Source organism: Pleurodeles waltl, chromosome 4_1 (genome assembly GCF_031143425.1).
Source record: "Pleurodeles waltl isolate 20211129_DDA chromosome 4_1, aPleWal1.hap1.20221129, whole genome shotgun sequence".
NCBI classification, from domain to species: Eukaryota; Metazoa; Chordata; class Amphibia; order Caudata; family Salamandridae; genus Pleurodeles; species Pleurodeles waltl.
This window is the reverse complement of record NC_090442.1, coordinates 721623791-721695879: the sequence shown is the minus strand read 5'-3', so window position 1 is coordinate 721695879 and position 72089 is coordinate 721623791. Positions and strand designations below refer to the sequence as shown.

At 48.0% G+C, this 72089-nt stretch overlaps 1 long non-coding RNA gene across 1 annotated transcript; it reads right to left on the bottom strand.

Moving 5' to 3' along the window:
• Positions 1-12459: 12459 nt before the first annotated feature.
• LOC138288086 (uncharacterized) lies at positions 12460-49871 on the bottom strand. The gene is made up of 4 exons (XR_011202342.1): positions 49786-49871; positions 25610-25755; positions 19325-19596; positions 12460-16675 (listed from the first exon to the last, which is right to left on the bottom strand). It is a non-coding gene; the product is annotated as an uncharacterized lncRNA (long non-coding RNA).
• Between the last annotated feature and the right edge of the window lie 22218 nt (positions 49872-72089).

The window sequence follows — 72089 nt, the reverse complement described above, 5'->3', positions numbered from 1 at the left end:
CCTACTTTTTAAATACATTGCACCCTCCACACCGGGCTGTCCAAGTCCTGCCCCAAGAGTGACTTGTATGTTTTAAAAATGAAGGTTTGAGCCTGGCAAATAGTTTATTTTGCCAGGAGGAAATGTCATTTTAGAACTGCAGGCTGCAGTGGCAGGCTTGAGACATGTTTAAATTGCTGCTTAAGTGGGTGGCTCAATCAGTGATGTAAGTCTACTGGTAGTATTTAATTTACAGGCCCTCTGCACATGTAGTGCACTTTACTAGGGATTTATGAATAAATTAAATATGCCAATTGGCCATAAGACAATTTTACCAAATTTTGAAAACAAGAGGCCCGAAGGCAAAACATTAGGGGGAAACCATGCCGAGTCTAACAGACCATAAATGAAAAAAATAGTACAATGATGAGTTCTTCAGTTTTATGGCGTTAGTGTCAATTTAAATATCTTATAGATGTATGTACTTGGTGTTACTTCTATTATTTTGATTGAACAGGGTTGTGAGTGCATGCTATTTTGCTATTCTATTCTAAGAGTAAGAGCTGCTGGGTGTCTCACATGCTAGACCCTCTGATTTTTCCATTCATGCCTATGGGCACTTGCAGCGCCTATCATTTTTAATTTAAATGACTCTTATTTTTGTTTTATTGAATTTCATACAGATAGAAATATGCATACACTATACCATTATACATTAGATTAAAACGTCATTAACAAACAAAATATTAACAAATCATACTACTTTAAAAAAAGATCATTTTCATGACTCTTTGGCGAGTATGTATTGCCCATTGGGCATTCCTGTATTAAAAAATGCCTGTGAGGGTATGTTCATGACACAGTAGCCTTTTCTTCTCTTTTGATGGCCAAACACTGGTCATTTTTTTATGTCCATATTGTTCTAGTGCGGAACATTACTCATTGCCGAGATATTCATCCATATATTGGCCAGTTCCAATGAATCCTTAATCTTTATCTGCGATTTAGGGTGTTGTTTGCAGCACTGGTCCCTTGTTTCTATGGCTCAGTGCTGAGGTCCATCGCTTTTCTGTTTCTGTTAATGAATGCTTCCCAAAGCAGTGAAAGAGGATAACATACATTTTTGGAGGTAAAAAGACCTGGGACCCAATTTGGGAGTGTGGCATAGGAATGAAGGATTGCCCTAGAGCTGATTGCCAGCCTTTCTTACATCCACTAACAAGGGAGCCGTGTGGAGGAGGAAGATGATATGATCCCCCCTCGTCTCACAGTAAGTTTTCACACGACCTGCAGTGAGGTTGTCTAGCCATCCTGTTATTAGTCAGCTCTGGACGTAATACTTATATTGAACTAAATACCTATTGTGGATTATCTTAATACATTTTAGGTTACATTTTAAAGTTTTGCAAGGACTGTTTCGAAGTTATGCTCAGATTTACTGCCAGGGCAGTGTTTTCTATTTCTAGAAAACAGAATAGCAAACTCTTGGCATTGGAAGTGAAATTGTGTACAATGGATGATTTACTTACTATAAATCCGTTACACACGTTCGTAGAGTATATTGTCCATTGCGATACTGCTATTTTATACTTGTTTGTGCATGCACAATGTCACCTTTCTATGGAAAGGTCTATTGAAGCTAAGTAAAACATATCACGGTTCCCCTCTATGCGCTCCATGTAACTTTCTCCCTCTGCATGGTAGACAAGGCAGAGCTTAGCCAATATGACACCTGGTAATGTCATTGTGTGGGACATTTTGGTCGAAGCCAGGGCCAATTCAAATTGTCTTGGCTAAATATTTGTGATTGCCTCCACCAGGCATCTCAGTTGCCCTACGTTTGATTGTGTCCACCTCACTTCTGCTGTTTTTTTCGGAGATAATGTGTTGCCGGAAAAGCTCCGGAGTTCGTTATAACCCGTTCTATCTCTGGAATCTCAAGAGTTCTAGCTCCTTATAGGACAAAACATTTTTTTCTGCACAGGGCTCCTTCAGAAACATATACTTAATGGCCCCAATTAATACAAAGTGTTAATTTAGAGTCAATATTGGGGCAGTAGCACATGGTGAAATGGGGAACATTCCTTATTGTTTCAGAATGTGTACTTTATGGACAGTTCAGCATGAAATGACTTGGTTGTTATATTTCCCCGTGTACAGACTTCATACTTCAGAAAATGGGTGAGCTTACGGAACACATGGCTCGTGCTAATGTGCAGCATGTGAAGAGACAGTCCTGGCTGCAAAGGAGGCCAGGTGTCCATGTTGCAGAAACCTTGTCTGAGTGTCCTGTACAGTAACACCATATTAACGTTTGCTGTTGTAGTATAGGGCATGGAGCGCCTAAGTCGAAAAGAGGATGTACAGGAGCCGATCTTCTGGGTGCACTGCCCTTAAGGGGCCCACCACGGACCACCTATAGGTGAATACAGGAGTTTCATATGTAAGTACCATCTTTCTTGGCAAAGCCAAACTGCAGAGCCTGGTTTGGCTATGGCAGGAGTCTCGCACTCGAGTGAACGAATTCTCATCAACGAATGCGCATGCACCTCTCTGACACAAAATGCCGTGGGCCTCGCCAAGAATGAGTACTTTGGCATCAATGCAGTGAGTACATAATTGTATTACCCATGCTCTTTCTTTAAAGCTCACCAGGATAATATTTTACACTGAAAACCACATTATTTCTAAAATGGGTTGCTTCGAAGGTGGGGCCTTGAGTGAGGTCTTTATAGCAGAGAAATACAGCATCTGTGGCTTTTGGAGGGCTAATTAATGTATCAAGTAGTTTAACTAATACATTATGAATGCCCTAGCAGGACTGACATCCGCAGTTATTACAAGAAAAAATTTACAGGTTGCAGTAATTCACAAACAACCTTTGCAATTTGCATATGCACATTTTCAACTAAGGCCAACACAAGTGTGCTTTCGCAAAAATAGGATTTAGGTATTCTAGAATTTGAATCTAGCCATTGGAAATTGGAGCGCTCAGCACAGTATTAGGGATACATGAAAAGTTCTGAGACATACACAGTGTTGGGAGAATGGGTACTTGGGCAGCAAAAAGAGATGAAACAAAGATGTCTCCTGGGACTTCTAGCATATTATTGACTGTTAAATATGTGCTACAATTGCAAACCCTGAATACTACAGTGTTCTTGGACTGTTCTTCGGCACCCTGTAAGTGGGATTCACACAAAATGTATCTGTAGCTAGTGCAACGAATTGAAAATACATTCCATAATTGCAGAATAGCTCCTATGGGTGTATCCGACCTGGATGTTGATCTCTGCGACGCAGGAAAAGAGGTTTGCATTGTCTATCAAACCTCTTCTCTTGGTTTCACTTTTGACAGAAACAAAATATTTTTTAGGGGTGAGAAGAACTCGTGGAGTTTAACTCTGAACATTTCCATGGGGTTACATAAAAACTATGCAAGATTCTGCAGAGCTCCACGAGCAGGTGGCATTAGGCACGTTGTGCTGCTCGTGCTTATTTTTAGCGATGGGAGCTTGCTCCCTGCTGACTAATCAGTAAAAATGGCACCATGCTGCACACCAGAGGGTTATGTTTCTCAAATTGCTTTTGCTGCCTCTTGAGTAGATTTTCTACTCAAGCGGCAGCTTTCTGACTGCAAATGGTCGTGACCGCCCGTGACCATCCACGTTGGAGAAATCTCAATGGGTGCCCTTCTAGAGACCAAAAATCGTGCTAGGGGACACCAAACTCTGTCTCACCCAGGTACCGTTAGTGAGCCACATGTGAGCTAGCATCAAGCATGTGGCGATTGGTGGAATTTTGCTGGAACTCCTCATATATAACACGGAGTGGCCAAAACTCTGCCAGCTCCACCAGCAGTGGTTAATTTATTGCCCACTCCTAATGTTTATTCATGCTGATGTTGGCTTCACAATGATATCTTAGCTGTCTCACTTAAAATGTCTAAGGGGCTCATTATGAGTTTGGCGGTCGGACGAGTCGACTGCCAAACTTATGGGTATGAGGCGGCCGGCAACCCCGCTGCCTCAGCCCTGCCATATTACTATGTTCCCACTGGGCTGACACGCAGGAATATTGCATTATGACATTCCCACTGGTCAGGCCGGCAGAAAATGTGCCACAGTATTGGTCTCGGCTCCCTTAAGGGAGCCAAGGCCTTTGTCGTTGCACACTAGCACCCTCAGAATGCGCACTCTCTGCAAAGGAGAGAATGTGCATTTCGAGTGTGCTGGGCAGGGGGTGCCCTGCACTGCCCATTGGCATGCCTGTGGCCATGGGCCCCCTGCCCTGTGTTTCTGCCACCCTTTTCATGGTGGGGTCCCAGCCATGAAATGGCTGGTGGAAAATAAACTTGTGATCAGTGCTGCAGGGCTGAACTCAGCGCTGCTGTGGCTGACCACGACTCCGACAGCCTGCCGGGAGCCATGTTCCTGGCGGGCACGGCGGTCCCCTGGTAGTCCAACCGCCAGGGTCATAATGTGGCAGTTTGCCCGCCTGGAGTGCAGCGGCCCGACCGCACTGCAGCATTAGCCGTCCTAGGACTGTCAATGTCGTAATCATGCCCTAAGGCTCCATGTGAATGATGTAAATTGTACATTTTCAATCAATTATGCAAGATACAGCCGTATGCCTATCAGCTGCAAAAGTTGGGGCTGCACAGTTATGAGAAGCTGGACTGTGCATAAAAATATTGCGCTTGGCACATTATTGCCCTTGAATCCCCTGTGCACCATAGAGGCCATGGGTACAAAGGCACTTTGAATTTCTTAATGGTGCAAATAACTTTTTCAGGGTGTTAGGAAATGCAAAATGGCATTTTGGTATGTACAAAAGGCATTTGCAGTGATGCAAAATGCGATTTCTATCAAATAGAAATCGCATTTTAGAAATCGCTAAATAGGAAGTTCATAGGGAATCGCTAACACTACGTACAAAGGATTTCCTAATTTTGAATAGTCAGAAAAATGCCTATTTAGGAAATACCATTACCATCAACACGGATCTGGTGGTACCCAGGTGCAAACTAAAAGAAATCACCCAAAATGCATCTGGCTCATTCAGAATAGTGGCTCTGTATGTTTTGGCAAGGAGCATGAGTATTTTGGCTGGTAGGCACAGAACGAGACAGACATAGGAGGATTTAGCGTGAGGGTCACCCTTTTTAACGGACTAGGGAGGAGCTATAGGAGAAGTACATCCTCAGTAGTGAAGTAATTTGGGAATTAATTACTGAATCATAACCCCATTTACAGACCTGAACAGTCAGAAGCTATGCAATTCCACCATATATGCAGGTATAGTGTTGTCTACATCTTTTGGCTACAGGCAGTCACCAGGGAGTCATAGTAGTGGCAATGGCAGGAGGGGTGTCACAAAGTACATTTTCTAGGTTTCTGTGACAGGCTTCTGGACATAATGGTTAGCAAAGTAAACAAATACATATGTTTACCAAATATGATGCAATATTTGCTATAGACTAAAGTAATGTTTTACAGGGCAGCACAGTTTCCCAATGTAATTGCTTGTGTTGATGGCACACATACTGCCATACGCCCCTCTGTGCAAATGAATACATATGTAGAAATATGGAAAACATGAATTTGCATTATATACAGGTAGTGTGTGATGCCTTGTGCATCATAACTGACCTTGTATGCATATTCTCAGGCAGTACCCATGACTCCTTCATGTTCCGCCTCAATGGAATACATAACTGACTGTCTCAGGGTGAATTAGGCAATGGCTTATTACTTGGTAAGAGATTTGCTTACTGAATGCACGTGGTGGCCAGAACTGGTTGTGTAATGTGACCTAATGGTTTATCCTTCTCAGGCACTTTAAGCAGACAGTACATATGCCTTGCATCCTTAGATACTGACACCATAATTTACGTCAAGAACCAGAAGTGAAAGGCTGTACAACAGGGCACATAAGACAGAACAGTCCATCATCTAATGGACCTTTGGCATACTGAAATACAGGTTCCACTGCCTCCACAAAACTGCTAGAGTACTACTTTACAGACCTGAGACCACCTAGGCAGAGTTAGAAGTATGTTTTCACTTCCCCTCACCTTCAATGAAAACCCTGGCACTATGGGGCAGTGAAAACTGCTAAATTCTCCCCTTGCCATGAGAGAGGACCCCCATGGTGATGGGAGCATTTCATTTCTTATTTTCAAAAATAAAATCCCAATTCTGGATTTTTCATGTTGATGAAGCCATGCACCAAACTGTAAACATCATTGACAGGAACCGCTGCTACGTTGACAATGTTTTATAACAATTGACTGCCGGCTTGGTGGTCATTTCCAAATTTGGTGGGTGGAATAGTCTTGCCCTGGTGGGCGTTAAGTCCTCCTCCAGGCCAGCGGAGATTAGTCCATCCACCAACACTTAAATTGGGCCATTGAACTAGTCATGCATTGTGGCTTGGTCAAGCACAAGCTATTCATCAGCGAGCTATTGTATGCATGCTCAGGATGGATCGCAAATACTAATGGGGATTAACCAACAAGAGGAAGTGGAGTAGGTGGTGCCATGGGGTGCCATAGTAGGTAACTTCCAGCAACTACAGCTTGGAATTGTGATGACTGGCAATGGCTCCAATGTGAATCCTAAGACAATGCTTGGTAAGACAATGCATGACCCATGCTTTGCCCAGTTCTCCACATTATATTGACCCAGTTTGTGAGTCACTGCACATCTGTCAAGAAATCTCTTGCATGGTTCTGAAAATGCTTTACCCATATTACTTGGTCACTATGCTTTACCACATCAAAAACATTAAGCTGTTCAAATGCAATCACCTATTTTCTACATTATACATGCTTAGCCACCTGTATCCATAATGCCATGCGCTATAACAGCAGTCAAACCTGGGCTATGGAGAAGACTTTCATCACACTGCCTAAAGAAAGATGATGAGCAATAAGTGCAGTGCTCTTTCCAAATGAGTAGAAATAGGGCTGTTTTAGAAAAAATGCTATGCCATGTAGGCCCCAGGTATGAGGTGGCTGGATATATATCTTTTCAGGCTCTGACCTCCACACTGATGACAGCCAGTCGTCACCCCCCACCTTTTGTCCCCCTCCACCTCTCTCTTCTCAATCCAAATCCCTCATTCCCCTACCTACTCCAAGCACACAGACCGATCCGCACCCACCCACCTCAACACACAAGAGCAGCACACATAGACACAAGCGCTACAAAACACACTGGCACACAAGCAAACAACAGACATCTACACACACATCAGTCACCACTTCCCCAGACACCCCCACTGTAACACATATGATATCAACCATACCCACAGGCACAACCACAACAGTCAGTGACACAACCACCACATCCAGCATACCCCCAGACACCACCCCAACAGACACACAAACATCCACCACAACCACGATACCCACAAACACGACCCAAACAGACACACAGACATCCACCACATCCACCATACCCACAGACACCAACCCAACAGACACATAGACATCCACCACTACTAGCATACCCGCAGACACCACACCAACAAACACACACAGACATCTACCACTCCATCATCCAGCACCTCCACATCCCTGCCCCATAAGACATGCAAACACCTGCACTCACCCACGCAACAGACACCACCCAAACACAAGCATACCTCTCACATGCACACACTCAAGACACCCACCGTCACAGCAGGCAACCACTCCCCGACCTCCAAATCCCCACCCCCTTCTGCTGACCACTCCTTTGTTTCTTGTTTGACCTTGACCTTTCCCCTGTTCCCTCCACCAGCTGTACCAAACCCAAGAGGCCCGACCCACCTCCTAACTCATCCCTTCCACCTCCAGGTCCTCCCCTGTCACACCTGCCCCCACTGCAAGAACCCATACCCCTCAACCCCAAGAACAAGCCCATCCCTCCTAAGAAGCAGTCCACCACTCCCAAACCCAAACCCAACCACCCCAAATCTGACCCCCCTAAAGATGATCGCTGAGGTGCCTGCCCATTTGATTCCCCTTCCTGTGAAGGTTCCCTAGCAGTTAGGAGTCAAGTGACATCACAGTGATGTGCCTGTGCATTTGCATTTGGACTGGCCAATTGCCTTGGACTTTAAAACCAAACAGTTGCTTTTTGGGTACACATTTGCCCTGCAATTCCTCTTCTACCTTTATGTTGTCCCTGAGTAACTTGTGTTGTCTGCCTATAGTTGTGTGTTTTTTAGCCTGCCTGTCTGATCCATTTGCTGTTGTTTGCAGTATCTGACTTTGTGGGCAGTGCTGGTGTCCCCAACACAAGGGTATATGTTGACTGTGGGTGTAAATGCAATTTTGGTGACATAACATTGGGTACTGTTTGGTATGGTAAGTGTTGTACAATGTGAGCATGCATGGTGTTAGACTTGTCTCCCTGATATGGATTATGGATTCATCAAATGTGTGGCAGCTTGTGTTTTGTTTGTGCAGACATGTAGTGTGTTCAATTGTGCTACCTTTGTTTACATTTGACTGCACATGTCCATTTAGCTGTTTGTATCTTGCAGCTACTTCATGTAGATGTATATCCCATGCAGTTGGAGTTGTATTTCCTATGTTAACCTGCACTTCCATATTGTGCAGATAAGCATGTTATTTGGGTCTCTTATTGTTTGTCCCTGAGATACATGTAGAACTCGTTCCTGTGCAAATGTGGTGTAAGGGGTATGTGCAAAGTGGTATGTATCTCACTGCAGACACGTTCCCTGGGTGCTCCTGGTGCCCCATCCCTATTGTGCAGGTATTGTTTGTATAGTGAGCTTTGTATATTTGTCTCTCTGTCTATTGTGCACCCCATTGTCCTTCTATTGTGTTGAAATGTGGGTGATGTGGGTGTCCATTGCAGGGTTTTTTAATGGGAGTGGTGTTTGTGTTCCATGCCACATCCACACATATGTCTGCTGAATGTGACAACAGTCCACAGCATGTGTGCAATGTGAGTGTGTGAGTTGTATTTGTAGATGTGATGTTGCTTTGTTGTTGGTGTTGTGTGACACAATGTTGTGTGCACTTCACTACCCCTGTGCCTGAGATGAATAGATGTGTGTTTTTGTGTAGTGTTGCAGTGCAGTGTGAGGGACCTGCCTAAAGGGGGCATTTGGTGACTGTGAATGTGTCATCCTTTGTGTCTGATTCTGACCCAGGACACAATGACAAGGGTACTTGGTGCCCACAGCATAACCCCCATGTAATGTGGATAACAGCGTGATGATCTATTGTTGAGCATAATGACACACACAGGTGTGTGTACTTATGGTCGATTGTGTCCACAGCAGCAGCAGGACATGCGTAGTGGACTCCATGGTGGCACTGCACATGTGAGGCTCCCTGCAGGTGAGTGCCTCCTTTTAACCTCCTCATTTCCACCTGCTGATACATGGTGGTTGGATCGCCACGGTCACATTGGCAGTGTGCAACCTCTTAATGTATCCGGCAGAAACACATGCTCCGCTGGCCTATTTTTGCGACCTCGTGACCACGGCAGTCTGTGCTGCCTGGCCGTGCTGGCGGGACCGCTGCTGTCTTGGATCCATAGGCTTGCATGACTTGCAATACCGCAGTCTGAACGCTAACCTGATGGCGGACAGACCTCCATCGCTGCTATGGCGGTCCATGGACTGCCAAAATCGTAATAAGGCCCAAAGTATTCTTAGACTAGAAACAACCTGTCCTTCATTCAGGCTGTGATAATAGCTTGTCTGCACTACTTCCCATACTTGATTGTGTGAAAGGGGGCATCAAGGTTACAATAAAACCTCTTAGGAATACAGGATGTTCAACTGCCAGGCCTCAATCAATGGCTGTGAGAGAACTTACACGGTTACTCTAGCAGCACAAACTGATTGATATTTGGAGAGGTGGATTTCCATCCTGTTTGGGGTACACTTTCCAGTCAACAGTGCATACAATGTCAATGAGTTTGGATTACTGGCTGGGCACTAGGACTGATTTCATTTGGTGAGGTTATGGATATGACTCATAAAGTTCCTGATTATTCCCCTTGTCAACTTGCAAGTCACTATTTCTAGCAGTGACTTACAATCTCACACATGGCAATTGCAATCTACGTGATTGTTAGACTCAATTTTTCATAAAGAATTGGTACAGATTATTAGAGAGTACATTCTGCTCTGAGTCCTGCAGGTGGTTATTAGGAGGGTCTATCTGATAAAGCATTCAGGGATTCTTAGATCCATGTGTGCATGACCTAGAGACTAACTGCCGAGATATTAGGAAGGCAAAGGTGCCAGTTGCTATTGATTCAACATTGCAGGACTACACAGAGGATTTAGACAGGGAGGTCAAACTTTTCCACAAATACTCTGCAGCTGGCATGTATGGTTAGGAAAATCTTGGCAAGGCATTTGAAAGCTAATTAAACACTGATGGGCATCAATTGACAACATAGTGATAGAGAAAGGCATGGAGACTGGGGGTATGGCATAATTAGTACATTACTGGAATTTGCCTCATTGTACTTCTAATTGTACATTTCCTTCACTGCTGCTGCTAAGGAAGAGCTGACATCCTACTTCAAAAGACTTGCATTGGCATGGATTGAGAACAAGCCTTGTGAGCACCTACTCCTGTCCATCATTCTGACTGTCAAGATGCAGGTGGCACAGGTACTGGCACTGATGGTCTCCCTGCTGCGTTTTATAAGGAACAAATTCATTTTCTAGCCTTACATCCCTTTGCTATGTCAGGCAAAATGTGCAGGAGTCCTTCTGCCCTTGTTACATGAGCATGCATATTGACTCTTCCTAAGCCAGATAAGCCCCCTCTCACCCTGAATCATGTCACCCACTATTGCTTGTTATAATTTTATCCAACCAGTTGATACCCCTATGGATTGAGCATTTCTTGTCAGCTAAATATAGTTTTATTTCAGGTCGATCAACATCTCATAACATAAACACTCTTTCTTCAATGCAGAAAAGACCAGAGATGGAGGTGATGGCTGTAGTCCTCGATGCCACAAACATTTTTGATGTCAGTGGAGGTGGGACATATATTCCTTTGGTGTGTTTAAATGTTATGCACAAAGCCAACAACAAGGGTCATGATTAATGGTGCGGATTCTGGAACCATCAAAATTACAAGGGAGACAAGTCTGTGGTGCTATCTATCTCCAATTTTATTTGTAATTTAATGTAGCCATTTCCCAGCAAATTAAGCATTCCGACTCCAATCTGAGCAACAGAGGTAAAATGTTGGACTTTGGAGAAGCTAACTTTACTATTCTGACTCCAATCTGATAACTGCAGAGGAAAAAATAGACTCTTGAAGGGTCTGATTTACTATTCCTAAGCCTAATTAAAAAAACATTGACATATGCAAATAAACTACAATTTTAACATATCTTTAAAATAATAAATGTAGGTATGTATGTATTAAACATAAAGCAAATATAATTAAATGTAATAAAATACAATATAGAAATAGAAGGAAAATTATGTTAAAATATTTTGAATTAAAACACATCCCATCCCACTATCTTAAAAAAGACAAACTACTAAAATTAACAAAGAGTTGGGCTTTGAAGGGGTCATATTTTCTGTTACTGGTTCAATCTGAGCAACTCTAGGGAAAGTATTGGATTTTGGAGGGGTTACATTTACTACTACAACTCAAATCTAAGCAAAAGTAGGGAAAGTGTTGAACTGTGTAGGGGTCAGTTACAGAAAGTGTTGGACTTTGCAGAGGTCAAATTTAATATTTCAATTCTAGCATAAGCAAAGTTAGGGAAAGTATAGTACTTTGGAAGCGTTAGATTTACTATTCCCAGTCCAATGGAAGCAATAGTAGGGAAGGCTTACTATTCCAACCCCATTTTAGAATCAGTAAGAAAAATGTTGAATGTCGGAGGGGTCAGATGTACTATTCTCACTCCAAGATAAGTAAAAGTAGTGAAAGGGTTGGACTTTGGAGGGCTCCGATTTACTATTCCGACTCCAAACAGAGCAACAGTAGGGAATGTGTAGGACATGAGATGTACTAGATCAACTCCTTAATTTAAAAAAATATATATTTAAATATGCATAAATAGTTACATTTCAAAATATCTGTAAAAGAGTAAATGTATTAATTTAATGTGAAACAAATCAAATTAAACTTAATAAATACACATTTATATTACAAATAACATAGAAATTATAAATATTTTCATGTAAAATACTTCCCACCTTACTACCCTAAAAACTATCACCGTGAAACAATTACAATTAATATAAAAATAGTTATTATACATTGCAATGTTTGACTATCAATATTATGTCACAAATTAAAGGAAACAATTACAATTAATTCAATTATTAAACAAAGACATAATAAATGCAATAAAAAATAGGTACATCATCAATTAAATGACAATAAGTTTAAATCAGTAAATAATTAAAATAATAATGAATTAACTAATTCGCACAATAACTTATTAAATACAATAATTAAACTAAAACATTTAGTAATCAAAAAAGAATCTAAATATTTAAAATATTTACATTTTAATCCTTACAAATTCTCCACCCTGCAACAAAATGATCAATTTATAATTACATTTTTTTTAAAACATAGAAAAAATGTACAAAATTTGCTAAAACAAATTAAACACACATATTGGTACAATAAAAATAACTTGCTTCTTCTTAATACTGACACACCAATGACTTATCAACCTACTTATAACAATTATATTATATTTAATTATATTAAAACACAATATTATATACAACTTTATTTTCTTTTAAAGATATTAAAATATTATATTAGCTAAAAACATAATATTCCTGCCTTCTACGGTCTGTCCTGTGACATTCTTGACATCACAATATTTTGGACACAATATTTGTGCCTCATTTTACACAACATTTTGTTAGAATAACTTCTTATTATGGGGCAGTAGATTTCCTTTGTCCTTTGAACGCTTATCAAATATGGAGGCCTCTCTCATCTGTACATAATCTTGGTCTAAAAATGCATTTTTCTACTTCAATACTACCTCTTGTGATCTTGACTTTCCATTTCAGTGGTGTTTCCCTTAGTCTGCTATTTAGGTGTGGACACCAACTGTGAAAGGGATGCAGTTATTAAAGAGAAGTATTGTGTCACTTGTGAAAAAATTGCCAAAGAAGGTAGTCATTGGAATAATCTGCTGTTATTCCTGGCAGGTCAAGTGGCATTTATGCAAATGATGGTCCTGCTTAAGGTAATATACTTCTTTCTTAACATTCTGATATCACTAACAGACCATTTCTTTGCATCTTTCAAGTAACTCATAATTTAATTGGCCTGAAATGAGAAACATTCCCATATCAAAAGTAGAATTCTTAAACTACCATATAGACTTGGGGGCTTTTAAGCTCTATATTGTGAGCTATAACACTGTATCCCCAGGTTCATTTCTTCCATTACTAGCTTCATCTCCATGGCGAGACTGGGAACCAAAAGCAGCCCTGGCAAAAAAAAAATATTGAAACTAGTCCTGCCCTTGTCCACCTTGCTCTCTTATCTCTCTTTCCTTCTCTGGATTTTCTCTTTGTATCCCTCTCTTAAAGCCACTGTGCCTGCTCTAATTACCTGAGCGAGTGGGAGAAAGTGACAGAGGTGCCAGTAGCAGCCCCTTGTACTAAAATTTGGCCTCCAAATCCTCCAGCCAACTGGGAGCGTGCCCTATGGAAAAGCAGACAGTCTGGGCCTGTTCGTCACCCTACTCTGCTCCCACATTAGGTGATCAAGGCAACTACTTTATCCCTCTTCGAACATTTGGAGAGGCTGTGGCTGACCCTTGCTAGGCCCACTAAAGACGTTAATCCTGTAAACTGGTTTTGCTGGGCCTCAACAGCCAGGGTGAGTGAGATGGCTGTGACCCACTTTATTATCCTCGTTTGTCTCTTGGGACTAACACTTCACTCATACATACAGGGCTGCGGGCCCTTTTACGAGTTTGGCGGATGGGAAGACTCATCAGCCAAACGTCCAACGGGGCCGTTGCCGCCTTACTGGTGACCTCCCCGCTGGCCCTATTAGGTCTTTCACGCTGGGCTGATGGCTGGAAACCAAGGTTTCCACCCATCAGCCCAGCAGAAAAGTGCAGGCAGCATTGTCACTGGCTGTTAATCGAGCCGGTGGCAATGCTACCGCCCTCAGGGGGCACCAGCAGACAGTACACATTACGAGGGTGCTGGACAGGGGCATGGGCACCCCCTGTGGCCCCCTGCATCTGTTCTCCACCAGCCTTTTCATGGCGGTAATCAGCAGGATGGTGCTGACTTTAGTGCTGCCCTGGCTGATCACGATCTGCACCACTGTCAGCCCATCGGGAACATTGTTCCATGCGGAGACGGTGGTTGTTTGGCGTTCTGACCATCAAACTCTTAATTTGGCAGCGGACATGAATGCCACCATGAGTCTGACCGTCTGTTGAATGCCAGACTCGTAATGAGGCCCTTTGTGTCAGTAGCAATTACAAAAGTTATGGCTTTGAAACATGGGCAAGAACGGTCCAATCTGTGCATTTCTGACTCTGCAGACAGTTGGGTAGTTAATATAGTTTTATCTTTTAGATCATGAGCAGTATTACAAGCTGTATGCTATACATTCTCTGCAGAACCTCAACCCTAATTCTGTAGATCCAATTAGTCTCAAATCTTGATCGCTGTCTCCATTTTTTAAAAAATAACACAGTTGGATAGAAATGTTTTGAAGGTAAAAGTTAAATGAGTAATGGATCTGGGGCACTCACTCACTGCTGCTCAGTGAGTTTTCAGCTGTCCCAAAACCATAGAAGTATCTTTAAATAGAAGTAATAGAAAATTACCTTTAAATGGTAGACAGAGACCGGAGTGTAGCATATACTTTACTTAAGCAAATTAAATGCAGATATTATTACTATATATAATGCATAAATACTTAAGGACCTAAAATGTATACAACTAATTAAAACATGATACTATATAATTTCTATTAAACAGAATGTTATGTACAATTTTTTTTTTTTAAGATATTAAATACTTAAAAACACAATATTTTTACCTTTTATATTCTGACGATTTTGACATTACAATAGTTTTGATATGATATTTATGTCTCACAGTAATTTTAAATTATATTTTGTCAGAATACCCTCCGCTTCTGTGGCTGTAGAATACCGTTGTCTCTTTAGGTTGATGATACTGCATAAGGTTAATGTAAATATTCTAATACAACTAGAGGTCTTACATAACAATGACCCTTCAACAAGTGGGGTTAAAAAAATAAATTACTCCAACTAGGCACCTCTGCTTAATCATTGAGAAGGTGGGGATAATCTTCTGAGTGCCTGAGTTGGCAACTGACAGCGCCTTGTACCACTATACACAATATTTTCTTAAGTATCTGTCAATGTTTTACTGCAAGTAATGCAATTTTCACTGATTACTGCCCTGTATTCCGTTCAATAAATAAGTAAAACAAAGAAAAGAAAGAAACAACAACTAGTTCTAATCAGTCAGTAAAAAAGAAGTGGAAGCATTGCATCCTTGTGACATGTTTTGTTCCTGGCTGGCACTAAGGACATAACATGCTAATACCCACTTCTATTCATAGAACATTCTCCAGTGCATTAGAAGATTCATCCTGAAAAATGCTTTGTGCAACTTGACCTCTTCATAATATTGGAAAAATCTTAAGACCATATGTATGAAAGTTTGTCTTAGCGATTTCCAAATAGCTAATTTGTAGAAATCGCTATTAGGGAATCACAAAATCAAATGTACATAGTAGTGTATTCCTGTAGTAACGATTTCTACAGATTCATAATCCTAATTAGGAAATCACTATTGAGGGAATCGCTAAATTGCAATTTCCTAATAGTAAATTGCATATTAGGGAAAGTCATTTTACTTTAGGATTGAATTGCAAATACAGCCATGCCTGCACCCTTGTCACCCACCAACACCCTCAAATGACATAGAATGTTCCCTTCTACCAGCACACCGCTTCTGCTTTTCTTTCAACTGTCACCATGTGGTAAATCAAAGAGGATTTGCCCTCAAAATATGGACACCGCAACTGGATTTGGACCTGGTAACATTGAGACCACACATTATTCCACCTTACTTGGGAAAAATATGTATAATGGATGGATTTAGGTGCAAGGATACTGGCCAGGAAATGTTATTGCCAGTGACATGGTTTCCCTGCACAGGCCAGACATTGCATCATGAATGCCTTCCAGGAATGCATTGGTCTGCTGCATTTGGGTTGCCAATCCCTGGATTTAACCCACAGAGATATTATTCAGGAGGTCAATAGCCTCCTCCCTGATGGCAGGAGTGGTAAAAGGGGCTGGTACAAAGGTGCCTTGCAGCAAAGGAGACGCTCACCCTCTTAGGTGGGCAGGCATGGAAAACTGGGTGGGGAGCAATAGGGAGGGTGATGATAGAATGGGGGTGGTGGGGCGGACAAAGATGGCACAGGGTTACGCCCCAATGGGACCACCACCATGGGGGAGTGTGCACTGGCAGAAGAATCCGATGAGGAAGATGATGTTGTTCTGGTCTCCCATGACATTCCCCTCACCCTACAGGCCACTTGGTCCATCTGTGTCTGTGGTGTCTTGACCCGCGGTCCCATGGCCAGATGCGTCCTCACTCTGCTGTGCCCTATCTCCTTCACTTCCCTGGGCTGATGCTGCAAATACAAAGGGAAATAGGGTCATCACATGTCCATGATCACACTTGAACATTAGTTCTGATTAGCAAACATTACCATGATGTCAATAGGATCCCAGCACCAAACTCCACCTAAGTGGCCCATACATGTGCCATACCATATGCATGCATGCCATCTTAACTGTCAATAGTTGCCCACAGGAAAATCAAGATCTCATACAACTACAATTGCATGGCTGAAGTTGTGCAATCACAGTAACCATTGAACTAGTAGGAGACCTCATCACACTCAATGTTTTACCCCATGGCGCATACCTCAGTTGCCTGTTGAAATACAATCATAAGCCAATGCCAACTGCATTCCCAGTGATCCCACAAAAGGCCATGCACACATCTATTGGTCACATGCATAATGACCCAGCAATAAGAAATGATGCTCCAAAATCCTGCCATGTTTCTGACAAACGTATAACTGGCTAGAGAAGGTCACATGGAAATACTCATGTCACACTGGAAGCAGTTCCACAATGCACACTTCACCAAGTGATATTTGTTCCAGTGGAGTCATAGGGGGTCATTCTGACCCTGGCGGTCAAGAGCACCGCCAACAGGCTGGCGGTGCACTCAAGGGCATTCTGACCGCGGCGGTTTGGCCGCGGTCAGAAAGGGAAAACCGGCGGTCTCCCGCCGGTTTTCCGCTGCCCTCAGGAATCCTCCATGGCGGCGCAGCTTGCTGCGCCGCCATGGGGATTCCGACACCCCATACCGCCATCCTGTTCCTGGCGGTTCGCCCGCCAGGAACAGGATAGCGGTATGGGGTGTCGTGGGGCCCCTGTGGGCCCCTGCAGTGCCCATGCCAATGGCATGGGCACTGCAGGGGCCCCCGTAAGAGGGCCCCACAAAGAATTTCAGTGTCTGCTTAGCAGACACTGAAATTCACGACGGGTGCAACTGCACCCGTCGCACCTTCCCACTCCGCCGGCTCCATTCGGAGCTGGCTTCCTCGTGGGAAGGGGTTTCCCGCTGGGCTGGCGGGCGGCCTTCTGGCGGTCGCCCGCCAGCCCAGCGGGAAAGCCAGAATGGCCTCCGCGGTCTTTTGACCGCGGAGCGGCCATATGGCGGTTCCCGCCAGGCGGGCGGCGACCGCCGCCCGCCGGCCTCAGAATGAGGCCCATTGTGTCAGTACTAATGTTGCTCAGATAGACCACACAATTTGCATAAAAATGGATACTGTGGACATCTTGTATAATATGTTAGGGAGACATGTCTCTAAACTCCACAACACAATGAATCAGAAAGCCCCAGGGAAATCACCATTAATGTCTGGAACTCTTGCAATGACATACTCTGAGTGCCTCAGGAGATGCAATTAGTCCCTTGGATGTTGGAGAGGTCCAGAGAATTTTAAGTACTTATTGAAGACCCTCAACATGTTGCTCAATTGAAAGCTACATCATTTTCTCCATAATGGTCATGCAAACCCAGAAGTCTGTGATGAATGGTTGAACCCAAAAACATGTGATCTCAACATACCTGCAAGTCACTCTATGATGCATGCCAGCACTAAGGTTACAAACTTTACCCATTTCACATAAGCTAAGCACTTTGCTAGATGATTCTACATCTATGGCATAGAAATGCAAATTGTGGCTAAATCCTTCAGGCCTTTCTGTCATGTCCCTCATTGCTACTGCAGTTGTACATGCCAAAATGACATGCTATGAGGCATGAGGGTATGTGTCAGCCAATAAACAATAGTGACACACTCCTGTGTGTGGCACAACATGAAATGTCCCCCTTTGTAAATGTCTTATTCCACACACAGGTTGCCATGCACATATATGTGAGGGAATACAGATATCATCCCATCAACACAGGTAGGCCATGCATGAAACATCAGCTTTCAAATGAGAAAGGGACACATGCTGACATGGAGGCACAAGGAATGTTGGCAACAGTGATGGCACATAAATCATGTTAATGGACATTCCCCACTTACCATCATGAAATGTACCCCCATTGTAAATGTTGTATTCCACACACAGGTTGCAATGCACATATATGTGAGGGAATACAGACATCATCCGATCAACACAGGAAGACCATGCATGATGCAGCAGTTTACAAATGAGAAAGAGAAATATGCTGACATGTAAGCACAAGGAATGTTGGCAACAGTGATGACCCATAAATCATGTCAATGGAAATTCACAGCTTACCAAGGGAAAATATCGATTGGTAGCCGCACCCAAAGAATAATGTATGCTCTGTTCATGTAGCACCGAGCACAACTATCCTCTGGGTGGCAGATGCCAAAATACTCATTTAACCAGACACTTGGCTGAAGACAGTGATTCATCACTTCCTTACCTTTGGCTTGTAACACTGAAGAGGAGTGGTCTGTTGCATAGCATTTACAACCACTATAACAACAAACAGTACTTGATTGATTAATGTACACAGCCATATGTTGTCCCTGGAGAGCAAGTTGTCTGTGGATTGCACACAGTTGTGTCCTAGGTCCCTGGGCCAATAGGCAAAGCACATCAGTATACAACACATGACATGTCTACACAAACATGGCTCATTCCTCATTGTCAGGCGGAACTGTTAGAACCTAACACATTCACTTGGTTATGTGAAAGGCAGGAATATGTCCTGTACTCACCCCCTTGTGTCTGCTGTGCTGTCCTCAAATGCCCATCAAGGTCTGGATAGGTCACTGCCAGAATGCGGGCTATTAGTGAAGGTCATGGTCTGATGGGCACCCCGCCTACGTTAGGAAGATATCCCCAGCTGGACCTCTGCGATCTCACATGTCCAGCATCTCAAGTCCTCCTACCTCTTCTGACATTGGGTGCTCCACCAGCCGTGGACCCCCAGGGTCTGCACCTTCTTGGCAATGGCTCTCCATAGCCCCTTTTTCTGATGGGTGTTGACCTGCATGGATGCAAAAGACAAATCAAGAGATTATACTCAAGTTTTATCACAAATGGTTGAGTCACATACATGTCAGTAAAAACAGGCTAGGACTTTTCTATTTGTTAATAGTCCCCAAGTGTGAAACACACAAGCCAATAAGTACTGGGACCTGACTAAAGAAATATGTAGTTGCATTTGCAGATTAACCCACTACCCTGCTCATGGCCTACACTTCCTAAGCAAGCTTACTGAAATCAGGTACGTCATGCTCTAGCAACCTGTACTGTGATGTAAGGCACAATGAAACACTATACACCAATGATGCTTTTGAAGGGTAAACTCCTTAGGCAAAAACGGACCAATGCATTCCCACTCTGTGAGAATGACTCACTGCATACAGTCCCTACAGGCAACTTCCAGCCTACAAACTTCAACATTACACATGAGGAACAATCAAGGGGCTGCCATTGTGGGTACATAAAGTGTTTTCCTTGTCCAATTCTGGACATGTGGAATAACAAATTCAGACTCATGGCACTTCAGAAGGTGGTGTTCTGTGGTATGTACCTGTACCACAGAACACCCCTTTGGACATATGTGTCTATCCTACAGAGATGGCATCCAATGAATAAAAACATACATTGTACAGTTTCTTCTATGTGACCAAGCTACTGAATCACATGTCATGGCCTCCTAGGAATCAACAAACTATCTCCACAGTGGGACTGTCAGTTATGCATTATGCCTATACAGGACAAGTATAACCTGTGTGAAGGTGACAACAGAGCTGTGGGAGTATGGGGCATGTTATGAGTCTAAGACACATATTGACAGTGATGCTTAATGCGCATATGGACTAGATTGATGATTTGCCTCTGTACCCATTCCTAATCTAGTCAAAGGAAAGAGGCATTTAGGGTAGGTTTTTGCCACCAGAGCATCATATTGGCCACATGACAGGATCTGCTGGGGTACAGAGAGTGGGCACAGTGCCACAGTTGCAAAGCCACAGTGACCCCCCCACAGCACAGACTAGGTTCCATACCGGGAGATACATTGACAGGCTCTGGTCTCTGCAGGCTGATCAGACAGACCCTACATGACACTCCATTCCCATCACTTTCATGCATGACAGTACATCATGTAGCCAACAGTAAGTTGGCATGTGGTGTGTGTGGCAACCTGAGCAGCAGAGTGAGTCATGATATGCCTTCCAAACAACAGTTTAGCATGGCCCGTTGTGGGTTGAAAGATCTGTGGCACTATACACATTGCTCAATGACTCACAAATGACTCATACAACATGCATGCACAGGCACATACGTGTTGTCTGACATTTACAACAATCATGAGGAAAGCAATGGCAGTCGATGCCAGTAATGTTTCCTTACCTAGGTATGTGCATCCAACACAAGGATGATCTAGGACCCTAAAAACCTCACACAACACAATGTGACTGAACTTAACATATGACACTGGCCACCAATACCTGCATGTTGTCCATCCCATTCATGTCACACAGACTGCAACTACAAGCACGCAAGAAGTCTAACTGGCACAGATGGGCACATTCTAGCCTGTGGGAAGGGGAAGGATGGTGAAGTACAGAGAAAATTGTGCACATTGTGCTCCTCTGGTGAGCCGTAGAGCTGTTCATACAGGGGTAGGACCTCAGTCACCAGCCTCTCCAGCTCCTCTGGTGAGCTGGCAGGGGCCCTATCACCTGCTGGACATGGCATGATTGCTGCCAGAGGCAGCACACAGCAGCTCAGATCAATGAGTCATTGCTGGCAGCAGTGTCCGGAATCACGTGAATGAATATGCAGAACATGGCGGTCACGTCCACCACGTATGTGGTCGTCACTGCAGGCAGACACTGCCATTGGCCTGTGACCACCACTGGCAACATTAGCTTTTTGCTGTGTCTCCTGTGGTTGTAACAGCCTACCGCCATGATACCTTCCGCTGGCAGTCGCAGGCGGTTTCTAATGTTCAGTGAAGTAGTTCAGGCAGCTGCCATTTTGGTGGCCTGAAATGCTGTATCAGGCTCTAGAAACTGTGTCACACCTGTAAAAACGTTCTTGGGACCTCACAAACATCCTTCTCCTCTCTTTTCATGTAGCTCCTACTACTAAAACACCATTGTAGTATTTTGCAGGGAACAGATGGCATTTAACAGTGGGGCACAGTCCACCCTCGCCGACGGTCATTTTGGTGGTCAGGATATATATATACATTTCGAGGGGCAATTGTGTTGCACATCTTTGAGTTTGGTCCATATCCATGTTGAAGACATGTGTTGAAAACCATGGGAGGCACATGTGACCCTTGTGTTATTTGCAGCTCTGATGTGTACTGGGTGCCTTGTCTATTCAGAAATGCTTTGTCGCATGATATCATTGACATGCATCATGTATGTTGCTGTGGACACACTGACTAATGTTAGAAATCTTGTCTTGTCATACATAGGTACCCAGAGAGAGGGAGGATGCAACAACCTCCTGTCTACTGTCCACTTTCAGACGTTCAAACTATGGAGCAAAGGAACATAATAATGTACCACCTGGATAGGCACACAATAGTGGACTTATGTCGTCAGTTGGAGCCAGATCTGATGCCAGCTATTAGTTATCCAACCAGCATACCAACCACTGTACAAGTCATGTTAAAATTGCACTTCCTAGCCACAGGGTCCTTTCAGCATGCAGTGGCCTTATCTGCTGGTATGTCCCAACCTATGTTCAGTCTGGTGTTGAAGGATGTTCTCTCAGCAATGTTGAAACACCTTGACAGCTATATCCGGTTTCCCAGACGTGAGGATTTTGCCCATGTGAAGGCTGACTTTTATGGTTTTACACGCATCCCACAGGTGGTGGGGGCCATTGATGACACACATGTTGGCTTGGTCCCACCGCAGGCCAATGAACAAGTTTATCGAAGCAGAAAGAACTTTCATTCCATCAACATGCAAGTTGTCTATTTGGCGGCTCTCTACATTTCACACGTGTGTGCCCATTATCTGGGTTCAGTCCATGATTCCTTCTTAATCCAGAACAACACCATACCCTAGCTGATGTCACAATTGTACCCAGAGAGGGCCTGGTTGGTAAGTCACATTTAATCTGTTTGTGTGTGTGCAATTTCAGGTGCTACAATCATGAAGTGAGTGACTCACTGTTGCACAGGAGACTCTGTATATCCAAACCTTCCTTGGTTGTTGACGCCACTAAGGAATCCAACTACACCAGGGGAAGTCTGCTTCAATGAGGCCCATCGTAGAACACAACGGGTAGTGGAGTGGGCTTTTGGGCTCCTGAGGGCCATATTTAGGTGTCTGGATAGGACTGGTGGAGCCCTCCTCCACTCACCTCAAAAAGTGTGTCAGTTCACTGTGACATGGTGCAAGCTTCACAACATCGCCCTGTGAAGGAACATTCCATACATCCCAGAGGAGGGTGAGTCTGCAGTGCCACCGGTTGAGCATCCTGATATTCTATGTGAGGTGGACACTGGTGAAGAGGAAGGAGCTGACTTGCGGGAAAATCTCATCAACAGATACTTTTCATGAGTATATGTATGTCATGTGATGTAATTGCTGTGACTGTACAATGAACTGTAGTTGTGAGAATGTTTGGAGTTGAGTGTTTTAGTAACAACTAGGGAGCTGATACTCTGCAATATTCAGCCAGAGACTGCTTTACGGGTTACCCTTTGAAATATCCCCACCTTGATGATGTTACTTTGTTTGTGTCAGTTTCCTTGCAATGTAATTACATTTCCACTTGCTTGCTATCTGATGCTGTTCTAACATACAAAGCGGACATGGATTGTTCCAGGTAGTGTAGGTCACATGTTTGGGGTGTTTGAGACCTGTGCCAAGGCAGATTACATAGTGTTTGGGTGGAAGGTCAGAAGTGCACATTGGACTTGTTTTGTGAGCTGTGGTGAGCCGATTGCATCATGTGTGTCATCATGTGGGCATGAAATATGGAGTCATAGATTGTGACAAAGTCATTGGATTTACACTGGCTAAACACTATTCTTGTATGACCTGGAAATGTGTTATAACATTGCAGGCCACAGTACCTGAGCCACAACACTGACATGTTTGTGTCAGACCACCAGATGCATGGTCATTTGATTATGATTAGCCTGTGATCAGGGACTGTTGTACTGCCATCTGTCTGTATCTTGGATTATGTGATGTTGGATTACTTTGGTGTGGCATGTGGTAAGAATCATGCTGCTGACATCATCTACTTTAATGTTTGCCTATTCTACAGCACAATGGGGGTCATTACAACCCTGGCGGTTTATGACCGCCAGGGTTGTTTTGGCGGATTTCACCACCAGAAGGCTGGTGGTGAAATTCTTAGTATTACGACCGCAGCGCTTCCGCCGTGGTCGCACCGCCGGGACCGGCGGTTTCCTGCCACTTTAGTCCCAGCGGGAGTAATCCTCCAGGGCAGCGCTGCTTGCAGGGGATTACGAGTCCCCCTCCCGCCGCCATGAAAAGGCTGGCGGAAAGGGGAGTTGCGGCGCCCCTGGGGCCCCCTGCCACGGCCCCGTGCAGCTTTTCACTATCTGCTATGCAGACAGTGAAAAGTGCGACGGGTGCAATTGCACCCGTCGCACAGCCGCAACACCGCTGGCTCCATTTGGAGCCGGCTCCTGTGTTGTGGCCGAGATCTCAGCTGGGCCGGCGGGTGGAAACCAGGTTTCCGCCCGCCGGCCCAGCAGGGATCTCATAATGGCCGTGGCGTGAGTGTGGCTGCATTGGCGACCGCCCGGCAGTCAAGGTCGTAATGAGGGCCAATGTCTGGCAAATCCCTTCTTTCCATGGTCTGGGGGGCTGTACTTTGGGATATGTACTTTGACTCAGTATGAGTCCCATATTCTTGTGTCAAAAAGGTCCAGATATAGGGTCATCCCATGTGCTGTACACTGGAATAAAATGTTTGGTGTGACCAGACACTTGTATGTATGTGTTTTCTGTCGAATGGTTGTAATCCTGAGCAGGACACTGAGTACCTAAAACAAATCCCTCCTTGCACAAGTAAGTTATGTCTTCATCATATGGTTCACATGGTCTTATATCTCTACATACCAAAATGTTGAAATTAAGCAAGCTGGCAATGAGTTTGTGGTGGGTGAATGTATTACGATGCTGATGCAGTAAATAAAATTTGAACAGAAAAGAAGTAAAAAATAAAGTGAAGGTGTCAGTCATGGTGAATTAAATAATTGGAATAGATGCTATGCCATTGGGAGTCCACATTCCAGAGTACTCCTCCCATTGGAACTGGTAGGTCGTTCAGGATCAGTCAACAGAGTAAATGTGTAGCACACAAAGGAGTACCTTTAGATAGAGGTCACTTGCTGGCAGTGGTGGGTGTCTTGCCATCTGCACCTCCTGGATTCTTTGCTGGACTTCCCCGCTGGTCGGGGGGTCTGCTGCTGCAGAGTCAGGGGTGTCTCTGGCAGTTTCTTCCACTGGGAAGGCCTCCCTTCCAGTGGCTGGTACCATTGTAGAAGTGCCTGGTGTTGATGAGCCAAAGGAAGGGGTTTTGAAAAGCCCTGCTCAGGGCTGTGTGAATGTCACTCATCACCCCTGTTAGAGAAGCTATGTTGTTATTGTGTGTCTCCATCTACTCCCGCATGTCTTTGTGCATGTCCCTCTGTAGCTGCTTGATCTCCCGGAGTCTGGTTAGCACCTGGCCCATCATGCCTTGTGACCCCTGATAGAACTCCAAGATGTGGCTGATGGTGTCCTGGCCAAGAGCATCTCCACTGGCCTCACCCCACTGACCTGCATCATCTCTCCCACGTACCCTATCCCATGGGCCTGTGCCCTTACCACAGGGTGGCCTCACCCACTAGTTCCTGGGATTTCATTGTTCAAAGTGTCAGGATCCAGGACTGGGGGGCACAAGATGGTAGACATTGTGCTTGACAGGTTGGGGGGGCGAATGGTTGCCTGTGATGTGGCAACCAGGCCGAGAGGTGTTGATTTGGCTAAAGTGAGACTCACCGTTGGTGTCTGACCAGGTTCCCCCGAAGGGCCAGATCTGTCCTCCATGTGCAGACATCCAGGAGTGTCCTCTTCACTGAAGGCTTCTTCCATAGGGGTAGTGGCAGTCTCTTCTGTGGCCTCTGTGTGCCCAGTGGCAGCTCGATCTGTAGATGTGAAAGATACAATGTTACTAGTTGTATTGTAACACCGACCTCTAACAATGTATTGTTACATTAAGCATAGACCTTGTACAGAGTGAAGTTACAGTTAATCCTGTTGTGGCAAGTACTCATGGTATTGGTTGTATTGACATGATACATGTGAAGTATGCCAATTCCATTTAAGTCAAGCAGCTGCTGAAATGTGCAGATCATTAGCACTTGAGAGGATGGGCTGACAATGCCATCTTGCTACCAGCGCAGGCAAAACAGTGGCTAGGCAAGATATGTCTTTGGCTATTTTGAGGCCTCATTGATTTTGATGCAGGCAGGCCCAGGAGTTTGTTGTATTTGTGACTGGAGTCATCATGTGGTAAGTGCATAGTGAATGTGTCTGCTGACAATACCATTCTGGTTATGCATCTTCAGGCCTTTGGGATCATTGTTTTGCACACTGGGAAGTTGCCCTTCCTGTCCTCAATAGGTTTATCTTGGGTTAGCAGGTCAAGATGGAGCTAGGCAACCAGACACATCTCAGAGTTGAGCATGATCTGTATCTTGGGGCCAGATGTAGGAAATTCTGAGTTTGCGACTTGCAAATTGCGAGTCTGAGCGACTCGCAATTTGCAAGTCGCAAACCCGGATGCAGGATGGTGTCCCTGACACCATCTGTGAATCGCAAGGGGGTCGCAAAGACCCACCTCATTAATATTAACGAGGTGGGTTGCAATTTGCGACCCCCTTCTGATTCGCAGCACTCACAGGGATGGTGGCCTGCTGGAGACAGCAGACCACCATGTCTATGACTGCTTTTCAATAAAGCAGTTTTTTTTTTTTGTATTGCAGCCCGTTTTCCTTAAAGGAAAACGAGTTGCAACACAAATGAAAAAAATGAAATGTTTGTGTTTCATTTTATCAGAGCAGGCAGTGGTCCATAGGACCACTGCCTGCTCTGAAAAAATGTTTTCAGGGCCATTCACAAAGGGGAAGGGGTCCCATGGGGACCCCTTCCCTTTTGCGAATGGGTTAGCACCTATTTGAAATGGTTGCTAACTGCGAATTGCTTTGCGACTGCGTTCGGGGTCACAAAGCAATTCTACATTGCAATGCGAATCACACATAGGAAGGGGAACATCCCTTCCTATTTGCGATTCGCATTCGCATTTTGCAAGTCGGAAACCAGGTTACCGACTCGCAAAATGGGAATGAGCACCGCGATGTGATTTTTGCATGCTTCGTACATCTGGCTCTTGGTCACTCCCAGGTGAATTAAATTCAATAGAGAGTTAGCAGACAAGGGTATTTGGACAAGTGACCACTGGTCTACTGTTTGGAGTTACTGAAACAGTGCCTCCTGGGAGTTGAAGTCATGTCACTCTCCATATTACCCACACTTGACAAATGTTATCCTTCCAGATGAGTAAACATCAATTGAGAGTTCATAATAGATGGATTTGGGCAAGTGAACATTGTTTTTATGATTGGAGTTAGTGACACAGGGCCTATTGGGCTTTCCATTCTGGTCACTGCCTCCACTTTCCACCACCATACAAATGTTGTCCTCCCAGATGAGTAAACTTCATTTGAGAGTTAAGATTCAGGGGTATTTGGGCATGAGAACACTGGGCTTGTGTTTGGAGTTAGAGAGACAGAGTCTCCTGGGCTTAGTAGTCATGTCACTCCCTCTACTTCATACACTTGATAAATGCCATCCCCACAGGTGAGTACACTTCATTTGAGAGTTTCCAAAGAAGGGTATTTGGAGAACTGAACATTGGACTGGTATTTGGAGAAGTGGAACAGTGCAGCCTGGGAATTGCAGTCATGTAACTTCCTGTACTATCCACACTATACAAATGGTATCCTCCCAGGTGAGTATACTTCAATTGAGAGTTAAGACACAGGGGTCTTTGGGCAAGAGAACACTGGGCTGGTGTTTGGAGTTACAGAAACAGGGCCTTCTGGGAGTTGCATTCATGTCACTCTCTCTAGTACACATACAATACAAATATTAGCCCCCCAGGCGAGTGAACTTCATTTGTGATTTACCAAACAGGAGTCTTTAGAGTTGAGGACACTAGGCTGGTGTGTGAAGTAACAGTGACGGACCCTCCCAGCCCTAGCAGTCATGTCAGTCCCTCTACTGTACACACTATACAAATTATATCCTCCCAGCTGAGTTAAGTTACAATGTGAGCTGCCAAACAAAGGTCTTCCGACAAATGAACACTGTTCTGGTGTTTGGCGTGAGAAAAACAGTGCCTCTTGTGAGTTGCCGTCAGGTTATTCCATGTAGTTCAGATGCTCTTCCAATGTTAACCCCGAGGTGAGTATAATTCACTTGAGAGTTCACTAACACATCTATTATTACATGTGAGCACTGTGCTAGTGTTTGTAGTTACAGGAATAGTGCCTCCTGGGAGTTGCAGTCAGTTCACTCTCTCTACTTCCCACACTTGACAAACGGTATCTTCCCATGTGAGTTAAGTTCATTTTTGATTTGCCAAACAGGGGTCTTTGGATAAGTGACCACTGTGCTGGTATTTGGAGCTACGAATACAGTGCTTCCTGTGAGTTGCAATCAGGTCACTCTATTCACTCCACACACTATACAAATATTATCCCGCCCAGGTGAGCATACTACATTTGTGAGTTGACAAACAGGGATGTATGGGCAAGTGACCACTGAACTGGTGTTTGGAGTTACTAAAACAAGGCCAGCTGAGAGTTGCAGTCATATCAATCCCTGTAATACATACACTATACAAATGGTATCCTCCCAGGTGAGTCCACGTCAACTGAGAGTTACCAAACTATGGTATGTGGGCAAGAAAACACTGGTCTGGTGGTTGGTTTTACAGACACAGGACCTTACTGACCTTAGTAGTCATGTCACTCCCTCTACTTCCCACATTTGACAAAAGGTATCCTCCCAGATGAGTGAACCTAAATTGTGAGTTACGAGACAGTGGTCTTTGGACAGGCTAACACTGTTCTGGTGTTTGTAGTTACTGAAACAGTGCCTCCTGAAAGTTGCAGTCAGGTCACTCTTTTTACTATACACACTTGACCAATGCTGTCCCCCCAAGTGAGTACACTTCAATTGAGCGTTCAGTAGCAGATGTATTGTTGCATGTGAGCACCATGCTAGTGTTTGTAGTTACAGGAACAGTGCCTCCTGGGAATTGCAGTCATGTCATATTTACTTTCCACACTTGACAAATGGGTCCTCCCAGGTGAGTGAAGTTCATTTTTGAATTGCCAAACATGGGTCTTTGGAAAAGTAACGTCTGCTCTGGTGCTTGGAGTTGTAGAACAGTGCCTGCTGGGAGTTGGACTCATGTCAGTCCCTGTACTAAACACACTTGACAAATGGCATCTCCCCAAGTGAGTACACTTCAATTGTGAGTTGCCAAATAGAGATATTTGGACAGGTGAACCCTGGGATGGTGAGTGGATTGACAGTAAAAGTGGCAAAAGGTGAACTGTGGGCATGGATGACATTGAATTTTGGTGACATTTTTAGCATTGTGACTTACTAAACTCCACTCCCCCAGGCATTCCTGTCAAGCCCTCATGATAGCCAAGACCTTCTATTCCCAGGGAAAGAGATGTAATGGGGCACTGGGACGGCCACCGCCAGTTCTGTTGGCCTACAGCTGGTGCCTGGAGACCAGGGAACGGACCTTGCCCCTGAGGTCGTTTCGCCTCTTCCTAAAGTCCTCCTTTGTGCGCAGGGTGATGCCTAAAGCATTGACTCTGTAGACTCTCCTATTCAACTATATGAATTGTCGACCATATTGTCCTGGCAAAGTGAGCAGACACTACCCTGAAGTCCATGTACATCAGTTGCATCACACACAGAAGTCACAGTAGCCCCTCAAGCATGTGGTGCTGCCACCACTTCTCTTCTGGTCCAAGTATTACTTTAGTGCAGCTGGCATCCTCCATTGATTTTGCCATGTCTCATGTAGGCAACCAATCAGGGATTCTGGGGTGTGCATTATTTTAGTTCTGGGCTGCCAGTGTCACCTCTCAAGGGTCCAGGGACTGCATAGGGCACCACTTGGCAGGGCAGGAGTCTCAGCAAAGAGTCCAGGTGCTGGCAGGGGAAGTGGTGCCCTATCCAGTCCCTGGGCCCTTGAGAGGTGAAGCTGGCAAGAACTGAAAACCCACGCACAGACTGCCATGCGGGAAAATTGTAGACGCACCTTCTGTGTCGCGGCTGATAAACAACACACTGCCAGCTTCGCGGCTGAAATCAACGCTCCACCTGCAGTGAGACTGGAAGATTGATGCAAAAGCTGCTGGAGAAATGACACACAACACCCTCTAACGGAGGCTGATAACAACGCAAACCCCATGCAGCGCGGTTTTGTGATACCATCTGACCGGATTTTCAGCACAACATCACTGGGTGCGGAAAAAAGATGCAAAGCCTGCCCGGACCCGAGGTGCCTGTCCGTTTCGACGCATCGCTCTCTTGCGGGAGAGGAGAAACGAAACACACAGACCCGACCAGTGGAGGAACGACGCATGTTCTCGCTTGCGGGTGAGAAATCGATGCATCGCTGGCCTTTTCCGATGCACGCTTGCCCGTGCTGATTTATTTTGGCATTATCAAGGTACTTTTGTACGCTAACAATGTTCTCCTGGTTTCCAAAGGATTAAGACTATTATTCTTTTAAAAATTAATTTCTTGACTTGTGTATATTGGATTTTTGTCGTTCTGGTCTTGTTTTGCTTAGATAAATATTACCTATTTTTCTAAATCTGAGTTGTGTCATTTTGAAGTGTTTTCCCTGACTGCCAACCAAAAATCCCATTTCTAACATTGGTGATCAGCGGTTGGGATTGGACTTGTATTTGTACTTTTCATACAGTGATTAAGTGTACACTACTGTTTTCAGTGCAGACCATTACGTGACCACATACTACTTGTCTTTGTGATTTTTGCTTTTTCTCTTTTTGGACTCTTTTCCTGACTTCTATATTTTTGGTGATCTTTGTTTGATTTTTGACCTCCATTTGGGAACTTGTTTTTCTGCCTTTGGAACTTTGCACTTTTAACCCTTCATCATGTCTCAATCTGGAGATGCATCAGGTGGAACTGCTTTTGATTTAGGGAAACTGGAGAGCTATACAGTTGCCCAGTTGAAGCAGTTCTGCAAAACCTTGCTTGTCCCATTAAGGGCTCCCCAAGGAAGGAGGAGCTGCAGAAGGCACTGAGGGCCAAGGTAACAGCCAAGGAATCTGAGGGGCCCACAGAGGGGGAGGGGAGGATGAGGAGGAGGAAGAGCATCCATCCACAATGTTGTAGTGGATGGGCCTGTTATATCCAGGGAGAGGATCTCCAGGGCAGGTAGCAGTGTGTCATTCAAGGATCTGACTCTCGAAGATTTACAGGACAGACAGGCAGAGAGGGCTCAACAGTTGGAGTTGAAAAAGTTTAGGATGGAAGAAAGCAGGTTGGCCATAGAGGAGAAAATGTTATTGTTGGTTCATGAGCTCAGCTTGAGGGAGGTGGATCAGAGGGGTCCAGAAGGGATGGTGGCAGCAATAACACAGTGCAGCCTGAGTGGAGGGTACACATTCCTAAGGACCTTGTGAAGGATTACAAAAGGGAGGATGACATACTGTTGTGGTTCAAGGGGTGTGAGTCTGCTCTCCATATAAATCTGGTCCCTAAAGCTCATAGGGGGCGGGTCTGTGGAAGCACTTCGAGGTAGAGGGGAGGGATACTCTGACATCATTGATCCCCAGGGGCTCACCTACCCTATTATGAAGGACACCCTGATCACAAGGCGTGGTCTCATCCCTGATCAGTATAAGGACAAGTTTAGGTCCTATAAGAAGAAGGAATCTCAAACATGGTTGGAATGTGTTGATTCTTTTTGCAGGTCACTGGATGGTTGGGTGAAGGGCAGTAAGGTGACAACCTATGAGAGGCTTTACAATTTGATTGCTTGGGAGCATTTGTACAGTTTATGTTCTCGAGAGCTGTGCCAGCACCTAATTGACAGCAAGCTGAATGACCCCAGGAAGCTTGCGCAAGAAGTGTACCGTTGGGAGAGCACCGGGATCCAGAAGAGGTATGGGGGAGACCAAGGGTGGGCAGGGTCGCTCTCAGAAGAAAGGGGGGGTAAGGGTAAACCGGGGGAGTTCTCTAAAGGGCCCCAACCTAGTTCCCAGGGTAAGGATCTCTAAGCCCCCAATGAAAAGAAGCCATGGTTCTCCAAAGGGAAACCTGTGGAAGGAGGTCCCCCACGTAAGTGTTATGCCTGTGAGTAGTTGGGTCATGTGAGGGGGGACCCCAAATGCTCCAAGAGTACACCAGCACCCACTGGTGCATAGTTCCATGGTTTGGCTAATGTAGCGCTTGGGGAGGAGTTGGTTCCAGGTTGGTGGGAGCCAGCTTTGATGACCCTTGTCTCACTAGGGGACAGTGAGATGGTCCAGAGAACCCTAGTGCCTGAGAACATTAAAAAGTACAGGCAGTGAGGGACCATCAATGGACAGAGGATGGAGGCTCTAAGAAACACAGGAGCCAGTGTGACTATAGTGAGGAATCTCCAGGTGTCTGAAGAGCAGATAGATCCCCATGCACTTCACCATGTAGTTGCAGTGGACAATTCAGAGTGCCTGTGCAGAGTGGCGCAGGTTCCATTTGAAATGGGGGGTCTCAGTTTCCTTGAAGTTAGCTGTGAGTCCAACCATGCCTGTGGATTGTTTGCTTGGCAATGACCTGGAGGATTCCCCTTGGAACGAGGTGGAACACAGGTCACACTTGGAGATGTTGGGTCTGCCTGGGTGGGTATGCATCAGTGGCAATGCCAAAGGTCAATGGCAGCCCGTCAGGGTGATCAGGAGCCCCTGGAGCATGAAACAGTGGCCCAGGGGACTGCCAAAAAGAGGAAGAGCAAGGGACATGGGAAAACAGCCCCTGAAGTTCCCATGGTCCGAGAGGAGGTAGAGCCTACAGAGGAACAGGTGGCTGAGCTGGGGGAGGTCCCTGAGCTGTCACAGTGGAAGCAGGAGGGGAGACCCACCAGGGGGGAATTCTGTGAGGCACAGAGGACATGCCCTACTCTAGTGGGTTTGTGGCAACAGGCTGCAGACCAGATGACTGGCAAGGAGCCAGGATCTCACCTGATTTATTGGGAGCACGCCCTCCTGTAAAGTGAGCCTAAGGTTGCTGAGCCTGGGTCAGCCCATGTGCTGGTGGTACCCCAATGTTTCAGAGTCTTCTTACTGGGTCTGTCTTATGATATGCCTATAGCTGGACATTTGGGGCAGGACAAGACCTTTGAACGGCTTGTCACCCACTTTTACTGACGCCTAATGCGCAGGCACTCAGATGCTCATTGCAGGTCTTGCCAGACTTGTCAGGCAAGTGGCAAGAGTGGGGGAAAATGTAAGACTTCCTTCCAACCCTTTCTAGTTGTTAGTACCCCCTTTCAGAGGGTCAGTATTGACATTGTGGGGCCTCTGGATCCCAAGACCGCCATGGGCAATAGGTTCATCCTGGTCTTGGTGGAACATGACACCCGGTATCCAGAAACCATTCCTCTGAGGTCAATCACTTCCACTGTGGTGGGTCGAGCATTGATGGAGGTTTTTACCCGCATGGAGATCCCCAAGGAAGTGGTATCTGATAGGGGTACAAACTTCATATCTACTTATATGAAGTCTCTGTGGCAGGAGTGTGAGGTAACGTATAAGTTCACCACTCCTTACCACCCCCAAAGCAATGGTCTGGTTGAAAGGTTCAACAGCACCTTAAAAGTTATGATCATAGGCCTGTCAGAGCCCTTGAGGTGGAAGTGGGACGTCTTCTTAACATGCCTTCTGTTCGCCTACAGGGAAGTGCCTCAAAAAGGGCTTTGATGTAGTCCTTTTGAATTACTGTATGGCCACCCTGTTAGGGGACCTTTGTGTCTGGTGAAGAAGGACTTAGAGAAAGCTCCAAGTAAACCTCCCCAGGATGTATTCAGTTACATGCTGGTTTTCAGAAACCAGACAGCTCGCTTCAGAAAGCTCACTCAAGAGAATCTGGAAGCAAGCCAGGAAGATATAAAGTGCTGGTATGACCAGAATGCCACTCTGGTTGAGAACCAACCTGGGCTAAAAGTGTGGGTAATGGTGCCAGTGGAGCCTGGGCCATTTGAGGTAGTGGAGTGCATAAGGGAAGCTACCTACCTGGTGAACTTGTGCATTCCCAGGAACCCCTTGAGGGTGCTACATGTCAACCGCCTCAAGTCACACTTTGAGCGGATTGAATTGTCCATGCTCTTAGCAACAGATGATGGGGTGGGGTGAGCCTCTTCCTGACCTCCTGTCTGCTGGAGAAATGGATGGGTCTGTGGAGGGAGTGAACCTCTCCCTCTCTCTGACCTCAGAACAACAGAGGGACTGTCATCAGGTTTTGGGTCAGTTTGCCTCTCTGTTCTCCTTGATCCCAGGGGTCACACACTTGAGTACACATGATGTGGACACTGGCGACAGTCCACCCATTAAACAGAAGGTTTACAGGGTGACTGATGAGGTAAGGGATAGCATCATAGATGAGATGTCTAAGATGTTATCCCTAGGGGTAATTGAGTTTTCTAGCAGTTCTTGGGCCAGCCCTGTGGTCTTGGTCCCAAAGGCTGCTGCTCCTGGTGCCACCTCAGAACTCCTGTTCTGTGTGGACTACTGGGGTCTCAATGCAGTCACTAAAACTGACAAACACCCCATCCCCCGTGCTGATGAGCACATAGATCGGTTGGGAGCTGCTAAATATCACAGCACATTTGATTGGTTGTATGATGGAACGACGCATACGGCAACCATGTATGCCTGAACAACGCATTCGGAACAACAACGACGTTGTTTCCAGGCATGCCTTTACAATGATTTTTCATTATAAAGACATGCCTAGTAAAGGTATGTGTGGAAACAGCATGTGTGGTTGTCGCATGGCACACCCTCACCCTAAAAACAGAAGTACCCCAACCCCCCACCCTTAAAAATTACCCCAGTACCCCCACCCACTCTGAGCCCTAAAACCGACCCACCCCCAAAAATAAAACTACCCAACCCCTAAAAACAAAATTACCCAGACCTCCCACCCCGCCCCTAAAAACCCAACCCCGCATGCCCTGATTACAAAATTACCCCAACCCTCACCTCTAAAAACCTGACCCCCCCACCTGCCCTAAATACAAAATTCTCTCGACCCCACCCCTAAAATCCCACCCCACCCTAAATACAAAATTACAACGACCTACCCAAGCTCCACCCCTAATACCCTGTACCCCCACCCGCCCTAAATACAAAATTACCACAACTCCCCACCCCTGCCCCTAAAAACCCAACCCCCAAATACCCTGAAAACAAAATTACCCCAACCCTCCACTCCCGCTCCTAAAAACCCAACCCCCCACCCACCATAAATACAAAATTACCCCAACCTCACCCTTAAAAACCCACTGCACCCTAAATAGAAAATTACCCCGATCACCCCATCCCTAATAACCCTAAATACAAAATTACCCCACCCTCAAAGCCCGACCCCCCATCCGCCCTAAATAAAAAATTACTCCAACTCTACCCCTAAAATCCCACTCCCCCACCCGCCTTAAAAACATAATTACCCCAACCCCCAAATACAAAATCACCCTGACCCTCCCACCCTGCCCCTAGAAACCCGACCCCCCACTCACCCTAAATACAAAATTACCGCAGCCCCCAACCCCTGCCCCTAAAGATCCGACCCCCCTACCTACCCTGAATACAAAATTACCCCAATCCCCCACCCACCCACAAAAAACCGACCCCCAACTTGCCCTGAATACAAAATCACCCCACCCTCCCACCCTGCCCCTAAAAACCTGACCTCCAGCCACCCTAAATACAAAGTTACCCCTGCCCCACCCCTAAAAACCTACCCCCACCTTAAATACAAAATTACTCCAACCTACCCACTCAACCCCTAATAACCCTATATACAAAATTACCCAAACCCCCACCCCTAAAAACCTGATCCCCAACCCACCCTAAATAAAAAATTACCCCAACTCCACCCCTACAAACTCACCCCCTACTTGCCCTAAAAACATAATTACCCGAACCCCCAAATATAAAATTACTCTGACCTGCCACCCTGCCCCTAAAAACCTGAATCCCCCACCCACCCTAAATACAAAATTACCCCGACCCCCCACCCCTGCACCTAAAAACCCGACCCTCCATCTGCCCTGACTACAAAATTACCCCACCCCTAAAAACAGAAGTACCCCGACCCCCACCTTTAAAAACTACCCCAATACCCCCACCCACCCTGAGCCCTAAAACCGACTCACCCACAAAAAAAACTGCCCAACCCCTAAAACAAAATTATACTGACCCCTCCACCCATGCCCCTAAAAACCCAACCCCCAACTGCCCTGAATACAAAATTACCCCAACCCCCACCCCCACCCCCACCCCTAAAATACCAACCCACTACCTCCCCTAAATGCCAAATTATCCCGACCCCCACCCTAAAACCTCACCAACGCCTTCAATACAAAATTACACCGACCCTCCCAACCCCCACCCCTCATAACTCACCACCCACCCACCCTAAATACAAAATTACCTCAACACCCCTAAAAACCCGACCCCCACTCGTCCTAAGCTAAAAATTACCCCAATCCCAACCCTAAAAACCCACACCCACCTGCCCTAAAAACATGATTAACCCAACCCCCAAATACAAAATTACCCTGACCCTCCACCCTGCCCCTAAAAAACCCGAACCCCCAACAACCCGAAATACAAAATTACCCCAACCCCCACTCCTGCCCCTAAAAACCCGACCCCTCACCCACCTTAAATACAAAATTACCCCAACCCCACCCCTAAAAACCCGCCTGCCCTAAAACAAAATTGCCCAGGAACCCACCCCTAATAACCCTAAATACAAAAACACCCCACCCCACCACTAAAAACACAACCCACCACCCACCCTAAAAAGAAAATTACCCCACCCCTAAAAAGCCACCTGCCCTAAAAACATTACTACTCAAACCCCCAAATACAAAACTACCCTAGCCCCCCGCCCTGCCCCTAAAATCCCGACACCCCACCCACCCTAAATACAAAACTCCCCCAAACTCCTCCCCTAAAAACCCGACCCCCACCTGCCCTGAATACAAAATAACCCCAACTCCTCCGCCCCGCCCATAAAAACAGAAGTACCCCGACCCCCCATCTTTAAAAACTACTACGATACCCCCACCCACCCTGAGCCCTAAAACCGGACCACCCACAAAAATAAAACTACCCTTCCCCTAAAAACAAAATTACCATGACGCCCCCACCTCGTCCCTAAAATCCTGAATCCCCAACCCACCCTAAATGCAAACTTATCCTAACCCCCCCACCCCGGCCCCTAAAAACTCAACCCCCTCACCTACCCAGAATACATAATTAACCTAACCCCCCTATGCCCCTAAAAACCTGACCCCCTCACCTGCCCTGTATACAAAACTACCCCAACCTCCCACCCTGCCCCTAAAAACCCAACCCCCCACCCACCCTAAATACAAAACTACCCCGACCCCGCCCCTAAAAACACACCCGCCCTAATACAAAACTGCCCAGGCCCCCACCCCTAATAACCCTAAATATAAAACTACTCGAACCCCCACACCCCGCCCCTAAAAACCAGACCCCCCCACCCTCCATAAATAGTCACCCCAACCCCACCCCTAAATAGCCATGTGCCCTAAAAACATAATTACCCCAACCTCCCAAATACAAAACTACGCGGACACCCCACCCCTAAAAACCCGGCACCCCACCCAACCTAAATACAAAATTACCCCAACCCTCACCCCTAAAAACCCGACTCCCCTCCTGCCCTGAATACAAAATTACCCCAACCCCTCCACCCCCGCCCCTATAAACAGAAGTATCCAGACCCCCAGCTCTAAAAACTACCCCGATACCCCCACCGACCCTGAGCCCTAAAACCGACCCACCCACAAAAATAAAACTACCCTTCCCCTAAAAACAAAATTACCCTGACCCCCCACCCCTGCCCCTAAGAATCCGACCCCCCATCCTGAATCCAAAATTATCACGATCACCACCCCTAAAAACCCACCCCTGCCCTAAATACAAAATTATCCTGACCCCCACCCCTAAAAACCCACCTGCCCTAAATACAAAATTACACCAACCTCCTCAACCCCCAGTCCTAATAATGTGCTCCCCACACACCCTAAATTCAAAATTATCCCAACCCCCACCCACCCCTAAAAACCAGACACACCCACCCGCCCTAAATAAAAAAATACCCCAACCACACCCCTAAAAACTCACCCCCACCTGCCCTAAAAACATGATTAACCCAACCCCCAAATACAAAATTACCCTGACACCCCACCCCGCCCCTATAAACCCGACCCCCACCCACTCTAAATTCAAAATTTCCCTACCTCCCTATCCCTACCCCTAAAAACCCAACCCCCTCACCTACCCTGAATTCAAAATTACCCCACCCTCCCACCCCCCCAAAAACCCGACTCTTCCACCCACCCTAAATACAAAATTACCCCGACCCCACCCCTAAAATCCCGCCCCACCCTAAATACAAAACTACCCAGGCCCCCACTCCTAATAACCCTAAATATAAAATTACTCCAACCCCCACCCCACCCCTAAAAACCAGACCCCACACCCACCATAAATAAAGAGTTACCACAACCCCACCCCTAAATAGCCACCTCCCCTAAAAACATAATTACCCCAACCCCCCAAATACAAAACTATGGGGACACCCCACCCCTAAAAATCCGACACCCCACCCACTATAAATACAAAATTACCCTAACCCTTGCCCCTAAAAACCTGACCCCCCACCTGCCCTGAACACAAAATTACCCCAACCCCTCCACCCCGCCCCTGTAAACAGAAGTATCCAGACCCCCTCCTTTAAAAACTACTCCGATACCCCCACCGACCCTGAGCCGTAAAACCGACCCACCCCCACAAATAAAACTACCCAACCCCTAAAAACAAAATCACCCCACCCTTCCACCCCTGCCCCTAAAAACCTGAACACCCACCTGGCCTGAATACAAAATTACCCCAACCCCCACCCCAAAATTATCATTACCCCCACCCCTAAAAACCAACCTCTGCCCTGAATACAAAATTACTCCGACCCCCACCCCTTAAAACCTGCCCGCCCTAAATACAAAATTACACCAACCCCCCAACCCCCACCCCTAATAACTCGCCCTCCACCCGCCCTAAATACAAAATTACCCCAACCCCCACGCCTAAACACCCATCCCCCACCCACCCTTAAAATATAATCAACCCAACCCCCAAATACAAAATTACCCTGACACCCCATCCAGCCCCTAAAAACCCAATCCCCACCTGCCCTAAATACAAAATTATCCCAATCCCTCACCGCTGCCCCTAAAAACCCAATCTCCCACCTACCCCGAATGCAAAATCACCCCAACCCCCCACCCTCGCCCCTAAAAACTCGACCTCCTCCTGCCCTAAATAAAAAACTACCCCAACCCCACCCCTAAAAAACACCCACCCTAAAAACATAATTACCCCAACCCCCAAATACAAAATTACCCTGACCCCCACCCCACAAATAAATACCCGACTCCCACCCACCCTAAATACAAAATTACCCCAATCTCCACCCCTGCCCCTAAAATCCCAACCTCCACCTACCCTGAATACAAAATTAGCCCAACCCCCTAAAAACCCAACCCCCCATCTGCCCCGAGTACACAATTAACCCAACCCACACCACCCCACCCCTAAAAACAGAAATACCCCGACCCCCACCTTTAAAGACTACCCTGATACCACCCACCCTGAGGCCTAAAACCGACCCACCCCCAAAAATAAAACTACCCAACCCCTAAAAACAAAACTACCCCAACCCCTCACCCCTGCCCCTAAAAACCTGACCTCCCACCTGCCCTGCATACAAAATTACCCCAAACCCTCACCCCTAAAAACCTGATCCCCCATCTGCCCTAATATAAAATTATTCCGACCTCTACCCCTAAAAACCCACCCCTGTTCTAAATCCAAAATTATCCCGACCCCCACCCCTAAAAACCTGCCTCCGCCCTAAATACAAAATTACACCAACCCCCAAACCCCCCACTCCCTCCCCTAAAAACCTGACCGCCCACCTGCACTAAATAAAAAATTAACCCAACCCCACCACTAAAAAGCCACCCGCCCTGAAAACATAACTACCCCAACCCCCAAATACAAAATTACTCTGACCCCCCACCCCACCCCTAAAAACCCGAACCCCCACCCGCCCTAAATACAAAATTAGCCCAACCCCACCCCTAAAAATCCGACCACCCACCTCACCTGAATACAAAATTACCCCAACCCACCCCACCCCTAAAAACAGAAATACCCTGACCCCCACTTTAAAAACTACCCCGAAACCCCCACCCACCCTGAACACTAAATCCGACCCACCCTCCAAAAATAAAACTACCCAACCCCTAAAAACAAAATTATGCCGACCCCTCCAAACCTGCCCCTCAAAACCCAACCCCAGATTGCCCCTAAAAACCAGACCCCACACCACCATAAATAAAGAGTTACCACAACCCCACCCCTAAATAGCCACCTCCCCTAAAAACATAATTACCCCAACCCCCCAAATACAAAACTATGGGGACACCCCACCCCTAAAAACCCGACACCCCACCCACTGTAAATACAAAATTACCCTAACCCTTGCCCCTAAAAACCCGATCCCCCACCTGCCCTAAACACAAAATTACCCCAACCCCACTACCCCACCCCTATAAACAGAAGTATCTAGACCCCTTCCTTTAAAAACTACCCCGATACCCCCACCGACCCTGAGCCGTAAAACCGACCCACCCCCAAAAATACAACTACCCAACCCCTAAAAACAAAATCACCCCGACCCCCCCACCCCTGCCCCTAAAAACCTGAACACCCACCTGGCCTGAATACAAAATTACCCCAACCCCAACCCTTGAAAAAACCACCCTAAACACAAAGTTACACCAACCCCCTAACCTCCTCTCTTAATAACTCACCCCCACCTGCCCTAAATACAAAATTACAACAAACCCCCACCCCACCCCTAAAAACCTGACCCCCTCACCCACTCTAAATAAAAAAATACCCAAACCCAGCTGTAAAAACCCACAACCCCACACGCTCAAAAAATATATTTAATCCAACCCCAAATACAAAATTAACCTGACCCCACCCCACTCATAACCACGTGACCCCTCACCCACCCTAAATACAAAATTACCTGACCCCCCACCCCTGCCCCTTAAAACCTGACCCCCACCCACCCTAAATACAAAATTAGCCCAACCCCCTCCCCTGCTCCTAAACCCCCCACCTACCCTGAATACAAAATTACCCCAACCCCCACCCCACCCCTAAAAACCCGACCCACCACCTGTCCTGAATACACAATTACCCCAACCTCCCACCCTGCCCCTGAAAACCTGACCCCACAACCACCTTAAATACAAAATTGCCCAGGCCTCACCCCCAAAAACTGCCCGCCCTAAATACAAAATTACCCCAACCTCTGCACTCTCAACCCTAATAACCCTAAATACAAAATTACCCCAACCCCCACCCCACCCCTAAAAACCCGACCCCCCACCAGCCGTAAATATAAAATTACTCCAACCCCACCCCTAAAAACTCACCCCACCTGACCTAAAAACATAATTACCCCAACCCCCCAAATACAAAATTACCCTGACTGCCCACCCCACCCCTAAACCCCGAATCCCCACCCGCCCTAAATACAAACAACCCAAAAACACCACCCCTACCCCTAAAAACCCAACCCCCTATCCTGAATACAAAATCAACCCAACCCCGCCACCCCACCCTAAAAACCCGACCCCCATCTCCCCTTAATACAAAATTATCCCAACCCACCCCAGCCCCACCCCTAAAAACAGAAATATCCTGACCCCCCACCTTTAAAAACTACCCCGATACCCCCACCCACCCTGACCAATAAAACCGACCCACCCCCCAAAAATAAAATTACCCAATCCCTAAAAACAAAATTATGCCGACCCCTCCAAACTTGCCCCTAAAAACCCAACCCCCGATTGCCCTGAATAAAAAATTATCACTACCCCCACCCCTAAAAACCAACCTCTGCCCTAAATACAAAATTACTCCGACCCCCACCCCTTAAAACCTGCCCGCCCTAAATACAAAATTACACCGACCCCCCAACCCCTAATAACTCACCCTCCACCCGCCCTAAATACAAAATTACCCCAACCCCCACCCCTAAAAACCCAACCCCGCCTGCCCTAAATACAAAATTACCCCAAGCCCACCCCTAAACACCCACCCCAGCCTACCTTAAAATATAATTAACCCAACCCCCAAATACAAAATTACTCTGAGCCCCCACCCCACCTCTAAAAACCCGATCCCCCGCCTGCCCTAAATACAAAATTATCCCAATTCCCCACCCCTGCCCCTAAAAACCCAACCCCCACCTACCCTGAATGCAAAATCACCCCAACCCCCCACCCTCGCCCCCAAAAACCCGATCCCCCACCTGCCCTGAACACAAAATGACCCCAATCTCCCACCCTTCCCCTAAAAAACCCGACCCTTAACTCACCCTAAATAGAAAACTACCCCGACCCCACCCCTAGAAACCCTCCCCCGCCCTAAATACAAAATTACACCAACCCCCAATCTCCACCCCTAATAACTCACCCTCCCTAAATAAAAAATGAGCCCAACCCCCAATCTCCACCCCTAATAACTCACCCTCCCTAAATAAAAAATGACCCCAACCCTCCAACCCACCCCTAAACACCCACGTCTCCACCCACCATAAAAAACATCATTAACCCAAACCCCAAATACAAAATTACCCCACCCCCACCCCTGCCCTTAAAAAATCGCCCCCCACCTACCCTGAATACAAAATTACCCCAACCACCCCACCCGCCCCTAAAAACAGAAGTACCCCGACCCCCACCTTTACAAACTACCCTAATACCCCCACTCACCCGAGCCCTAAAACCGACCCACCTCACAAAAATAAAACTACCCAACCCCTAAAAATAAAATTACCCCGACCCCCCACCCCTGCCCCTAAAAACCCGACCCTCAACCCGCCCTGAATACAAAATTACCATAAACCCTTACCCCTAAAAACCCAACCCCCCACCTGCCCTAAATACAAAATTATCCCAACCCCCACCCCTATAAATCTGCCCCTGCCCTAAATATAAAACTACACCGACCCCTCAAACCTACACCACTAATAACTCTAAATACAAAATTAACCCAACCCCCCATCCCGGCCCCTAAAAACCAACTCCCCACCTACCCTGAATACAAAATCACCCCAATACCCCACCCAGCCCCTAAAAACACGACGCCCCACCTGCCCTGAATACAAAATTACCCCAACCTCCCACCCCGCCCCTAAAAATCCGACTCCCCACCCACCCTAAATACAAAATTACCCCAACCCCACCCCAAAAACCCAGCCCCTCCCTAAACAAAAAATTACCCCGGCCCCCCACCCCTAATAACCCTAAATACAAAATTACCCTAACCCCACCCCTAAAAACCAAACCCCCCACCCAGCCTAAATAAAAAATTACATCATCCCCACCCTTAAAAACCACCCGTCCTAAAAACATAATTACCCCAACCCCCTAAATGCAAAATTACCCTGACCCCCACACTGCCAATAAAAACCCGACACCCTACCTGCCCTAAATACAAAATTACCCCAACCCCCACCCCTGCCACTAAAAACCCGACCCCCACATACCCTGAATACAAAATTATCCCAACCCCGCCCGTCAAAACCCGACCCCCCCACCTGCCCTAAATACAAAATTACCCCAACCCCCATATCGCGCCCCTAAAAACAGAAGTACCCTGACCCCCCACCTTTAAAAACTACCCTGATACTCCCACCCACCCTGAGCCCTAAAACCGACCCACCCCCATCAAATAAAACTACCCAACCCCTAAAAAGAATATTGCCCCGACCACCCCACCCCTGCCCCTAAAAACCCGAACCCCCCACCTGCCCTAAATACAAAATTACCCCAACTCCTCACCCCTAAAATCCCGTCCCCTCCCCGTTAATATAAAATTATCCCGACCCTCACCCATAAAAATCCACCACGCCCTAAATGTAAAATTACACCGACCCCCTAACCCCCACCCCTAATAACCTGCCCCCACCCACCCTAAATATAAAATTAACATAGCCCCCACCCCTGCCCCTAAAAACCCAACCCCCACCTACCCTGAATACAAAATTAGCCTAACCCCCACCCCGCCCCTAAAAACCTGTCCCCCCCACCTGTCCTGAAAAGAAAATTATCCCAATCTCCCACACCACCCCTAAAAACCCAACCCCCCACCCACCCTAAATACAAAATGACCCCGACCTAATCCCCTAAAAACCACCCCGCCCTAAATACCAAATTACCCCGACCCCTGCCCCACCCCTAAGAAGCCTAAATACAAATTTACCCCAACCTCCCACCCCACCCCTAAAAACCCGACTTCTCCACCCGCCCTAAATAAAAAATTGCCCCAACCCAACCCCTAAAAACCCACCTTCCACTCACCCATAAAACATAATTACCCCATCCCCCAAATACAAAATTACCCTGACCCCACCCGCCCCTAAAAACCTGATGACCCCACCCACCCTAAATACAAAATTACCCCAACCCTCCACCCCTGCCCCTGAAAACCCAACCCCCCAACTTCCCTGAATACAAAATTACTCCAACCACCCACACCTGCCCCTAAAAACTCAACCCCCACCTACCCTGAATACAAAATGATCCGAACCCCTGCCCCTAAAAACCCGAACCCCCCACCTGCCCTAAATACAAAATTACCCCAACCCCCCACCCGCCCCTAAATCAAAATTACCCCGACCCCCCACCCCTGCCACTAAAAACCCGACCACCCACCTGACCTGAATACAAAATTACCACAACCCCTCACCCCTAAAAACCTGATAAATGCAAAATTATTCCGACCCCCACCCCTAAAAATCCACCCTGCCCTAAATATAAAATTACATGTACCCCCAACCCCCACCCCTAATAACCTGCCCCCCCACCCACCCTAAATTCAAAATTAACTCAACCCCCCACCCCTGCCCCTAAAAATCCAACCCCCAGCTACCCTTAATACAAAATTACACCAACCCCCCACCCCGCCCCTAAAAACCCAACCCCCACATACCCTGAATACAAAATTATCCCAACCCCACCCCTCAAAACCCGACCCCCCACCTGCCCTAAATACAAAATTATCCCAACCCCCATATCGCGCCCCTAAAAACAGAAGTACCCCGACCCCCCACCTTTAAAAACTACCCTGATACTCCCACCCACCCTGAGCCCTAAAACCGACCCACCCCCACCAAATAAAACTACCCAACCCCTAAAAAGAATATTGCCCCGACCCCCCCACCCCTGCCCCTAAAAACCCGAGCCCCCACCTGCCCTGAATACAAAATTACCCCAACCCCTCACCCCTAAAATCCCGTCCCCTCCCCCTTAATATAAAATTATCCCGACCCTCACCCATAAAAATCCACCACGCCCTAAATGTAAAATTACACTGACCCCCCAACCCCCACCCCTAATAACCTGCCCCCACCCACCCTAAATATAAAATTAACTCAGCCCCCACCCCTGCCCCTAAAAACCCAACCCCCACCTACCCTGAATACAAAATTACCCTAACCCCCACCCGCCCCTAAAAACCTGTCCCCCCACCTGTCCTGAAAAGAAAATTATCCCAATCTCCCACCCCACCCCTAAAAACCCGACCCCCCAACCACCCTAAATACAAAATGACCCCGACCTCACCCCTAAAAACCCACCCCGCCCTAAATACCAAATTACCCCGACCCCTCACCCCTACCCCACCCCTAAGAACCCTAAATACAAATTTACCCCAACCTCCCACCCCACCCCTAAAAACCCGACATCTCCACCCGCCCTAAATAAAAAATTGCCCCAACCCAACCCCTAAAAACCCACCCCCCACTCACCCATAAAACATAATTACCCCATCCCCCAAATACAAAATGACCCTGACCCCACCCGCCCCTAAAAACCCGATGACCCCACCCACCCTAAATACAAAATTACCCCAACCCTCCACCCCGCCCCTGAAAACCCAACCCCCCCCAACTTCCCTGAATACAAAATTACCCCAAACACCCACACCTGCCCCTAAAAACTCAACCCCCACCTACCCTGAATACAAAATGATTCGAACCCCCGCCCCTAAAAACCCGAACCCCCCACCTGCCCTAAATACAAAATTACCCCAACCCCCCACCCGCCCCTAAATCAAAATTACCCCGACCCCCACCCCTGCCACTAAAAACCCAACCACCCACCTGCCCTGAATACAAAATTACCACAACCCCTCACCCCTCAAAACCTGATCAATGCAAAATTATTCCGACCCCAACCCCTAAAAATCCACCCGCCCTAAATATAAAATTACATGTACCCCCAACCCCCACCCCTAATAACCTGCCCCCCCACCCACCCTAAATTCTAAATTAACTCAACCCCCCACCCCTGCCCCTAAAAACCCAACCCCCACCTACCCTTAATACAAAATTACACCAACCCCCCACCCCGCCCGTAAAAACCAGACCCCCACCCACCCTAAATACAAAATTAGCCCGACCTCACCCCTAAAAACCCACCCCTCCCTAAATACCAAATTACCCCAACCTCCCACCCCACCCCTAATAACCTGACACGCTACCCGCCCTAAATTAAAAATTGCCCCAACCCCACCCCTAAACACCCACCCCCTACCCACCCTAAAACATAATTTACCTCAATCCCCAAATACAAAATTACCCTGACCCTCACCCCACCCCTAAAAACCCGATCCCGCCACTCGCCCTAAATGTAAAATTACCACAACCCCCCACCCCTGCCCCTTAAAAAAACCTGACCCCCCAACTATCCTGAATACAAAATTATCCCAGTCCCCTCCCCTAAAAACCCAACCCCCTCTCACCTGCCCTGAATACAAAATGACCCCATCCTCCCACCCGGCCCCTAAAAATCTGACCCCGCCACCCACCCTAAATAAAAAATTACCCTGACCCCACCCCTAAAAACTCCTCCCCACCCTAAATATAAAATTACCCGACCCCCCACCCCTTATAACCCTAAATACAAAATTAGCCCAACCCCACCCCTAAAAACCTGCCTGCCACAGCCATAAAAACATATTTACCCCAACCCCCAAATACAAAATTACCCTGACCCCCACCCGCCCCTAAAAACCTGTCCCCCCACCCGCCCTAAATACAAAATTATCCCAACCCCGCCCCTAAAATCCGACCCCCTAAATACAAAATTACCCTAACCCCCCACCCCTGCCCCTAAAAACAAAATAACCCCGACCCCCTACCCCTGCCATAAAAACCATAGTACCGAACCCCCACCCTCACCCCTTAAAAAAAAAATTACCTAGCCACCCCAACCCTTCACCCCCACCCCACCCCTAAAACCTACCCCAACCCTGTACCTGCCCCACTTACCTGACCGCGTCCTCTCCCCGATATTTCCCTGTTTGATTTGACGTCTGGGTATTGGCAGAATGCCTTAACTGAGGGGGCCAAGGAGAGGTCAGCATTTTCTACCCCAGATGGGCACTTTCAGTTTAAAGTGATGGCATTTGGGATGAAGAATACCCCTGCCACATTGCAGAGGTTGGTCAACCAGGTGTTGACTGGGCTGGATGACTTCAGCGCAGCATACCTGGATGACATTACAGTGTTCATTTCCACTTGGGAGAAACACTTGCGGCACCTCTGCAGAGTTTTAGAGGCCCTGAAAAAGGCAGCCCTCACTATTAAGGCAAGCAAGTGCCAAATAGGGCAGTGTTCAGTGGTGTATTTGGGACACCAGGTAGGGAATGTCCAGGTGTCACCCCTACAGCAAAAGATTGACAGCATTCTGGCTTGGGAGCCTCCCAAGACCCAGACTGAAGTGAGAGTCTTTTTAGTCCTCACTGGCTATTACAGGAGGTTTGTCAAGGGATATTGCACCATTGTTGCCCCCTTGAATGAGTTGACTTCCAAGAAGCAACCAAAGAAGGTGATATGGACATTGGTTTGCCGGATCACTTTTGATGCCCTGAAGGCAACCATGTGCACAGCACCTGTGCTGAAGGCACCTGACTACTCCAAGGAGTTTGTTGTGCAAACAGATGCCTCAGAGCATGGTGTAGGAGCAGTACTCTCACAGCTTAATGAAGAAGGCATAGATCAACCTGTATCTTTCATTAGCAGGTTACTTCCCAGGGAACGTAGGTGGAGTGCAATTGAGCGTGAAGCTTTTGCTGTAGTCTGGGCGCTGGAGAAGCTAAGAACCTACATGTTTGAGACTCACTTCCGGGTTCAGATCGACCACAGGCCCCTCAGATGGCTAATGCAGATGAGGGGTGAGAATCCAAAATTGTTGAGGTGGTCCATTTCCCTACGGGAAAATGAATTTCAAAAGAGAGACACCAGGGCACTCTAGGTAGCAGTCCACAATGAATAAAAGTCCAACGTTCCAGAGAGTAGTTTTCACATGAGAAAGCACTTTAATTCCTTATGTTCACACATATAAATTGTATATGTAGAAAGCAGCCAAAGCAGCCAACACGTGTTTCGTCCAACAGGACTTTTTCAAGGCTGTGACAACAAAAAATAATATTTTTTGTATGTAAATACAACAGAACATAAAGGATAGCGCTCAGAGACAAACAATAGGTGACACCAATTGAATAAAAAATATACGCTTATTAAGGTTGAGATACTCTGATATAGGATGAGAAACCAGACTCTACTCCAAAAATGCCAAACAGAGTAGTGCACGAATAAAATCAAAGGTTGTAAAAATGTGTGAGAAAGAAACTAAGCTACGAACATAACATTGTATTTAGAAAGAAAACATATTTTGTTGTATTATAAAAAAAGGAAAACAGAGTGTAGTCCCTGAGCCCGAAGAGGGAGGAGAGAATAAATATCAGGTAGCCCGGTGTGCAGTGAAAAAAGAACATGCGAAGAAAACTCCCGTAGTCCAGAGGAGAAAATTTTGCCCTAAGTTGTGAACACATAAGATTATATATGAATGGCTAGAGCAACTCTGTGTATGGAAATGAGTTATAGCCGTAGTGAAGATAAGTTTAATGTAATCACTAGGTGAAAAAAAGCTAACCCTGGAGGGTAAGGTAAGTAAAGAAAAAACATACCAGAAATATAAACACGTGGACGTTTTCATAAAGAAACCATGAAAATTGATTATTTCCTGAAGTAGTTAGTGGGGTTTCCTGATCTCAGGAAACGTTAGTTTTGTATGACGTTAGGGCCATAGAAGTAGGCACTCGATTAATTTTGCGTGTGGTATAAAGTAGAGGGCTCGGATAAGCCCATTTACCTATGAAGACAAAAAAATGGAAGCAAATGCCATAAGAGGAAACCTCGAAAAAAACAATAAACAAGAAAAACGAGGTACAAGCAAGAAAGCGCAAACGTGGATAGGTCAGAGGTTAACAGCTCTAAAAATGACACCAGGAAACTAACGTTGGTTCAAGTGCAAGTTGTAGACTAAAGGACATTCCAAACAGGGCGATCCCCTTGTGTGTATAGCGTAGCTGAAAAACGGGAAAATGTCCAGTAGGAGTAATTTAAAAAAGCTGTTTAAAAGTTGGACTACTAAAATGAAAATAGCTGCGACAGCGTATATTGCACAGACATCGGGACTAAAACTCTCATATTAGTTGTGAGAGAGGTGAAACATATCGGTATGCTTAGCCGCCGAAACAAATAGAACACGGTCTGCAAATAGAAAGTAATAAGACTGCTGTCAAAAATGGTACGGTGAATAAACACAAGTGCGGGATAGGAATGGCTTGTACCTAAAAGAAAAACAAAAAACTTACCCGTACCCTCCAAGTCTCCGAGAGTCGGAAAAGCCGATGTCGGCGTGCACGCGCTGTGATCCAGAATAACACAGCGCTACGCCATTCGCATCGTTTATGAATGCGATGGACATTGAGAAAGGACTAACACGGGAGGCACAGTCATTCTATAACTGCAACCCCGAGGAATAGTGGGGGCCATCTTGGGAAGTAAAGAAAAACAGAAAGCTTAATGAAACAAACTAGCGTCTTTGCTTATGAAAAACAGATTAGGAAGAATGTTAGGGAGAAAAGGAATTATGTTCCTAATGAGTATGTCACATGATACTGATATGTAGACTTAGAAACCAAACAAAAATCCTGACTAAGAGAGAAGTCACATGGAAGAATGGTATAGAGCTGTGACACCAAATAACACCGAGCTAAAGAAAAAAGTGTGTTATAAGTTTGAAAATGTAAGAGAAAAGGGCTGGACAATAACTCGGAAAGGAAAGGAAATGTGCTATAGACATGTACATAGGCAAGATGCAAAACTTATAATTCATCTACCTATATAATGTATAACTACTTGTATCAATGGGGAAAGACCCCAGCTTGTAACTTATTATACAGGGACATCTGTGCAGGGACATCTGTAAAAAAGTTCAAAAGGCATAGATCAAACATACACAAGGAGATACATATTGGTGTATATACTAATATGTATACATATATACACATTTGTAAGTTGCACGCATACCGACTGAAAATAGAAATAAAAATACAAATACAATATCCGAGGCCAACAGGTATAGAGAGACCAAAGAATAACAATTATAAGAAAAAATGATAAGAAAAAAATGCAAGTCCTTATGAATATTCAGGCCATTTTCCACGGCCCTCAGTTTGATAATCCACCTGCTCTCAAGGCGTCTTAGGGACAAAATCCTATTGCCCCCTCTCGGATGTTTATTTATTGAGTCAATTCCATGTACAGTGATGTCCAGAATTTCTCTTTGCCCATGTGCCTCGTTGTAGTGTACCGCAAACGGATAGTTTGTGTTGGATGAGCGGATGGCTCTCAAATGTTCCTGTATTCTTTCTTTCAGAGGCTGACTAGTGCTCCCAACATAGATGAGGCCACAAGTACAGACAATACAATACACAACAAAGCTCGTATTGCAATTTATAAAATGTTTGATCTTATGTGTAGCATGTGTATTGTATTGGAAATATAGGCCCTCATTCTGACCTTGGCGGTCGGCGGAGAGGCGGCGGTCTGACCGCGAACAGACCGGCGGTCAGAAAAATGGCATTCTGACCGCGGCGGTCACCGCCGCGATCGACGCCACTTCCCCACTCCGACCGCCACGGCGGTCATGACCGCCGGGCTGGAGTTTGCGCACTCCGGCCCGGCGGTCGTCCCAAGACCGCCAACGGTATCATGACCCTGCCTACCGCCGCGGTTTCTTGCGGTCGGGAACCGCCATGCGAACCATGGCGGTAAGCACTATCGGGGCCAGGGAATTCCTTCCCTGGCACTGATAGGGGTCTCCCCCACCCCCCACTACCCACCCGAGTCCTCCTCCCACACCCTCCACCCCCCTGCCACCCCCCAGAGGTGGTACGAACCCCCTCCCCACTCCCACCCCGACATGCACATACATGCACCCCGACATGCACACACCCCCAACATGCACATATACACACCCCCTACACACACATACACAACGGGGACACATACCCGCACACATACATGCAGACATGCGCACCTGCCGAACAGCACACATTACCCATAGACACAGCAGCACCCCCGCCGCATACACGCACTCACACACCCCCTCTACACACTCACACGCACACCCCCATGCACGCCCACATCACACAACACCCCCCCTCCCCCTCCCCTCACGGACGGTCAACTTACCTTGTGCGTTGGTCCTCCGGGAGGCGACGGGAGCCATGGGGAGGTGACCGCCAACAGAACACCGCCAACAGAAGACCGCCACACAGATATGTGGGTCGTAATTCTGTGGGCGGTGTTCTGCTGGCGTGGCGGTGGAGGTTGACCAGTCTCCACTTTTCCGCCGACCGCCAGTGTGGCTGCTGGCGGTTTCCCGGCGGAACGCTCCCAGCGGTCGGAATGCGCACAGCGGCATACCGCCGCGGTCGGCGGTCTTCACTGCGGCGGTAACTCGGCGGTCTCGCGAAAAGACCGCCAAGGTCAGAATGAGGGCCATACTGTCTTATCCTTGATGTAGCCACAGATGTTGCAATGGCCACATTTGTACGAGCCTGGTGGAGGTTTCGGTAACCATGTGTCATTGCTACCAGGGGGTATGAAACTGTGACATAAGTGGTCGCGTAAGGTTTGTCCTCTCTTGTAGATAATGCTTGGTCTAGTTGTCAAACTGCCCTTAAGTATGTTGTCAGTCAACAGTAACGACCAATGTTTCCACATAATTATGAAAATCTGAGTACTCAGAGCACTATGTGTAGTAATAAGAGACAGTTTTTTCTGGGTCTTATCTCTTTTTGGACTTATGAGAAGGTCAGAACATTTGCTTTTCTTAATCCTATTCATGGCCTCTTTTAGGGTATGTGGATGGTAGCCCCTCTGTGTGAATCGTAGTTCCATGTTGTGCAGTTCCTTCAGAAAAACCCCGTCTTCACTACAGTTCCGACGGATCCTGGTACTCTCCCCAAAGGGGATTGCTTTTATCTGAGACTTAGGATGTGAGCTCATAGCATGTAAAATAGCATTACATGCTGTAGGTTTCCTGAACAGTTTAGTGCAGATTTTGTTGTGGTCAATATAGAGTGTGAGGTCAAGGAAATTTATGGATGACTGACTGAATTCATGTGTGAACCTGATATTGAAAGTATTCGCATTCAGATGTTGAGTGAAAAGCATCAGAGAATGTGCATCACCAGACCAGAACAAAAGGATGTTGTTGATGTATCTTCCTCAATACAGAATGTGTTGTGTAAGTGTGGGCGGACAGAATTGCCACACATGTGTTTTTTCCAAGTATCCCATATATAGGTTAGCGAAAGATGGAGAAAATTTGGCCCCCATAGCCACTCCTTGTATTTGGCGATATCAACAACCATTGTGTATGAAGATGTTTTTATCCAAAACCGTGCAAATAAGGTCTAGCAACATGTTGGAATGTTCAAGTAGTGTAGCATCCCTGGTATCGAGGTAGTGTTGGATGGCTACCAGGCCCTCTTTTCTGGGGATGCTAGTGTACAAAGAGGTGACATCCAAGGTTACTAGAAAATGCCCCTCTGTCCATTCAAAATCGGTGATCTTACATAGTAGATCCTTGGTGTCCCTGATGTAGGAGGGTAAGTTATGCACGAAGGGCTGGAGAAAGATATCAATATATTCTGATAGTTTCTCCATAGGGGAACCTATGCCAGAAATAATGGGTCTGCCCGGGGGGAAAGTACCCAATTTGTGTATCTTGGGCAAGATGTAGATACAAGGTGATGTAGGTGTGGTGTTGAACAGATATCTAAACTCTATATCTGAAATGAGATCAAGGTCAAGCCATGTCCGTAGTTTTTGTTGTATACAACTGTTGACCTCCCTCATGGGGTTATAGTTGAGTTTTTGATAAGCAGTACTGTCCAAAAGTTGACGGTCCAATTTAGAGATATAGGTGGTCATTACAACCCTGGCGGACGGTGTTAAAGCGGCACTAAAACCGCCAACAGGCCGGCGGTAAAACAAATTGAATTATGACCGTGGGGGAAACCGCCAACAAAGACAGCCACTTTAACACACCGCCTACCACGGCGGTACAGACAAGCAGCACGGCGGTCACCGCCAACAGACAGGCGGAAGACAATGTACCGCCCATAGTATCACAACCCGCCAATCCGCCACCTTTTCCGGGGCGGATTCACCGTGGATAAAAACACGGCGGAAACAGCTTTGGCAATGGGAAAACGCTCACCTGAACACGAGGAACGAGGACTCCATGGACCCGGAACTCCAAATACTCCCTGCCCTTGTGTTTCTGCTCCTCTACGACCATCATCTACGTAGGCGCCGAAGACAACGGTGAGTACTGCACCTATGACATGGGGGACGTAAAAAGTTAGGGGGATACCCACCAAACACCCCCACCCCCAACCTCGCATAATACAACATACACACCAATGCATTCACAAAAATCACAGTAACAACCTACAATCCCCCCGGAAGAATGAAAAGACAAAGCGAAATTCGGTCAAACATTGTAATGTGGCAATACACGTCATACAAAAATATACAGATATATTTGAAAATCAGTCATAATAACATACAGTACGAGAAGTAGTGCAGATATGTACACAACAATGTCCGTGCACCAACAGTCCAAAAATGCATGGGCGAGGCCCACAAAGGATACCTGACCACAATCGGAGAGAACACTGCCGGGGCATCAGATAGAAATACTACAGGCACCTCAGGGGGAAGCGAAGGGGGGGCACCTCAGCCAGATGACTGCAAAGCCAGATCCACGACGGGGCTCCATGCCCATTTATGTATCCTGGGGAGTGCAAAGCCACAGTCTCTCAAGTCTCTACAGTGGGTGGTTTGCCCACAGTGCCATCCTGGGGAGTGCAAAGCCACAGTCTTTCAAGTCTCTCAAGTGGGTGGGGTGCCCACTGTGCCATCCTGGGGAGTGCAAAGCCACAGTCTCTCAAGTCTCTAGAGTGGGTGGCTTGCCCACTGTGCCATCCTGGGGAGTGCAAAGCCACAGTCTTTCAAGTCTCTCAAGTGGGTGGGGTGCCCACTGTGCCATCCTGGGGAGTGCAAAGTCACAGTCTCTCAAGTCTCTACAGTGAGTGGCTTGCCCACTGTGCCATCCTGGGGAGTGTAAAGCCACAGTCTTTCAAGTCTCTCAAGTGGGTGGGGTGCCCACTGTGCCATCCTGGGGAGTGCAAAGCCACAGTCTCTCAAGTAGATGCAGGTCTCCACTGGTTCTGGAGAGGGACTGGTGCCCAGACTGGATGAGTCTCCCCGTGAAAGTTCCTGTCATGTCACTGTCCCAGCTGCACATGGGATAAGGATGCCTGATGTGGCGGTCTATTCATTCCTACCCGGTGCTTGCCCTGTTCAGCGGTGCTTTGCCATGGCGGTCTTTGCCCTGTTCAGCGGTGCTTCAACATGGCGGTTCAGGACTGTTCAGGGGTGCTTTGCCATGGCGGTCTTTGCCCTGTTCAGTGGTGCTTCGACATGGCGGTTCTGGACTGTTCAGCTGTGCTTTGCCATGGCTGTCTTTGCTCTGTTCAGTGGTGCTTCGACATGGTGGTTCAGGACTGTTCAGCGGTGCTTTGCCATGACGGTCTTTGCCCTGTTCATCGGTGCTTCGACATGGCGGTTCAGGACTGTTCAGCGGTGCTTTGCCATGGCGGTTCTGGTCCGGACATTGGTGTGTGGCATGACGTTCCCTACACTGGGCATTGGTGTGTGGCATGACGTTCCATCATAGCCCACCTGGGCTGTGGCAGCCGGGGTCCTCCTGGGCTGTGACTCTGGCGGTGGTCTCCTGACCAGTGACGATACTTGGGCCCTCCTGGGCTGTGACTCCGGCGGTGGTCTCTGGACCAGTGACGACGGTGCTGGCGGTTGTGTCCCGACCGCCGGAAATGATGGCGCACTTCTCCGCCGTGACACTCACAACAGGCTGGGCAGACTTCCTCTGGCCCTTCCTCACCTTTGGTGGAGTCACAGCTGACTCTCCAATCCCCTTGGAACCCATGTGAGTTGTTTTCCCACCAGGAGTCTTCACACGGTCCCGTTGTCCACTCTCCAATTTTAGAGCCTTTACAGGGGGTGGGCTGCCAGTGCCTTGGCTCCGGGTCATACTGCCTGCCCTGGTGGCCGGTGCACTCCACAAACCTTGAACAAGCACCACTGGTATTGGAGGCTTTTTGGCTGAGGCGCTATGACAGGACTGATGAATTGGAGGGGGGAGTGGGGGCAAAAAGGTAAACTTTACAGAGGGACAGTTTCTGACGAACACTGGGATGGGTAGTTGGAGGGGGCCTGGGAGTGGAGGAAGAGGAGGTGGTTGTTGGAGGTGTCACTTTAGGTGTTTTGGGTGCAGGTACTGGAGGCTGTCATGAGGTGGATGGATGTTGGGTGAGTGATTGCCGGAGTTTGTGTACTTTGGGAGGGGGTGTCACAGACACACTGGGAGAGGACACAGGGGACGTGTAAATGGGAGTGGAGGTGGTGAGTGCAGGTGAGCGGCTTGTGGTGCTGGGTCTCCTTGTGCGATTCATGGTGCCTTTAGATGTGGTGCATGCAGGTGTGTGTGTAGATGAGACTGGGAGGGAGGAGGGAGAAGAGCAGGAGGGGGACACATTGGAAGCAGTAAATGTTGCTGTGTCTGTACGTGGGTGAGGCTTGCGTGAGTGCCTGTGGGTTGTGTGGTGCCTATGTTTGCTTGAGTTACCTGTGTGTGCTGACTTGTGTGCATGCTTGTCTGTAGGTGTGCTTGGGATGGGCTGGGGTACAGGAGATTGGGTCTGGGTGGAGGAGGTTGGAGGGGGGAGGCTAGACACAGGGACAATGGCTGCCATCAGTGCTGAGGCCAGAGATTGCAGGGTTCACTGAAGGACAGCCTGACCAGAATGAATGCCCTCCAGGAATGCATTACCGTGTTGCAACTCTCGTTCTACACCCTGGATGGCATTCACAATGGTAGACTGTCCAACAGTGAGTGACCTGAGGAGGTCAATGGCCTCCTCACTGAGGGCAGCAGGGGTGACTGGGGCAGGGCCTGAGGTGCCTGGGGCGAAGGTGATGCCCACCCTCCTGGGTGAGCAGGCATGGGGCGAACGCTGAGGGGCTGCTGGGAGGGCGGTGCTGGTAGGGGAGGTGGCGGCTGTACCTGTAGAAGTGGGGCGCACAGATGGTGCCGCCACCACAAGGGAGCCCCCATCGGCGGACGAGTCCGTGTCGCTGCTTGGTGATCCGGTGGCCGACGTGAAGCTCCCCTCGCCCTCCGTCCCACTGGTGCATTCAGAGTCTGTGGTGTGGCCCTCCATGGCCATGTGGGATGCAGCTCCCTCGTGCTCCGGTGCCACTGTACCTCCGCCTGATGATGCTGATGTACAAAAGGACAGGGAGAGCAGAAAAAGGGGGGGAGACAGAAGAAAGAGTTTTAGTGCATGGCATACCGCTACCGTTGGCGGACAAGACAGACACAGCAGCCCCCTGCATTACGCCGTGCTCCTGCCCTCTGCACATGCAATTCCTGGGATATGGCCTACATGGCAATGGTGGACATCTGCGCACATGGATGCCACAGGGGCAACTATACCTCGACTTGGCACTCTGCTGAGGTGGGGTAGAGTGCCACATGGCCTACATTATGGAGGGGACTTGCCTACCGAACTCGCCCTGGCCTAGGGACACCCACAGCCCACCTCCCCCACCCAGACACCTCCACTGCACGCCAAGTCCGCAGAATGAGAGTGTACTCACCCCCTTGTGTCTGCTGTGATGCCCTCAAGCGCCCATCCAACTCAGGGTAGGCCACCGCCAGGATCCGGAACATCAGGGGGGTCATGGTGCGACGGGCACCCATCCCACGATGGGAGGCCATCCCCAGCTGAGCCTCCGCCGTCTTCTTGCTGCAGCGGCGAATGTCCTCCCATCTCTTACGGCAGTGGGTGCCCCGTCTCTGGTGGGCCCCCAGGGTCCGGACCTCCTTGGCGATGGCACGCCAAATGTCCCTCTTCTGGTGGGCGCTGACCTACATGACATGCACAAGGAAAGAGGAACAGTCATTAACAACTGCACCGTCGTTGTGAGTGGCCCCCTCCCTACTCTGGCCATGTGGCCCATTCATTCCCATGCATTAATGTACTATGAACTCTGCCCCCTTCCCTCTTCCAACCAGCCCTCTCCACCCAGGCCTAGCCCATACCACGTGCTCCCTGTGTACTAACCTGTTGGTCTGGAGGACCGTAGAGTAGCGTGTACCGTCTACCAGTTTCTCCAACTCTTGTGCAGTGAAGGCAGGGGCCCTTTCCCCAGACGCAGCAGCCATCGTCGCTTCCAGACCGAGGTCACAGCAGCACTTGCAGTGTAGGTCCTCTCCTGTCGAAGGTCAAGTATCTAGTGATTGAACAGATAGAAAATGGCGGTGACGTCCGCGGCGGTGACGTCCGCGGGGGTGCGTATCATCACCACCCGGCGCACCTGTTCATTGGCTCCTGGGACCTATAGGGTCCAAAGTTAACCAATGCAGCATTGCGCCGCGGTCTACAACCGCCTACCGCGACGGTGTGCAATGCCAGCGCAGTTACCCCACAATCCCATTGTCCCAGTTTAGAGGTCAGGCAGCTGCCATTTCAGGGGCCCACATGGCTTAATTTACCTCTGCGTCACACATAGCTAGGCCTACACTCAACACACATACAGGAAGGGTTCTGTGAGTGGTGTAGTCTTGTGTGTAACTGTGGGTTCATACTTGGAGGAATAATGACTGATTCTTCGCTGTTGTCCTTCGTAGGCACCATCAGCTGGGACAGTTGAGAAGATGGCGGAATCCTCCGGTGTACCGACCGCTGGTGGACCTGTTGACAATGGAAGAGCGACATGTCATCGTCACCTACCGGTTTGACCGTGCCACAATCCATGAACTATGTACCCAGTTGGAGCCAGACCTGATGTCACCAATTCGCCATCCGACTGGGATCCCCCCTGACGTGCAGGTGCTGTCAGTGCTCCATTTCATTGCAAGTGGGTCTTTTCAGAAAACAGTGGCCATGGCATCAGGGATGTCCCAGCCTATGTTTTCCAACGTGTTATCCAGAGTGCTGTCTGCCCTGCTGAAACACGTAAGGAGATACATCATTTTCCCTGAGGTGGCAGATTTGACTACAGTGAAAGGTGACTTCTATGCCCTTGGACATATCCCCAACGTCATAGGTGCCATTGATGGGACCCATGTAGCTCTGGTCCCCCCCCACAGGAGTGAACAGGTGTACAGGAACAGGAAGAGTTATCATTCAATGAATGTCCAGATGGTATGTTTGGCAGACCAGTACATCTCACAGGTAAATGCTATGTTCCCTGGCTCAGTGCATGAAGCCTACATCCTGCGAAATAGCAGCATCCCTGATATGATGGGTCAACTCCAGAGGCACCATGTATGGCTATTGGGGGACTCTGGTTACCTCAACCTTTCCTGGCTATTGACCCCAGTGAGGAATCCCAGGACGAGGGCAGAGGAACGCTACAATGAGGCCCATGGGCGGACTAGGAGGGTGATCGAACGCACCTTCGGCCTCCTGAAGGCCAGGTTCAGGTGCCTCCATATGACAGGTGGATCCCTATTCTACTCACCGAAGAAGGTGTGCGAGATCATCATCGCCTGCTCCATGCTCCATAATTTGGCTTTGCGATGCCAGGTGCCTTTTCTGCAGGAGGATGATCCAGATGACGGTGTTGTTGCAGCTGTGGAGCCTGTGGAGCCAGGGGACAATGATGAGGAGGAAGCTGAGGAAGAAGACAACGACAACAGGGAGTCAGTCATACAGCAATATTTCCAGTGACACACAGGTGAGAACATTTTCATGTTTAACATTACATTAACTTTCACACGTCTACCTCTATCCTGTTTGTCGATTTCAATCACTATTTGGTAACAGAGTTGTACCTTTCCATTACGGTTTCACAGGTGTGGTTACCAACGTGTCATCTGCTTGCATCCTTCAAGGACTTGTGATGTGTGACATAGGTATGTTAGCCTTACAATGGGAAACGCATTATGACACTGTCATTGATAATACATAATTAGTAATTCACAGACTGACTCAAGATTGTTTTGTGTTTCAAGGGTGTTTATTGAAGTGCTCAGAAACGTGAGGGGGTTGTAACAAGAGGATGGGTGATGGCGTAGGAATGTCCATGGCAGAGTCCAGTCTATTAGTCTAACAGATGCACTGCCCATCTGGGCATAGGAAGTGGAGCTGGGGCAGTTTAAGTATGGACAGGGTAACAAGGTGGTACAGTGGGAGGACAAACAGGGTGGTCTCATTTCCTGGCGGGAGTCTTGCCATCTTGCTCTGTCCTCAGGGACCGCTTGCGTGGTGGTTGTCTGTCTGCAGGGGGTGGGGTGCTGGTGTGTTGGTCCTGTGGCGGGGCGTCCTGTCCACTAGCGCCGGCGGAGGTGGTGGGCAGTTCATCATCCTGGCTAGTGTCAGGGGCCCTTTGGAGTGCCACGGTGTCCCTCATGGTCTGCTGTATGTCCTTCAGCACCCCTACGATGGTGCCCAAGGCGGAGCTGATGGTCCTGAGCTCCTCCCTGAACCCCAAATACTGTTCCTCCTGCAGGCGCAGGGTCTCCTGAAACTCGGCCAGGACCGTGGCCATCGTCTCCTGGGAGTGGTGGTAGGCTCCCATGATGGAGGAGAGGGCCTCGTGGAGAGTGGGTTCTCTTGGCCTGTCCGCCCCCTGTCGCACAGCAGCCCTCCCAGTTCCCCTGTGTTCCTGTGCCTCCGTCCCCTGGACCGTGTGCCCACTGCCACTGCCCCCAGGACCCTGTTGGTGTTGGGGTGGTGGGTTATCCTGGGTTCCCTGTAGTGGTGGACACACCGCTGATTGACCTGTCCTGGGTAGGAAGGTTTGGGCCCGCTGGGTGGGTGCTGTGCTGGTGTTACCAGAGGGTGGAAGGTCAGTGTTGGGCTGTGCCTGTGCAAGGGGAACCGACTGCCCCGAGGCCCACGATGGTCCGGGCTGGTCATCAGGATCCAGTAGGGCAGAGCTGCTATCGTCACTGTGGGCCTCTTCTAGGGGTGGAGTGGTGTTGTCTGGACCCTCTGGTGTGGTGACGGTCCTTCGGGTTCCTGCAGGGGCATAAGAGCATGATTATTGCATGTGTGTGTGATGGTGTACAATGTCTGTGTACCCCAGTGCAAGCATTCCTGTGTGGGGGCTTGTGTGATGATGGTTAGGGGGTTGTTCTGGGTATGTGCAGTGAGCATGCTTTAGTGAGGGGTGACCATGCTTAGTTGTGTCATGCAGGGCTTGGTGTTGGGATGTGTGGTTTGTGTTATGAGTACATTAGTGAGGAGTTGGAGTGATAGGGGAGGGGGTTAGGGTGGGGGGTGTGAGAGCATGCAGGTAGGGTGGGGGATATGATAGTTAAGATTTGACTTACCAGTGTCCCATCCTCCACCGACTCCTCCGAGGCCCTCAGGATGCATGATGGTCAAGACTTGCTCCTCCCATGTTGTTAGTTGTGGGGGAGGAGGTGGGGGTCCGCCGCCAGTCCGCTGCACTGCGATGTTGTGCCTGGAGACCGTTGAACGCACCTTCCCCCGTAGGTCGTTCCACCTCTTCCTGATGTCCTCCCTATTTCTTGGGTGCTGTCCCACGGCGTTGACCCTGTCCACTATTCTGCACCATAGCTCCATCTTCCTGGCTATTGATGTGTGCTGTACCTGTGAGCCAAATAGCTGTGGCTCTACCCGAATGATTTCCTCCACCATGACCCTGAGCTCCTCCTCGGAGAAGCGGGGGTGTCTTTGGCGTGACATGGGGTGGTGTGTGTGATGTGTGGGGTGGTGTATGTGGTGATGAGTGTGGTGATGTGTAGTGGTGTGTGGTGTTTGGTGCATGGATGTTGTGTGGGTGATGGTGTTGTGTGCCTCTGTGTGATGGGGTTGTCTATTCTGTGCTCTCTCTCTGGCCTTCGTTCGTGGTTTTTCGGTCGTAGGGGTTTGCAGGTGATGTGGGTGTGTGTTTTATATAGTATTGGGTGTGTGGGGGTGGTGTGTGTATGTGTATCAGGTGTGTGTATTTGGAATTGTCCAATGTGGCGGTGTTTTGGAGATGTGTGTGTATTTTGAGCGCGGCGGTGTGTACCGCCAATGGAATACAGCAGTTGAAAGACCGCTGCGTGGATTCGTGGGTCGTAATAGCATGGGCGTGTTTCTGTTGGCGTGGAGGTTGAGGTTTTGTTATCGCCAGTTTATCACTGACCTTTGGTGTGGAGGAGTTGTGTGGGTGTCTGAATTTCGGCGGATTTCGAGCTGTGTGTCATAATAGCTGTGGCGGAATTCCGCGGCCGCGGCGGTGTATTGGCGGTCTTTTGCACAGCGGTAAGCGCCTTTTACCGCCAATGTTGTAATGACCCCCATAGTCTACTTTGTCCATGATGACAATATTCCCTCCCTTATCGGCTTCTTTGATTACAATATCCGTCAATGTTTTAAGCAAATGCAATGTCTGTCTTTCCGCTTTGGTGATGTTATGCAGAGAGATTGTCTTATGTCCCAAATGATATTGTTCTTCCATGGAATAGAGGTCATTGGTTACCTTGTTATAGAAAGCGTCAATTGCATAATCCTTAGGTATGACAGGTGTGAATTTAGAAGTAGTTTTTAGGCCGCTGGGTGCCCTAGTATCGGGGCTACTTCTAGATCCAAAAGAATCTCTGAGAGTGATGGAAGAGAAACTTCCGTATGGTCAATGGACAGCAGAGTTTGAATGTCCTTAACATCTTTTATGGACATGGAGCAGGAAGTGGTACACAGAGCAGTGGCAACTTGAAGTGAAGTATTATTGTCTTGAAAGTACTTAAAAAGTTTGCATTTACGTATAAACTTAAAAAGGCTGATGTGTAGTTGTGTGAAATCGGGTAACACAGTAGGTACAAAGCCTAAACCTTTTTTAAGGATGTTTATTTGCTCATGATTCAAAATGACTGTTGAGATATTAACAATCGAGATTTCATTGGGATTGTGTGTCAAAGAACTAGAATCACCTGTCACTGTTGTAAGTTGCGTGTTGGCGAACGTGTGGTGATTCTCTCTAGTCTTTCGCTGATTTTTGGGTTTGTGTTTTCCCCGCCTGATGGTCTTGCGGGTACCTCTTCCCTCCTGTGCATTTGTTTTTGGCCCTTCCGGTATCTCTCCAGTTCTAATAAAAAAGGCGATCTATGGGAAGAACTAGAGGAAGGTTGTGGTAACTGGTCACTCGTATTTTCACTTGCACTACTGGAAATACTGGAGAGATCTGTGTTACTAGTTGTAATATTAGAAGAAGTCAGGTCTTTTGGTGTAGGTTCCCTACCCTTGTCCAATTTAAAATTGTCATATTTTCGTGCAAAGGTAAAGACCCTTCCATTTTTATAATCATTGTCATCTCTCCTAAGTTTGCGAAGTTTTTTATCTTTTATGTGTAATTGGTATTTCTGTAAGACCTCCTTGAGAATGTTGAAGTTTTTTGCTTTAGTCTCAGGTGAATCTATGCCATTAATCTCTTTTTCTAGCAGGACAAGGTCCTGCAGTAATTTATCTCTTTTGGCCTTGGCATCTCAAATTAGAATGTCCATCATGCCGAATGATGATGCTATAAGGAGTTGTTCCCATTCTTTGAGTAAATCAGGACTAAGATCGTCAAAGGAAGGGAACAAGATAACCCTTAGACCCCTAGGAATTTGTTTGTTTTCCATGTATCTTTGCAGGATGGTATAATCCCACCACCGTGAGAGTTCCTGTTTCTTTAGACGCTCAAGTTTGATAAACTTCATCCTTAGGTCTTCCTGAGGTGGATTGTGTACATTGAGTGATACATTATGGGTACCTGCCTGAAATAATTCTTCCAAAAGAGTATCTCTATTATCGTCAAAAGTAGCCATGGATCAAACGTGAAGTTATAAACATACAATAAAGCTAGTACGGATGAGAAAAACACAGCAATAACAAAAAGTCTATTGTGCAGAGTCAAAGTAACAGAGTGCTGAAACACATCAAATAACAGGTAATACGAAAAAATTGGGTGGTTAATGCTTAGATTTTGCACATCTGAACACAAAGGAACAATGTTCAGTAATGTATGCAAAGAGTCCTTGAATGGGTGCCAACCTGGTAGAAATACCCAACCACCCAGGGTATTAATTGCACTAGATCAAAAGAAGAAGAAGAAGCAACTTCCTTTGAGCCATGCTGGAAAATGAATTTCAAAACAGAGACACCAGGGCACTCCAGGTAGCAGTCCACAATGAATAAAAGTCCAACGTTCCAGAGAGTAGTTTTCACATGAGAAAGCACTTTAATTCCTTATGTTCACACATATAAATTGTATATGTAGAAAGCAGCCAAAGCAGCCAACACGTGTTTGGTCCAACAGGACTTTTTCAAGGCTGTGACAAAAAAAATAAAAATGTTTGTATGTAAATACAACAGAACATAAAGGATAGCTTGCAGAGACAAACAACAGGTGGCACCAATTGAATAAAAAATATACACTTATTAAGGTTGAGATACTCTCATATAGGATGAGAAACCAGACTCTACTCCCAAAATTGCCAAACAAAGTAGTGCACGAATAAAATCAAAGGTTGAAAAAATTTGTGAGAAAGAAAATAAGCTACGAACAGAACATTGTATTTAGAAAGAAAACATATTTTGTTGTATTATAAAAAAAGGAACACAGGGTGTAGTCCTTGAGCCCGAAGAGGGAGGAGAGAATAAATATCAGGTAGCCCGGTGTGCAGTGAAAAAAGAACGTGCGAAGAAAACTTCGCAAACTTAGGAGAGATGACAATGATTATAAAAATGGAAGGGTCTTTACCTTTGCACGAAAACCAGATACCATGAAACTGGTCCTAGGATGCTTGTTTCCAGTCCAGGGAGGACCTGGCTTTACCGTTCAGGCTGGACTGTTCCCATAGGGAACAGGGTCAAGACTGATTTGCATATGGCTGGGTACAAACTGGAACGGCATGGGTAGCAAAAAAACAATGGATTTATGCCCAGATCTCTGTACTGGGGGTGAATGTTTGACATTGTTCAGCATTCCAACCATCATTTGTTCTTTTTGCAAATGTCGCCCCAAGTGAGAAGGGTATGCCCAGACGTTGGTCTCGTGCTCCACATGCCACTGGAGTCAAGCCAGCATGGTTTATGAAGTGTGATACCCTGAAACCGGTCCTAGGATGCTTGTTTCCAGTCCAGAGAGGACCTGGCTTGGCAGGTCGAACTGGACTGTTCCCATGGGGAACAGAGCCAAGACTGATTTGCACATGGCTGGGTCCAAACTGGAACAGCATGGGTAGCAAAAAAAACTATGGATTCAGGCCCAGATCTCTGTACTGAGGGTCACTGAGGGTGAATGTTTGACATTTTTCAGCATTCCGTCCATCACTTGCTCTTTTTGCACTTTTACAAAGTAGGCATTTTCTTGCTTAAACCGTTCTGTGGCTCTGCCTGTTTGTGGATTCCCTATCTGGGTCAGTTTGACAGTTGGGCTGTTTGTACATTTCTTTAGACAGTGACACAAAGGGAGCTGGGGTGTAGCCTGCATATCCTGATGAGCCATCTATGCTGGCAGGGAGGGGAGGAGTGGTCACTTACACCTGAAAGAGCTGTGGCTGCCCTCACACAATGTGGTCTCCAGCCCCCTGGTGTGTGTCTGGGGCATGGCCTGGACAAGGCAGGATCTTGAAAACAACAGAAATTTCTCTTTGAAGGAGGCCTACTTCAAAGGCAGAAAGGGGTATAAGAAGAAGACCCAAAACCACTGAAATCCAGATCACTTCTGGAATCCAGAGGAACCTCTGCCAAGGAGAAGGGCTGAAGAGCTGAGGAGAAGTGCTGCCCCTGTCTGTGACTGTGCTTTGTTGGGTTATCCTGCAGTTACTGCTTCTGCCTGTGAAAAGGGGGCAAAGACTTGACTTTGCTGTGCATTGCTGCTTGAAGAAGAATCTCCAAGGGCTTAAACTGAGCTTGCCTCCTGTTGTTGAAGTCTCTGGGCCATCATAGACTTCCCCTGCCAGCACCTGGACTCTCTGCTGAGACTCCTGCCCTGCCAAGTGGTGCCCTATCCAGTCCCTGGGCCGTTGAGAGGTGAAGGTGGTGGGCAAGAACTGAAAATCCATGCACAAACGGTTGTTCGGGGACATTTTTGATGCACCATCTGTGTCACGGCTGATAAACAACAGACCACCGGCTTCGCAGCTGAAATCAATGCTCCATCTGCATTGTGGCTGGAAGATCGATGCAATGCAGCTGGAGAAACGACGTGCAACACCCGCTAGCAGAGGCTGATGACGCAAACCCCACGCAGCGAGGTTTGTGATACCGTGCGGCTGGATTTTCAGCGCAACTTCGCTCAGGAAACACCACCACAGCACTCACCCAGCTGGCCCATAACTATGTCCCCAGGACATGTCAGTCAGCAGTGTGTCCACCACTACAGGGACCCCAGGGAAGCTGGGAGGACTGCTGTGTGACAGGGGGAGGACAGGCTCAGGGAACCAACCCTCCAAGAGGCAGTCACCGCAATCCTGTGAGCATACCAACATTCCCAGGATACGCTGGGCCAGATCCTGGACAAGTTGCAGGAGAACATGTGGCTGCAGGAGGGACAGTACCTGGGGATCAGGGAGGACTTGAAGGCCATCAACACCACCCTGATCTCCATTGCAGTGGTGCTGGAAGACATGGCCAACACTATGAGGGAGGCAGTGGCACACCACCAGGTCCCTGACACTAGCCACTAAACTCAACAGCTGTCCCCCTCCGCTGACGGTAGTTGACAGGAGGCCCAGCCACAGGTCCAACAGGCCACCACCACCCCTCCCCACGCAGAAGGAGAACTACCCTGCAAATGTTCCCTGCGATCCAGGCAGGAGCCAGAGACTATTGCCAAGACCCCTGCCAGGAAATGAGACTCTCCTGATTGTCACCCTTGTGCCCCACTCTGTCACCCTGTCCACATTGAACTGCCATTGCTCCCCTTCCTGTGCCCCCTTGGACACTGCACCTATGCTACCAATAGACTGGACTCTACCCTTGACTTTCCTCCATCATCATCCCAGCCGATTGCACTACCCACTCTTCTTCAGAGCACTGCAGTAAGCACACTTTGATAAAATACAAGTATGGTGTATGTCAAATGTTTTCAAAATGTATTCGTTTATCTGTACAGTAATGTTTACATAGGAAAGACCTGTGTTGGCTGCACTGAACACACCAGGAGGAATAGTGGGTAACCAACATCTGCAAAAAGAGATGCCAAAGGGTACACTGAATGGGCATAGAAGTAGGAATTCACAGCCTGCCAGTGACAATGTCACGCATCAAACTGTCAATTAAATGTGAAATAACACTGACTTACCTGTGTCTCATTGGAAGTATTGACAAATAATTGCATTTTTGTTGTCCTCATCCTCCTCATCGTCACTGTCCACAGGATCCACTGCTGCCACATGGCCATCTCCGGCCTCCTCCTCCTGGAGAAAAGGCACATGGCGTCGCAAGTCAAGGTTGTGCAACATTCAGCATGCAACGATGATCTGGCAGACCTTCTTGGGTGAGTAGCACAGGGATCCACCTGTTAGATGGAGGCACAGAAACATGGCCTTCAGGAGGACGGAGGTCCTTTCTATAATCCTTTTTGTTCACCCATGTACCTCATTGTAACGTTCCTCTGCCCTTGTCCTGGCATTCCTCATAGAGGTCAGTAGCCATTAGAAGTTGGGGTAACCAGAGTCACCTGCAAATATCGAGGGACAACTGTTAGCCACACACTCACCCTTTTAGCCCACACCATACCCATACACCAACATCCACTGGGTGGGAACCAGGGCTCACCTTTTAGCCACACCCTGTGCCTCTGGAGTTGGCCCATCACATTTGGGATGCTGCTATTCCTCAGGATAAAGGCATCATGCACAGACCCAGGATACTTTGCATTGACGTGGGAGATGTACTGGTCCGCCAGGCACACCATCTTGACATTCATGGAGTGCAAACTCTTTCAATTTCTAAACACCTGTTCATTTCGCCGGGGGGGACAAATGCAATATGTGTTCCATCTATTGCCCCAATTATGTTGGGGATATGTCCCATTCCATAGAAGTCAGCTTTCACTGTGGCCAATTCTCGCACCTGGGGGAATCCGATGTAGCTGCATATGTGTTTAATCAGGCAGACAACACTCTGGTCAGCACTATTGAGAACATTGGCTGTGACATTCCTGCTGTCAAGCCCACTGTCACTTGGAAAGAACCAGTTGCCAGGAAATGGAGCACTGATAGCACTTGCACAAGAGGGGGGATCCTAGTGGGCTGACGGATAGCAGATATTAGGTCAGACTCCAATTGGGCAGACAGTCCTGTGATTGTGGCCCTGTCAAGTCTATATGTGAGGATAATGTGCCTGTCCACCATTGTTGCCAAGTCCACCATGGGTCTGTACACAGGGGTATTTCTCCATCTCCTATTCATCCTCAGCGGTTGCAATCTATGGGGCAAAAGAGTGAGCAGCTGGTCATTATCTGTACATCCCAACTACTACAGTTCAATGCATATTGTGATTGTAACATTATTTTGGTGGGATATGTCCAAATAGTGAATTTGTGTACTGTGACGCAGTTAGGATCCATGGCCTGCACCCCACCCTGAAATGGTGTCCACCTGTCCTGTGTGGAGGGACAGGTGAAAATGAGGTAATTCCTCTGGCGTTGTGCCCCGTTGTGGGAGGCGGTCGAGAACCGCCGTGCAACTCCTCATTGGTTATCATTGGGCCCTATGGGGTACAGTGGCCAATGGTGATGTATGCTGGTGGTGACGGTACGCACCGCCATGGACGTGACCTCCATTTTCTATCTGTTCACTCACTTTCTACCTGACCCTCAACAGGAGAGGACCTACACTGCAAGTGCTGCTGTGACCTGTATCTGGAACCGACCATGGCTTGTGTTACTGGGGAAAGGGCCCCTGCCTTCACCTCAGCGGAGTTGGAGCAACTGGTGGATGGGGTCCTACCTCAATACTGACTGCTGTATGGTCCTCTAGACCAACAGGTGCTGGGCCATGTCTGTGCTAATGGGGATTGGAAGGGGCAGGGTGGGCCATAAGTGTAACAGACAGGACAGTCGGACTAATACCTTTCCCTGCATCTGTTTCCCTGCAGGTCAGCGCCCATCAAAAGAAGGGTATATGGCGTGCCATCACCAAGGACGTGTGGACCCTCTGGTTCTATGGCAGGTGGAGCACCCGCTGTCGGAAACGGTGGGAGGACCTGAGACGCTGGGCATGGAAGATGGCGGAAGCCCAGCTGGGGATGGCATCCTAATGAAGAAGGGGTGCCCATCGAACCCTGATCCCCCTGATGGCCTACATACTAGCGGTGGCCTATCCAGAGCTAGATGGGCACTTAGGAGCATCACAGCAGCCACAAGAGGGTGAGTACAGTGCCCTAATTTACAACTTACGGCTGGTGGGGTGGTATCCGGGGGGGGGGTGGGCCCTGTGGGTGTTCCTAGGCCAGGTCTGGCATTGCAGAGTAGGTCCCATGTTGGGCAGGGTTCTAACGTGAAAGTCCTCTAACCAAGCTAGTAGGCATCCACTACTGGACAGGGGTCTGTGGGTCTGAGGTATGCTGCAATTTGCGTTAGGCGTTCCTATCCACGGGCTGGTGACTAGCATTGTGACTGGCAGTGCATTGCCTAATGCGTAGGGCTGTTCCCTGTGTGTGAGTGTGTTGTGTACGCCAACGGTGTGATTGTTGCCACCATTGACCAAGTGTATCCTTTGTCTCTCCCCCCTTTTTGTTTTGTCACCCTGTCATTATGTGCATTAGCATCATCTGGCGGAGGAGCAGAGGCTACGGCGACGGAGGGAGCTACATCCCACAGGACCCAGGAGCCGAATCCACCAACTGCGAGGGCACCAGTGGGACGGAGGGCGAGGGGAGCCCCACATGGAGACAGGAGGGGACAGTTCGGACACGGATACCTCCTCTGATGGAAGCTCCCTGTTGGTGGTGGACACCTATGTGCCCACCCCAGCTACAGGTACAGGTGCCACCCCCCCTACCAGCACTGCCCTCCCAGCAGCCCCTCAGTGTGTTTGCCGTGTCCGCTCACCCAGGAGGGTGGGCATTTCCTTCACCCCAGGCACCTCAGGCCCTGCCCCAGTTAGCCCTGCTGCTCTGAGTGAGGAGGCTATTGACCTCCTGCGATCCATCTCTGTTGGGTAGTCAACCATTGTGAATGCCATCCAGGGGCTGGCAGCCCAAATGCAACAGTGCAATGCATTTCTGGAGGGCATTCACACTGGCTTGGCGGCCCAATGGAGATCAATCCAGGCTCTGGCCTCCTCTCTGATGGCAGCCATTGTTCCTGTTTCTACCCTCCCCCCCTCCAACTTCCTCTTCCCAATCCCATTCCCCTCAACCCCATCCTATCCCAAGTACACAGTCAGATGAGCAGGCACCCGGGACAACACACAAGAGTGGACATGGGAAACACAGGCACTCACAAACACCATCCAGAAGCAGACATACCAACCTCCACTGCCTCCTCTGTGGCCCCCTCCTCCTCCTCGTCCACCTCCCTCCCAGTAGCGTCTCCACTCACACCTGTATGCACTACATTCTCATCCACTACCACCATCACCAGTACACCTATCAGTACACTCCCCTCACTGGCAGTCACCACCCCCACATCCATGCACACGTCCCCTGTGTCCTCTCCCACTGTGCCTGTGCCCCCTCCTCCCAAAGTACACAAACACAAGAACTCAGACACCCAACAGCCATCCACCTCACAACAGCATCCAGCCCATGCACCTGAACCCAGACACTGCAGACTGACACCTCCTACCACCACTCCCTCTTCCTCCACTCCCAAACCATCTCCCTCTTCCCGCCCGATGTCCCTAAGAATCTTTTCCTCTCCACCATTGACCTCTTCTCTACCCCTCCCCCGTCCCTCACATCAGGCCAGGGTGGTCAAAACCCAGGCAGCACCTCAGCCACCCAGTCCATGGGCACAGTAGTGTGCCCAGCAACTCCAGGTGGGGAAGGATCCTGGCCACCAGCCAGCGAGACAGAAAGGGTGCCTGCCCCAAGTGCTTCAAGAGAGGGCAAGGAGCCAGCCCCAGCTGCAGGAAGGAAGGGTAAGAAACCAGCCCCAGCTGCAGGAAGGAAGGGTAAGGAGCCAGCCTCAGCTGCAGGAATGAAGGGCAAAGAGCTAGCACCAGCTGCAGGAAGGAAGGGCAAGGAGTCAGACCCAGCTGCAGGAAGGAAGGGCAAGGAGCCTGCAACAGCAGGCAGTAGAGACAAAGGGCCTGGTGATGGGACTCATTTGGAGCACCCACCACCAATCATGGTGGTGCAACCATCATAGGCTGCAGGGGATGGGCTAGAGCCTCCCTCCACCACTCCAAGCACTGCCACCAGCACCGGCACCTGCCCCAGTGGGCAGCCGTCCAAGGCTGCAGGGGATGGGCTGGAGCCTACCCCCATCACTGCCAGCTCCACAAGCAGCACCACCAGCAGCAGCACCAGTGGGCAGCCGTCCGAGGCTGTCAGGGATGGGCTTGAACCTCCCCCACCACTGCCACCTGCACAAGCAGCACCACCACCACCAGCAGCAGCACCAGTGGGCAGCTGTCCGAGGCTCCAGGTGATGGACTCGAGCCTTCCCCCACCAATACCAGCTCCACCAGCAGCACCATCACCAGCAGCAGCAGCACCGGCACCAGTGGGCAGCTGTCAGAGGCTGCAGGGGATGGGCTGGAGCCTCCCCCCACCACTACCAGCTCCACCGGCAGCACCACCACTGCCACCATTGAGTAGCCAACACCGCCGGTGGACAGTGTATAGTCCTGCATCCATGGGCTGTTGTGCGGCCTGGCCCCTGCAAATCCTGTGGGTCTGACACCCAGCTGTTAGACTGTGACTTTGCACTCCCCAAGATCTGCATCACAGGGCACGATGCCCCCTCCAGAACCAGTGGAGAGGCCATCCACTCACCTCATCCTCCCAAGGATGAAGATCACTGGGCATGATGCCCCCTCCAGAGCATGTGGGCAAGTCACCCACTTGAGAGACTGTGGGACAGAGCACAGGGCATGTTGCCCCCTCCAGGAACAGTGGCATTGTACCATCTGCCGGCTGAGGAACCCCTCCATTCCTTCTCCCCCTGAGGTGCCTGGCTATTTTGGACCTGATGCCCCTGCAGTGTTCTCTCCATGTTGTTGCAGGAGTGAGGGGGGGCCTTGGACTTTGTGATGTGGCCCTTTGGCCCACAGACATTGAGGACTGGGCAGTGTCCCTTGATTTGTGAATATGTATATACTTTTTGATTTGGATGCACATTTTACTAATATATTTATCTTATTACATTCTTTTTGCTCTATTGTAGTTGTCCTTGCATTATTCCTGAGGGGTGCGGTGTGAATATGTTATGTTACTGCATCTGTTTGTGTATATGGTGTTGAGGGTGGGGGTGTTGCATGTTGCATGTGTGTGTCACTCTCTTTTTCCTCCCCCCCTTGTGTGTTACGCGGCAGTACTGACCGTGGTCGTCT